The 71509-nt window shown below is 34.9% G+C and overlaps 5 protein-coding genes, 2 long non-coding RNA genes and 1 pseudogene across 12 annotated transcripts; 5 read left to right on the forward strand and 3 right to left on the reverse strand.

Annotated features, from left to right (window-relative positions):
- Nucleotides 1-6272: 6272 nt before the first annotated feature.
- On the forward strand, nt 6273-7001 carry LOC110716687. Its single transcript, XM_021895331.1, has one exon. It carries the CDS (start codon nt 6273-6275, stop codon nt 6999-7001), a length of 729 nt encoding a protein of 242 aa, XP_021751023.1.
- Nucleotides 7002-7306: 305 nt separating this feature from the next.
- Nucleotides 7307-13506, forward strand: LOC110716579 (mitochondrial carrier protein CoAc2-like). Of its 2 annotated transcripts, XM_021895206.1 has the most exons (8): nt 7436-7530; nt 10154-10296; nt 10984-11069; nt 11833-12040; nt 12178-12304; nt 12387-12571; nt 12676-12792; nt 12907-13506. In XM_021895206.1, exons 2-8 carry the CDS (start codon nt 10258-10260, stop codon nt 13042-13044), a joined length of 900 nt encoding a protein of 299 aa, XP_021750898.1. In that variant the 5' UTR covers nt 7436-7530; nt 10154-10257; the 3' UTR covers nt 13045-13506. The 2 variants fall into 2 exon arrangements, with proteins under 2 accessions (XP_021750897.1, XP_021750898.1); XM_021895205.1 differs by lacking the exon at nt 10154-10296 and having other exon boundaries at nt 7307-7530.
- A 3647-nt stretch (nt 13507-17153) lies between these two features.
- Nucleotides 17154-18527, reverse strand: LOC110716577 (annotated as a pseudogene).
- A 3386-nt stretch (nt 18528-21913) lies between these two features.
- LOC110716578 (endochitinase EP3-like) lies at nt 21914-24567 on the reverse strand. The gene is made up of 2 exons (XM_021895203.1): nt 24109-24567; nt 21914-22487 (listed from the first exon to the last, which is right to left on the reverse strand). Exons 1-2 carry the CDS (start codon nt 24509-24511, stop codon nt 22093-22095), a joined length of 798 nt encoding a protein of 265 aa, XP_021750895.1. The 5' UTR covers nt 24512-24567; the 3' UTR covers nt 21914-22092.
- Nucleotides 24568-27150: 2583 nt separating this feature from the next.
- Nucleotides 27151-28300, forward strand: LOC110716710. Its single transcript, XR_002510564.1, has 2 exons — nt 27151-27273; nt 27678-28300. It is a non-coding gene; the product is annotated as an uncharacterized LOC110716710 (long non-coding RNA).
- Nucleotides 28301-37692: 9392 nt separating this feature from the next.
- Nucleotides 37693-39981, forward strand: LOC110716593 (endochitinase EP3-like). Its single transcript, XM_021895224.1, has 2 exons — nt 37693-38659; nt 39242-39981. Exons 1-2 carry the CDS (start codon nt 38200-38202, stop codon nt 39640-39642), a joined length of 861 nt encoding a protein of 286 aa, XP_021750916.1. The 5' UTR covers nt 37693-38199; the 3' UTR covers nt 39643-39981.
- Nucleotides 39982-43084: 3103 nt separating this feature from the next.
- Nucleotides 43085-52578, forward strand: LOC110716585 (DEAD-box ATP-dependent RNA helicase 1-like). Of its 5 annotated transcripts, none has more exons than XM_021895217.1 (11): nt 43085-43206; nt 43465-43529; nt 43628-43766; nt 44250-44484; nt 45688-45942; nt 46622-46776; nt 47141-47318; nt 49330-49517; nt 50790-50994; nt 51505-51607; nt 51951-52578. In XM_021895217.1, exons 3-11 carry the CDS (start codon nt 43648-43650, stop codon nt 52061-52063), a joined length of 1551 nt encoding a protein of 516 aa, XP_021750909.1. In that variant the 5' UTR covers nt 43085-43206; nt 43465-43529; nt 43628-43647; the 3' UTR covers nt 52064-52578. The 5 variants fall into 5 exon arrangements, with proteins under 5 accessions (XP_021750909.1, XP_021750911.1, XP_021750907.1 ...); XM_021895216.1 differs by having other exon boundaries at nt 43093-43206; nt 43418-43529; XM_021895218.1 differs by having other exon boundaries at nt 43093-43206; nt 43522-43529.
- A 13336-nt stretch (nt 52579-65914) lies between these two features.
- Nucleotides 65915-66296, reverse strand: LOC110716701. The gene is made up of 3 exons (XR_002510559.1): nt 66215-66296; nt 66072-66129; nt 65915-65973 (listed from the first exon to the last, which is right to left on the reverse strand). It is a non-coding gene; the product is annotated as an uncharacterized LOC110716701 (long non-coding RNA).
- Nucleotides 66297-71509: the final 5213 nt, after the last annotated feature.

The following is a 71509-nucleotide window of genomic DNA, read 5'->3' on the forward strand; positions in this document are numbered from 1 at the left end:
CATTATTGTAACCTAATAAACAAAAAACTTAAAAGAAACTAAAGATTGGGGCTTTCCACCGGTGAAATCCGATGGAAGCCTTTTCAAAATTGACAATGGAAGCTAAAGTTTAGGAGAGAGAAGAGAGAGAAGGCTAGGGTTTTTGTGTGATCTTGATGCGTATTTTTAGTTACAAAACTAAGCTATGTCTAATTTTTCTAAAAAAAAGAAAGGAATTTATATTAGATTAGAAAATATAAATTTGGATCAGTTTATCAGATCAAATTAGAAAAAGTAATTACAAGCTTTGATCATAATATATCATTTTATGTGAGATTTTTTATTGCTAAATATTTTATTTTATTTCGAAAATAAATGTGCAAATTACATATTATTTGGAAAATACACATTAATTCAAATATAGTAAGACCCCATGTCATATTTTTTTCTTATAGATTGCAAACACATCTAACAAAAGTTTAGGGAAATGAAATAATTAGATCAGATATAAAAAAAAACATTCAGATTAAATCAAGAAAAAAACAAAGTTCAAATAAGATCGTATAAGCAAAAATAAGGTGTACAGAGTATTAAACATAGTTTTTAATTTACAAATGGAGATTAGGTTTTTTTTTTCATGTTCCCACTATAAGTCTTTTATTATTTATTTATTCAAATGAGTTATAGTATTAATAACCACTATATAGGTTGAACAAAATAAAAAAAAATATTTAGCACAATCTATCTATCTTGTTAGTTTTTCTCAGAGACTTCTATGTTTGAATTTTAATTAAAAGGAGTTGTGCCCAATTAATTTCCCAGATAAACAAACCCCCAGTTAATTTGTTTATTTGGAGGTATAATCGTCTTTTTAAGTACCAGTGAAGGGGTACATGTGTCTTTTTATGTACTAGTTGAGGGGTACATGTGTAATTTCCCCACCAAACAGTAAAATCAAGTTGCAAACAATGATTGGACACATCACCAAAAGTACTAAACAAATGACCACTTTTTTCAATATATTTACAGAAATGTCACCATATTAATAAAATTTCGTTTATCTAGAAGATAAACTTGTATTTGTCGTTTTAAAAGTAAAACATGTCTAAGAAATTATCTACTCGTAAGGGTGTGGGTTTTTTCTTTTCTTTTATTTATTTTTATTTTTATTATTATTATTTTAGGAAACCGTAAAGACTTGTTTAATTCACCTTATTTTTGTGTATTTGATCAAATCTGGTCTGGTCTAAACCGATATTTTTGTCTAATATTACCAAAATTTGTCCTTATGTGTATGATAATCTATAAGGAAAAAAATATCAAGTGGGATCTTGTTAGATTCGTAATAATATGTAATTTTCATAACTTTTTTTATTACGAAATTAAATATATGTAGCGATAAAGTGCCACGCATAAACGATAATAAATAAAAATAAGCTGAACTAAACAAAACCCAAGGGCTTGTTCTATTTAGCTTAATTTCAATTCAGTTCAGTTTTCAATTTTCTTGTAAACAATTTAGTTCAGTTCAGTGTCAAACTCAAGTTTGTTTTTAATCATCTAAACAAATAAGAAACTCCCTTGAGAAAGAGGGCGAACTTCCTTGCGAGAGAGGGTACTCTACCAATTTTATCGTGGTTTTTCTCCGACAGTATGGCCGACGAATTGAGTGAAAAGTGCTCTAAACTAAAAATTCATGAGGAGGAGAACGAAATTGTTGACTTTGGTGATGTTGATTTGACAGAACAGGACACTAGGGTTTCTCTTATGCTTGTTGGGAGACTCTTGACAGATCGTGGTGTGAACGTTGAGGCTTTTAAGAAGACAATTTTGATTAGGACTATTGGAACAAATTTGTTTTGTTTTCCAATTCTTCCATTGGCGTGACAAAGAGAAGGTCCTTGCGGGGTGCCCATGGTGTTTTGAACAAAACTTATTAATCCTTAACTCGATCAAAGGAGATGAACAGCCAAACGAGGTTAGTCTTACACATGCCCCCTTTTGGATTCGTCTTGAAAATTTGCCGTTTAATTGCTGCTTCGATGCTCATGTTAAGGCTATTGCCTCGAATTTGGGGGAAATAGTTGAGATTGAAGATGATATTCTAAGCATTGGAAAAAACCGTAGAGTTAAAGTGTTGCTGGATGTTAAGAAACCTCTTCAGAGATACCAGAACGTTGGAAACAGGGAAGGAATTGTTGTCAAAATTCTGCTGAAATATGAACGACTCCCGTTATTTTGCTTCTCGTGTGGGATTATGGGGCATAGTGAACGAGATTGCATTAATACTCCGGATGGCGATCGTAATCAGGGATTGGGTTGGGGAATGTGGCTTAAGGCATCCCCAATGAAGGGTAAAAAGCAGAGTGTTGATGAGATTCGGGAATTGCAGTCTGCAAAGAAGCTCTTTTTTGTAACAAAGCAAGCTGATGAAGAGCATAATATGGGGGGTAAGGAGGATGTAAATGGTGAGAAAGGCTTGGTGGTGGGGAAAGTACTTGCTGGGAAGAATAAGGGGGTGGTTGATGGTGTGAGTGCGCTAATTGAGGGGAATAAGGGGAGTGGTACGAATATTATAGGGGAGGAGCAGGAAGCTGGGGTTTTGAGACAAGGGGTTGTCTCAAATCAATTGGTGGTGGGGGATGTTAAGGGGAATTTGTCTATTACTACTGATGGTAGGCAAAGTGGGACTGATGTAGGGACCGAGGGTGATTTAGTTATGCAGGGGGGATAAGGGGAGTGTGGAGATGGGAGCTAGGGAGTTAATTAATAATAGCTTTGTGCCTACTTTTAATATTGGTCTGGGACATAACTCCTCTGACTCATTGAAAAAAAACAAAAAAGAAATTGAGAGTTTCTTCTAATGCTGTTGCCAAAGGGAATGCAATGCTCATTGATGATAGTGGGGGACTGAAAAGGAAAAACTGGGGGGTGAGTAAGGAGGGGGGCCAGGAGGATGGGGTGGAAGATGTGAAGAGACTGAAGTGTGTGGGTGACTTATCTAATGCTAACCTTGTCTTTAAAGTAGCGGATGTTGGCGATGACCAACTCCGCGAACAACAATGAAAATATTAGCATGGAACTGTTATGGGCTTGGCAACCCATCAACAGTTAAGGCTCTCCAGGATTGGTGTTGGAGAGAGAGGCCAAATGTAGTTTTCGTCTCGGAAACTAAAATTGATTCACAAAGGTTAGAGTTAATAAGAAACAGATGCGGGTTTACTAATGGTTTGTGTTTTAGTAGTGCTGGTCGATCGGGAGGTATTGGTTTATGGTGGAATAATCTGAAAGTGAATATTTGTAGCTTTTCTGATCACCATATTTATGGTGAGGTTTGCAATAATGACAATGTGCCAATTTGGAGGTTAATGGGTATTTATGGGTGGCCGGAAGCTGCTAATAAGTACTTGACATGGGACTTGATGAGATCCATTTATACTTCTTCACCTCTCCCGATTGTGATGTTTGGAGATTTTAACGAGATTCTTGGCATGCATGAAAAAGATGGTGGTGCTATCCGTGGAGAGAGACAAATTGACGCATTTAGGGAGGCTATTGATGATTGTGATTGTCGTGATTTGGGATATAAAGGGAATGTTTATACGTGGCAGAGAGGGAATTCGATGGACACTCTTGTTCGCAAACGACTTGATCGATATGTGGCTAGTAGTGGTTGGTGTTCTTTATTTCCATCTTTTGAGGTAATTCATCTCCCAATTTGTCACTCTGATCATGCTCCGATTTTGTTGAAATTTGGTGAAGGCGAGGTGGAACAAAAAAAGAAAAAAATATTCAGATTTGAATCACTTTGGCTGTCTAAAGAGGAGTGTAGGCAGGTGGTATCTGATGCGTGGCTTGTAGGGGTGAATGGCCTGATTCATGAGAGGATTGCTCGGGTTGCGGAAGGCTTGTCTTCTTGGGCTGATACTACCTTTGGGGTTATTAAAAAGAAGATAAGTAAGGCTGAGACTCGGCTTCAAGAGGTGCAGGGGCAACAATTAGATGCTCGTCGATTGGGCTTGTGTATTAAGATCGCTCAAGAGCTTGGGGAGCTTCGAAGACTTGAAGAGTCATATTGGCATGCACGTTCAAGGGAGAATGAGTTGCGGGATGGTGACAAAAACACAAAATATTTTCACCATAAAGCAAGTCAGAGGAAAAAGAAAAATACAATTGTTGGCCTTTATGATGAGAATGGGGTATGGAAGTCGTCGAAGAATGAGACGGGTCGTATTATTACTAGCTATTTTAGCTATTTATTTGCATCGAGTAGGCCGGAGGATTTTGATGAGGCATTGTCTGGAATTGATAAAAATGTAACTGCAGAGATGAATGACATTCTTGATACAGAGCCGACGGCAGAGGAGATTAAGGCAGCTTTGTTTCAGATGCACCCGAACAAAACTCCGGGCCCGGATGGAATGCATGCCCTATTTTTTTAAAAAAATTTGGGGCATTATTGGTGGTGATGTGGTCTGTTTCGTGCAATATTGGTGGAGGGGTGAAGTTGATTTATCGGAGGTAAACCGTACTTGCATTGTTTTAATTCCGAAATGTGACGAGCCTAAGCAAATGACTGAGTTTAGGCCTATTAGTTTATGCAATGTGTTGTATAAAATCATCTCAAAAACACTTGCAAATAAATTGAAACCTATGCTAGGTTCTCTTATTTCGGAAAATCAGAGTGCTTTTGTTCCTAAAAGGCTTATCACAGATAATACACTGAGTGCCTTCGAAATTTTTCATTCCATGAAAAGGAAGGGGGAAGGTAGAGATGGTAATGTTTCCCTAAAGCTTGATATGAGTAAAGCTTACGAGAGGGTAGAATGGGATCTATTTCTGGTGCTCTAACTCCATCTCGGGGTCTCCGATAAGGGGATCCAATTTCACCGTATTTATTTCTGATATGTGTGGAGGCATTTTCTTCTCTGATTTCTAAAGCGGCATCAGATAAGTTAATTCATGGAGTAAGTGTTTGTAGGGGGCACCTAGGGTGTCTCATCTTTTCTTTGCGGATGACAGCATATTATTTGCAAGAGCCAATTTGCAAGAATGCTCTAAAATTGCTGATATAATCAGTACATATAAAAGAGCTTCCGGTCAGAAAGTCAGTTTATGCAAAACAGAAGTAGCTTTTAGCAAATGTGTGACGTCGGATAGAAGGAAGGAAATTATTGAAACTCTTGGTGTTAGAGAAGTGGATAGACATGAGAAGTATTTGGGGTTGCCGACTTTAATTGGTAGATCAAAGAAAGCACTGTTCACGTGCCTAAAGGAGCGTATTTGGAAGAAACTTCAAGGGTGGAAGGAGAAATTATTATCTCGTCCGGGCAAAGAGATTTTAATTAAGGCGGTAGCACAAGCAATTCCCACTTATATGATGAGTATCTTTAGAATTCCGGATTGTCTTATTGATGAAATTCACTCAACTTTAGCCCGTTTCCGGTGGGGTTCTGATAATTCGAACAGGAGGATTCATTGGCATAGATGGGAAGGGGGTTTAGAGACCTTAAAATTTTTAATCTGTCACTTCTCGCTAAGCAAGGATGGAGGTTATGTGTTGATAATAATACAATGTTGCAAAAAGTTCTCAAAGCTAAGTACTATAAATATTCTGATTTTTGTAGTGCTTCTAGAGGCTTCGATCCGAGCTATTCGTGGAGAAGTATTTGGGGGGCAAAATCCTTGCTCCTTGAGGGATTGGAATGGAGAGTGGGAAATGGCTCTTCGATTAAGGTCTGGGAAGAGGATTGGATGGGTGTTGATGGTTCAAGTTCTAAGCCGACTCCTCAATTGCACTGTGACATTGATTTGCGGGTGAGTGAATTAATTGATTTTGATAATATGTGCTGGGATTCCGAGAGGGTGGCTGCCACTTTTTGCGAAGAGGACTGCTTGAGAGTCCTTGACACTCCTCTGCCGTCTGTTTGGGAGGAGGACAGGAGGTTCTGGTGGCCCACCAAGTCTGGCCTATTCTCGGTTAAATCTGCTTATTGGCTTGGCAGATTAGGCAACACTCATGGGAATTGCTTCATGGTGACAATGAACATCAACTCTGACGTGATGTATGGAATTTGAATGCCCCTCCAAAGCTACGTCACTTCATTTGGAGGGCTTGTAAAGGGTCTCTTGGAGTAATGGAATTGCTACATTTTCGCCACATACAACCTTCAAGTAGATGCTCGATCTGTGACGCGGCTAGTGAGTCTATAATCCATGCCTTATTTTATTGCAAGCACGCTATGAGTATATGGTAGCAGAGCGAATTTCTGGATTTATTAAATGACGCCCCAATGTCTTCTTTTCAAGACTTGTTCTGCTGGGCTTCGAGCAAGCTTGATAAAGCACAGCTACGAACTTTCTTGTGCCTTGCGTGGGCGGGGTGGTGTTGCAGAAATAAGGCTATTTTTGGCGACACTAACGAGATCAATGGTGTGATGATTGCTGCAAGTTTCGTCAGAATGTGTGAGGATTATTGTGTGTACAATGCCAGAGTTGGAGGATGTGTGCTTGCTCCTATTTCCTTCTCACGAGCTAGCTGGATTCCGCCACAATCCCATTTTGTCAAGGTCAATATTGATGCATATGTCCCTAGCAATGGTGGTGTGTGCCTAGGTGTAGTTATAAGGGATGAATGGGGGAAAATTCTGCTGTTAGCAACGAAGAAAACATCTTGCAGATGGTCCTCTGATATGGCAGAAGCTGCGGCTGCCTGCTATGGTACCCAGCTCGCACGTAGGTTCAGCTTTACAAATGTGATACTTGAAGGTGATTCCATGATTGTGGTGCGTGCTGTTAGAGATAAGCAAGAGGGTGCAGCTCCGATTTTTCATTTCTATGAGAGTATCTATAGAATGAGTGCTGAGTTTGTTGAATTTAATTGTGTTCATGTTAGACGGGCGGGGAATACCATAGCTCACTTAGTTGCTAAAAGGGATACGGGTGCTAGTATTGAATGCATTTGTACGGATTCTATACCCCAAAGCGTTCAAACTTTGGCGGACCTTGATTTTATAAATTGATTCCCCGTGTTTGTCAAAAAAAAAAAATTAGTTCAGTTCAGTTTAATTCACTTCAATTCCGTTCAATTATTTTTAATAAATCGAAACAACCCGTAAATGTGAACAACTTAATTAAAAATGAAGAGAGTATTTAATGCCTAATGGCGTACGTAATAAGCATGGCGCAAGCCTAAAAAATTTCCTTACCTCTAATTTCAGATTTTTACAAAAAATTTATTCTTTTTAAAAATGTTCTATTCTTCAAAAAGTTATATTCTCTCTGACTTTCCAAAACATATAAAAATACAAACCAACCATTCAACAAAAAAAAAAAAAAAAAAAAAAAAAAAAAAAAAAAAAAAAAAACCAGAATTCCTAACTCTCTTTGCAAACCACAATTTCAATGGCGAAGAGAGAGGATGGAATTTCCTTCGATGGAATCATTGGAGCTATGCCGATTTTTGCCAAGGAGCTTATTGCCGGCGGTGTTGCCGGCGGCGTCGCTAAGTCTGCCGTAGCACCTCTTGAACGAATTAAGATTCTTTTTCAGGTGATTTTCCGATCCTCAATTACTTTTAATTTTATGTTTTATTTCGATAATGTAGGGGTTTTAATTGTGAATTTTGCTTGATTTGAAGTTTGTTTGAGGTTATTTTTTATTTTATGATGAAATTAGTTTGTTATTGAGTATAATTTGGATCGTATTTATGCAAGTTAGGTTTGGATTGGTACTAGGTGATTTTTTTTTTTGGTTTTTAGATGATAATAATCTTGAGGAAGATAATTAACTCGTTGAATGAAGTTCCATGGTATATGGTGAGAGCCGGGAAGCGCGAAAAGAATGTGTTTTGAAGGGATATAGTTGGAGAGTATGTTGTTCTGTGAATGAAGCTAGTCTAAATTAGGTATGGAAGATATTGAGAAGGAAGTGTAATTTGCTGATGAATTTATATGATTTTTTTATTGAAGGAGCTTAAGTTGTGTGCTACTTAAAGTCCTGATAAAATGGAAATTCATTGCTGAGAAAGATAAGGTCATGGTATAATGGTGAAGTTTTGGCTTGATTCATTATTTATGGAAAGGTTGGAAACTATTGGTTTGTTGGTTGAAGTCTAAAGTAACTTGACAAATTGTGACTGCTGACTGATTGCAGGCATGGTATTAGATGGGATGAGTATGATATTGGTGGGTGTTTTTCTAATGGTCGAGAGTCGTTAATGACTGCAAGTACGTAGTAGAATTTACTTATTAAGCTTAATAGTGTAGTGAACCAATTGTAATTATCTTTGGTTTAGAGTTATTGTACTTACCACATATCCCTAGGGGGGGTGGAGGGATACTCGTGAAATACCATTTGGGAAGGCAGTTGGTCTCTATGGTTAGAGATATATGAGAGTCTTGAGGTGCTTATTTAGCTGTCAGTAGGGTTGGCAAAAAATCAGGAAAATCCAAACTGTTATTTTAGATTTAGCATCAACTTTTTTGTTAATTTTAAATAAATCAAAATCGAAGATGAACTGAAATACGAATGATCGAATATCACTTGTACATAGGCTAAACCGCCGTTGCTTTTGTGTGTGTTTGTTCTACATTTTATTTTGTATTTTATTCCCAGTAGCACCCCCTCCATATCAAGCACCACCTTTGCAACTGTCAATCACGAATTCACCATCACCACCACAATCACCAAGATGAGTAACAACCAAACACCACAAAAACAAAAAGAATCCTTAAGTCCTCTGCCTCTACTCCCTCCCTCAACCAAGTTACACCTCTAAACCATGATTACATCCTCATTTCTGCTTCCTTTAGTAGAGAGGGAAAGAAATGCACCTAGGAGCATTGTTCAAGAGCTGACAAGGAAGAAAACATATGTAGACAGAAGCTTCTTTTATCAACACTATTTTTTTTTAAGGAAAAAGATTTGTAGGCTATACTTAGATAACAATAACCTAGAGGAAGGGTAGGCCCTTATTAGTCGTTGAATCTTCCCAAAAAGGTTGCGATTTTGAAACCTTGTTGGCTGTATACTGTATTAGAACTTAAGGCTGAGAGTGCTAATCACTTACGCTAGGAGAGTAGAATGATAGATGTGCTATTGTTCAAGAGTTTGTTACAGAAATGATAGCCGGGTAAATAAGGATATTAGTAAGGAGTTTGTTATACATCTAGAGTGAAGGAAAAGCATGTTGGAGAACGTATAAAAACTAAAAAGGTGATGGAGACTCATAGTATGGGCTTCCAGAGAACTAACCGCCAATGTCATTTTAGTAGTGGGAGAGAATTTACCTTTTGAAAGTGGTTGGTATTTGATTGATTACCTTAATTTATCGATATAATCCTAATTTAATTCACTATCTAAATTCTCTGAATTATTTTCCAATTATGTTATTCTGAGAAGAAGTAGCAGAGATGATTGTGATAGTGAAACAAAGAACAGAGGTGGTAAAGGGAAGACAAATGACAATGAGAGCGAAGGGGGCAAGGGTGCAAATGTGCAATGGTGGGGGAGAAGTGGTGTAGTTAGTATGGTGGGTGTTAAATATATGATACATATAAGTGAATCAATTTCTTATTGGAATTTAATACTTTCTTGATTTCTTTGCTTTTTTCCATTTTAAACTAAAGAGGCGTTAATGGTCTTACTTAACTTTACCAACTACTTTTTAGTTTTTTTGTTTATGAGAGTTGGCTATGTTCTTTCGACTTATTTCAAGAACTTATTACCTGCCCTTGTTATCATTAAATCGAAGAAACAAACAAAAAAACAAAAAGAAAAACCATAGATCTTGTTATTTATGTTTGCTTTTTGCTGGAATTTTGTAAGATTTAAAATTATGATTATTAGATATTTGGAATTACATTAATGCAAATCTAATAATTCAGGGTACAAGTATGGTCAAGTTCAACAAACAATTAGATAAAATTAGATCAAACCAGACTTAAAAAAAATTGGGACCAATAGTCTTAGAGTACCTTACTGATCTTACTTACTTTTAGTTGATATTGAGTGGATTCAGCTGAGTCGCAGTTATTTTATTGAAGGAGTGGGTGGTTGCACATGGCATATTGATCCTATACGATTTATTTCCTTGAAAATATTCTGTTCTTTTGCAAGTTGTAGTCATTTTAGATAACTTTTTTTTGCTATTTAATCACCTGAATTATGCAAGGCCTTAAGGGTTCCCCATGGAAGCTTTAGTCTTTCAGCTAGCTGAGGTCGGTGAAATTAGCTGAGGTTCGGTGAAGACATTTGTGGAGCCCATTCAAATATCAGATGGGTCCCTCTTTCCCACTTTCCAAAAGTAACTTCAAGGTAGTTTACGTGGAATGCATCAGTGATTTATTCGACCAATCATTATTGACTAGAGTAAAATCCTTGTGTTTTTGACTAGGTGTTGCCATGTTGGTGATCTTTGAATTCATTAGATTTTAAACTCCTCGATGAATCGGTGATGAGGGTCAATCTGAGGATGAAGATGCCTTATATACCCTTGAATGAGACATGAGCTGAGATCAACTTTTAAGTTTCTCTTAAACAATATTTGATCTTAGGCCATCTGGCATATGTATAAAGTCCGTAGAAAAAAGTTCACTGAACTCAATCACTAAAGCTTCACGAATCACGATAGCATCATAATATAAGACTTTGGTCTAATGAACCCAAAATTTTGATCAATTCGTTAGAAGAGATGGAATTCAATCTCTGAAGTCTATACATGCTATATGTAAATTCATTCTTTTTCTTCAAACTATTCTCTTGACGGCCTTAAAAATTATAATCTTTTGTCATACCTTCAAGCTTCTAAGTGACAAAGACTGGTATAACAATGAAGCCAGAAAATATAACAAAAGATTATTATTTTGCACATCTACTAATTTGAAAAGTTCACAAAGAAGCTGGAATGTATAACCAAGATCATTTTTTTATTTTGCACATCTACTAATTTGAAAAGTTAATCTACATTTGACTATAACGTATATCCCTTTTGTTGTTTTGCAGACAAGACAAGCAGAATTCAAAAGTATTGGTTTGAAAGGGTCAGTTACTAAAATAGCTAGAACAGAGGGAATACTCGGTTTCTACAGGTGGAAATTTTGATCCCAGATACATTTTACCAAGGGGGTAATATTTAGACAAACTCCAATTTTGTTTAAAATTTAAGTGAGTTAGCTGTTCGCATGAACTTTTTGGCTCTATTTGGACTGGATTTTACTTTTATGAAAAAAAACTCAAACATCAAGTTAGACTAGGATTCAAGATTTAGGATCCAAGTTTATGTTGAATTTTTCGTCTTTGCTATTAGCAATTTTCGGTTTTTGAATTTGATATTTGTTTCATTGATTATATTGTTATTATTACCTCCTTTTCATATCATTTGCAACATTTGCCAAACATGGATGTTTCATATAATTCTACCAATGTTTTCTTTTCTTTTTGAGCTGTCATTTGTTCTGTATCTCTATCTTTCTCTCTCTCTCTATTTAACCCTCAAAAACAAATTTTGCCTAGAAGCCAATATCACAAGAGTACCAAGACTCAAATCAATGCAGAAGTGGACTGTTTTTTTTTTTTTTTTTTTTTTTTTTTTTTTTGGGGGGGGGGGGGGGGGGATCTATGTAAAGGGAGAATAATATTGAAATTCAGTTTGGGTATAACTATAGTATGAAACACTTTAAATTTGGCTGACTTGACATAATCTGGGTTTAACTTGTTATTTAAAATTGAACCAATTTGGGTTGGGCATTGGAAATTTTTGTATCCCTGCATTACTGTCTCCTAACTATTTATACTGCGTGGGTTATGTTGTTGGTAACATAATTCTTATAAGGGTGTTCTTGTCAACTTTAGAGGAAATGGGGCAAGTGTTGCACGAATTGTTCCTTATGCTGCGCTGCATTACATGGCATATGAGGAGTACAGGCGATGGATAATTCTTGCTTACCCTGATGTCTGGAAAGGCCCAGTGCTTGACCTTGTTGCAGGATCTTTTGCTGGTGGAACTGCTGTTCTTTTTACATATCCCCTTGATTTAGTACGGACCAAGTTGGCTTATCAGGTAAACACATGGACAAACAGCTTATGATTCTTTCCTTAGAAAATGTTCTATTGGTGTCTTGTTTCGATCAACTTTCATCTTTCATGGAAATGTTCTAGTATTCATAAAATGTCTCATAGTGGCTGAATATAGCACAGGTTGTTGGATCTTCCAATTTAAATGTTAAAGGCCTTATCCATCATGAACAATTGTATAAAGGAATACGTGACTGCTTTTCCATGACATTTAAAGAAGCTGGTTGGAAAGGTCTTTACCGGGGAGTAGGTGTGCTGTTTACATGAAACTGTGTGTTTAACTATGTCTACATTCTATGGTCTCTTACTTACATGTTTTATTTCTTTGTCAGCACCATCACTTTATGGTATATTCCCATACGCGGGATTAAAATTTTACTTCTATGAGGAGATGAAGAGTCATGTACCTGAAGAACACAAAAAAGATATATTGGTGAAATTGACATGTGGCTCTGTAGCTGGATTATTGGGCCAAACCTTCACATATCCTCTTGATGTTGTTAGGCGCCAAATGCAGGTAGTTCAGCTCTACCTTCTAGACTTTTGATGTGATATCTATAGATATTTGTGGTTTAGATGTTATAGAACCCTAAAGGGCTGAAAAAAGGATTTATCTGACAGGTTGAGCGGATGTCTAATGCTAGTAATGCAAAGGGAACTTTACACACACTTGTCGCAATAGCTCGAGAGCAAGGTTGGAAGCATTTGTTCTCAGGGCTAAGTCTGAATTATTTGAAGGTAACCAACCAAGCTAAGGATCTCATCTAAACTTTTAATGCCTTCCAACACAAAATATGCTTTACTAAAGAGATATGTAGTTTACATGCATTGTCGTTGACTTTTGTGCTTCAGGTTGTGCCCTCGGTGGCAATTGGCTTCACTGTGTATGATTCAATGAAATTGTTCCTGCAAGTTCCCTCACGAGATGAAGCCATTATTGAAGTGGCTTCCAGTCATACAACTAACCAAACATCATCCCTGCATTCTTAAAAGGGATTCATTAAATAATAATTATACACCGATTAAGTATAGCATTGTGTAATTCAATTGTATGTAGGTATCATTATTGAGTTCAGTTGTATATAAGAACTGTCTCATTATACTACTTATTGTATCTAGTTTCACAACATTCAAGTCATATGAATGAATGTTTGGAATGAAATGATACGGATTTTTGCCCAGTGAAATTAAGATATTTCAATATAGTCTTCAAAAATTTTCCTTATTTTGGGAGTCTAATCTGGTGCAGATCTTTGCAGCATCTTTGTAGGGAGTTTGAAGTGAATAAATTCAGTTGGATTCGTCCCGTACGTAGTTCAATATGATGCTACAGAGATTGTGCCTACACTGAGAGGTTGCCAGTTTATGCCAGGTTAATCAACCACTCATCCTCTTTTATATCAATACCAGGGAGAAAAAAAAAAAAAAAAAAAAAAAAAAAAAAAAAAAAAAGCCTTCAGCTTTCATTATCGGTTTCTCTTGGTGTTCAAACCTCCATATTGACTGATTTTGATCCCTTTCTATTTGGACTTTATAATTTTCTTGCTAACTAGGCTGTATTTGGTTTAAATAGAACATTTTCAATTGAATTGTATGTATTATGAATTTATGGAAAGTAAAATGCAATGGAAATCAGATCTTCAACATCATATTCATGTGTATCTGAAGAACAATGGAGAACATCAACAGACAAAATCGAGCTCAATGGAAGCTTCAATGGAGGACATGGTCACCCCTACCCTTTGGGGTTGACCATACTCTTAATTTCACCTTTTTCATAGGGTTTTCGTTTAGATTTGGTGGCAAAGCCACCATCATCGTTAGTGGAAAGTGGTGTCAAATTTGTCGGTGAAAGATGATGTCGAAAATGTCAAAAGCAGTGGTAGTTGTGGTGTCAGTGGAAGAAGGCGGAGGAAGGAGATAACTGTATTGGAGGCTGAAGCATACGACGGAGGATGCAAGATGTTGATAACTTGAGCAACAACAATATGTTGTGTCATGTATACTGTTCAAGTTATTTACAAAATGACCATTAGTCTGAGAAAAGTTGATATTTCTTTAGATTCAAAATAATAATAAAAAATAAAAAATAAATAAAAACCTTTTCCATCCCTTTAGACTACATTTTTTCATTCAAACAAATTATGTACATATATATAAAAAAAGGAACACCAACATATACAACTATTGTCATATCACAAATATGGTCACCAGGAAAAAGATTGTTGGCACAATGGCAAGCCACAATGCTTGAAATGTCAAAATTTAGGCATTTGACAAAGAATTGTAGGTTCCCAAATGATAACCAAGCATCTTTACCATAAGTCGTCGTATTCGAGAGAAGAAAATTCATCTAAGAATTATGAGCTGAGTGAGATGTGCACCATGGAGGGAAGTGCTCCAAAGATTTTGGTTTTAGTCAGATGCATAAACAAATCAAATGTGTAGTTTATGTGAAGGGCATCACAAAATGAAAGAGATTTTTCATAATGATCTTCACAAATTTAAAGCAAGGGGGTGTAGCTACTAGCTATACTTCAAATTATTTATAGTTAGTGGGTTATTCACTAATTTGTTTCATTATTTTTAGTCAATTTTGTTTCTAGTAAGTCATTACGCATGTGTTTTTGGTAATGAGAGGTGGATTAAAGTAGTGGGACACTAACTTGGCCACTTCCTCTACATATCTAGCACCATTGTTAGCTTAGTTCTAAGATGATTTGGTTTTGTTTACAATTTATATACTAACAAGTTCTTTCCTTGTCTTTCAATGTGAACTAGTTTCTTATTCCAACATTCTCCACTATTGTAACATACGGACTTCTATGAATGTTAAAGTAGTAGTTTCGTAAATTGTTAAAAATTCATATGAAGCAACCAATTTACTCCCTTCGCCCAAAATAATCGACACGTTGCAATTCTTTTCACTATTCTTTCGAAGTATAAACATTGACTATTAGTACATCGACATGTGTGTAAAGTTTGACCGTGTCAATTATTCTAGAATGGAGAGAGGTATGATGAAACTTGAACACATGATCTTTGTATCACGTTGGCCCTCATATCAAAAGCTTAAGCTGATGTTGAAGCTCAGGATCGGTTTATATTTTCAATCATGTAGAGTATGTTTCTCCTGATCTCATATTCACATGATCACATCCCTTAGATGATTGCTAACTGAAGTCATGCTAACCGAATTCAATATGATTGAGCTAACGTTTTATTATGCTAGTGTGCATTGTGGACTGTACTTTCTTCAATCGGATTATCTTGTATACATACGTAATAATAAGGTATTGATCAAACACTTTTGCTTATCTATATATATTTATTTTGTCAAAATAAGAACAAAGGATGAAATAAGAGTCAAATTCCTCCATTTTCTAGCCATATAATTAGTTAAGCAAAGTCTAAGGTTAAGAAGTATGTATCTCAAGAGTTGCGGCTAGTTGGATTTGATGACGAGAAGTCGTTATTCATTGCATGGGTTGTCTTCAATTATTATATATTCAGATTCTTCTTTAGTGTTAGACCATGTGAAATTAGTTTTATGTTCATATTGTAGATTTGTAGATGCTTGAAAAGGGATCCATCTTACGAAATTAGTCATAATATTTTTTAGGAATCATATGCATAGGTCTTGGATTTTCACTTGGACAATAGAAAAAAATTTATAATTTCACAAGCATCAATCAAAAAAATTGTTTATTTGTAGGGGTCTCCAACTCTCTCCTAATATAGTTGTTTAGTTTTCGTTCTATCTTAAAGGTTTGTTACTTACATATTTGTATAGAAGAAGTTAAATTATGATTAATCAATTAGTAGATTGAAATATATTAGTGCAATTGTTCATAAGGTGCAAATTAACTGATGCATCCGAGTGTATAGTGATGTCGTGCTGATCATGATATAGCGATCAACATAATTTAACTTACATTTGTTATTTGATTTTGAATAATTAACTTCTACGTATTATGTTCATTTAATATATAATTTTAATATGACCCCATGTTCTTTTAATTATTGAAAAAAAAGAATTTTTTTATTAGTGTTTAACCGATTAGATATGTTCTTTGTCATTTTTTGGGTTTATGTTGATCATTTTTTTAGATCTTATGACTTAGGGCCTGTTCCGATTGACTGAACTCAGCTGAGTTGAACTGAACTGAACTGAACTGAACTCAACTGAGCTGAACTGAGCTGAACTGAACTTATTAATTAGTGATTTTTAACTACGAATTAGTGATCTTTGATTATTTATTACTATACATATGTGTATATACAAATGTACATATTAATAATAATAATAATAATAATAATAATATTATTAATTATTGATGATTATTATTATTATTTATTGATTATTATTATTAGTTTTATTATTTCAATTATTATTGTTATTATTATTATTATTATTATTATTATTTATTGATTATTATTATTATTATTATTATTATTATTATTGATTATTATTATTATTATTATTGTTATTATTATTATTATTGTTGTTGTTGTTGTTGTTGTTGTTGTTGTCGTCGTCGTCGTCGTTGTAATAAGAGCTTAAAAGAATGAAATTTGGCTTTATATCATCAGCAATATCATTAGACGTAAATTAAGAGCTGAACTGAACTGAACTGAATTTCAACGGAAGAGAACAGGCCCTTAGAGTTTATGTTCATCTTCATCCAAAAAAAAAAAAAAAGAGTTTATGTTCTTGGGTTAGCCAATATGTTATATGAATTTAGCCTTTACGTTGAATTGTGAGCATCATTGTATACACTAGTGTACAAACCAATTATATAATTGCCCTTTAATTTGCGTAAATTTATACTTCATACTCCAATCAATAATGGATGTATTGAGAATGGTGGATTGTACACATGGAGTACAATTTTATTAATTAATTTAAGATTGTACGACTAAATCACACATCGATAGATCAGTTGTAATTATTATTTAATTTAAATATCTTCACTGTTGATAACTTCTCATGTGCATCCTTTAATGTCACTTTCCCCAAATGAATATAGAAGACAATGAATATATTGAAGCTTCCAAAAATGGAACGCAGACAATTACTAAAACCGAGAGTAGTAGTATATGACAAAAGTAGTAGAAGTATGTTATTGCATTCTTATTTCTTAACCAAAATATTATAGTGAAGTTACAAATAAAAGCATCCTAGCATTGCCAACTACAACCCTTAGAGAAGGTGTACTGAATTATTCTACTTCAATGGCTTAGTGAACATAGAGTTCATATTGTTATTCGTTTTGTTTTTTGGCTTGTGATCGAGTTTCTTAGCAAGAAAGATTATTTCCAGGCGAAACACCAAGCTGCTTACAGTACTGAGTATAGTAACCAACACGAGCATTGACAGCAGGTGTGTTTCCACCACCACATTCTCCGCCATTGACAGCTCGAATGGTGGATCCGAACCCTTTGCCGGATACGATCCTAGAGTGAACATTGTTCATCCAAAACCAGAAGGCTGTCTTGAAGGCAATTACTGGATTGTTTGCAACGGTTTCTGGTGCATTGATACCGTCGAATCCGATGCTTTTACCTGCAGCTCCGTAGTTGTAGTTCCATGTGATCTGAATTGGTCCTCTGCCGTAGTATTGCTTGTTTGGGTTGCATGGCCATTGTGCACTTGATTGACAATAGGTTGATTTCGCAATCTCCTCTATGTAGCAAAAATCTACAATATAAAACAAAGTTTCATTACTAGTTTATTTATAGAGTTCAATTCGTACTAGATCTATATGCACGCAATGCAGGCTTTACATTTCAAAAAGAAATTTAAAAACACCAACCACTTTAAAACTATAACCCCTAAGTTTACATAACAGAAATATGTATGTTTTTATAACATCTTATCACACATTAAAAACAAAGTTGCTCTGACAAGAATTAGAAGATGACATTATGATAATAAGTTGTTCAAAAACTAAATATGAAGTATATATAATTAAGCAGAACAAATTTCTATTAAAACACTTACGTCCAGTTTCATGGGTGACATGAGCAAAGAAGGCGGCGACTTCACGTTTAGTATCATCGGAGGATCCGCCTTTACCGAACTGAGGATAGTTTCCAAGAGCATTCAAGAAAGCAGATCTGGTGTAGAAGCTCTTACCAGCACAGCCAGAGCCTGCTTGGTTAAGAATCCCATTAAAGAACGCGTTAGTCACCAAACTTTGTACCGAAGCACCACCACCACCTGATGGGGTAGTAGGGGTGGAAGAGTAACAAGGGCCTTGTTTGCACCCGTCGCCACAATAGGCTGCGGTGGTGCCACAATAACCATATTTGCTACAGCAAAGGCCGGAAGCACACCCACAGTTTTAAGCGGTAGTCATTGTGCATGACATACAAGCAATTGCCACGAGTATGGCGAAAATTTGTCCTAGAGAAGACATTTTAGTTGTTGAGTTTTTGAGTATGTGATGAGTTGATGACTGATGAATTAGACACTACAAAAATGGGTTTATATAGAGATCATCTAGGAAAGAAGACAAAGATAATGTATGTAGGATATCATTTTTAATATGTTCAAAATGTTGACATTTGACTTTGGACAGTCGTAATATGCGACTGATATTTTTGATCATGACTTTCATTATAATGAGCGAGTGGATAGATTTTTCAGAAAAAATAAAATAAATAAATAAATAATTGTAATGAGTGGTAGATATTACTTCTATATTATATGGATAAGGCCATTATTAGGGGATTCCGCACCAAATGTTCTAGTAGGTGATTTCGGAGTTGTGACTAGCTTTTTGACGTAATCGTTCCCTTCAACTTGTTTTTGATTTGCGATTATACTTATGTTTGTATAAAAAAAAAAAGTTTATAAATTAAAAGCTCAAGTTGTAATTTAAAGAATCTGATAAAGTACAACATGATCATGATCTTCTAGGAAGAAATTGAAAGAAAACATGGAATATTATTTCGATTTCACCAATTGCATGCATCTCCTCAAGATTAAAAAAAATATATAGATTGTGCCAACAAATATTACAAATTAAAGATATTTAGCGATAAAAAAACTCACATAAAATTACAAGGTATATATATATATATTCAAAATTTATTTTTTCAATTCTAATCGGACCTAATCAAAACTTATTTTTCTGGTCTAGTATTGAAATAAGCTGATTGAAATAAACAAACGGCCTTATAGTGAGTAGACCTGATTATTAGAGAAGGTAGTTTAATGATAATAGGGTTAGAGCCAAACTTATAGGACCTTTAATGGATAGAGTTTTAATTAATGAATATTGCCCTTATTAGGCAAAAAGACTTGCGTGGACCTGATCCACAATAATATATTATTGTGGACCCGAGGTCTATACACACGCAACTGACTTTATATTTAACATAGTGACCATTATTTTTAACATAGTAACCTTATTTTTAACCTAGTAACCTTTATTATTTTTTTTTTTTTGAAATAATAGTAACCTTTATTAAAACTACTACAACGTTTAATAATATTTTGAACTTGAAATACGATGCTATTACCCTAATTTTAACATAGTGGCATTTATTGTTCATATTGATCAGTATATAAAATATTTCATTACAAAAATAACCACTTAGGCCTATATATTACCAAAATGATTTTTATTTCAATATAATGACCTTTTTTAATTATAGTGACCCTTTTTTTTATTAATAAAACAACCATACTTTCTCTAATGTTATTGATCCATAATAAATTAGTGTGAACCAGGTCCATTTAAGAATTTGTACTTATTAGGTAGGGTTAATGTAGGGCTAAAATGTTTGTCCAATTCAATAAATTAGGGAAACAAATAATGTAAAAAAAAAATTGCATACATATTTTCGTATTCGTATGTTTTTAATTATGACTTTGTCCAATATTTATTTTAATTGATAGTTTGTTGGCTTGCTCATTATCGATCCGCATTGGCCTGACTGGCTATTGCAAAATATGTCACAAATCATCTTATTTATGACTTTGTCCAATATTTATTAATTATTATTATTATTATTATTATGCGAGATAACACCTAAAGCCAGTTTCAGTTTCAGGTAGTGCCTTAGTTTCCTGGCGTTGACCCATCACACGTGAGACTCCCGTGCTCAAATTAAAACCCTCCCGTTATATTTCCCCCTATTTTTCCTCCAATTGAACTTGTTTTCTCCTCTCAACCCTCATTAACTTTGCTCTATCTTCCTCACCATTACTACTCGGCAATGAACGACTGCCATGGAAGAAATGAATTCAATGCTCCAATTTGTGGGTTAATTTAGGGCCAAGTAAAAGAGTAGGTTTTAGTTTTTCTCTCTCGTCTAATTTCTAACTCAATTTCTACTTTTGTACTTAGCTAAATTTGTCTATCATTTTCTACCATAGGTAAAAAAGGAAGGTTGTTACAATGAGAACGAGGGACGGGCATAGATATCAATTGGAATACCACAATAATACTTTTGGCCCCCTTAAAATTACTGCCATCCTCATCACAGGACATAAATATCGATTGAAATACCGCAATAGTACTTTTGGTCAAAACGATGACTCGAAACCAACTTAAGGTGTTATCTCGCAAAAATAATCTGGTTTTAGGCGTGTTTTTGAAATTAAAAAAAAAATTATAAGGTGATTTTTCACAACAAAAATTGTTAGAAAAGATGGGTTCTCACAAATTTTCCTAAAATATTGTATGATTTATTTATAGTAATGATATGCATTACACAATTTGTCATTTGGGCCACAAAGTTTATCCCAAATTCAATCATCAACATCGGGAATTACCCATGCCCAAAATAGTAGTTAAATTAGAAATAATAATCTCAACTTTGATAAATTTTGTTAGAATAATCCCAATTTTGGATTTTTCTGAAATAATACGAACTTTGTGGGTTTCTCTTTTTCTTCAATCCCAAAAACTGGTGATCAGTTGAATTGGTTAATTTTTTGTTTTTTTTTAATTAAAGTGACACGTGTCATAAGTGAATTGGCTAAAACAATATATAAACAAAAAAAAAACCCCAAAATCCCAGCCACCAGCCAACCCCAAAAACCACTGGCCTAATCCCAAAAACCACCGATCAAACCCTAAACGGCGACACTAATTCCCCTCCCCTGTGCCGGTTTCCCCTCCCCACTCGCCAGTTCTTCTTTTCCCCCCAATCTCCTCCACTCGAAAATTGCCACTTAAAACCATATCTTCCACTCCCGAAAACCCCAAAATCTCATCCTCACCATCGAAAACCCTAACCGCTTAGGGTTTCGGGGTGGTTGGAGGAACGATTTGGGGTTTTTGGCAGTGGGGAGGGGTTTCATTGGTGGATTTGAAGTTTCGGGGTGTTTCGTGGAGATGGGCGGTGTTTTCGGAGATGGAGGAAGGCAGCGACGCGGCGGAGGTTGTTTCGCGAGTCTCCCCGGCGAGAAAGGGGCGGTAGGCTGGGTAATTGGGTGGTTGTTAGGGTGATCCGGTGGGGGAAGGGGAGGCTCACTGGTGGTTTAGTGATTTTTTTGTTTTTTATTATTTAAATAATTTTTTTTGAACCAATCAGGGCTTGACACGTGTCAAGTGACCTGATATAGTAGGTCATTGACTTTTGTTGACCGGTTAGGGATTGAAGAAAAAGAAGAACCCTAAAGTTCAAATTATTATAATTTAAAGTTGGGATTATTTTAGTAAAATTCATCAAAGTTAGGATTATTATTTCTAATTTTTCTTTTTAAATATTAATTTTTCTATTATTTGAACTTAAGCGTAAAGAAAAAACATTATGGTCAAAACGACAAATTAGTACATAAGCTAGTTGAATAAGATATAAAAAAAATAACAGAGGAAACATTAGAAAAACAGAAATTAGAGGACAGTAACAATCTACGGAGACGGAGTATATACTTTTATTTCATATTATAAGCTTGCTCATTATTGTATGAATTTGAAGCAGGTGTCCTTTTATTTTGCATGAATTACAATATAATAGTTGGTTAGTAGCATAGAGTAGCAACCAACACCCTTCTTACTATATTACATACTGATGTACTTAGCAACTGAGATTGTTCCCAGGAGAAACACCAAATTGATTACAATACTGTCTATAGTACTGAATCCGAGAATTGACAGCACCTGTATTACCACCATTACATTCGATGCTATTGATAGCTCGTATGGTAGAACCGAACCCTCGGCTGGAGGTGGAGTGGACGTTGTTCATCCAAAACCATAAGGCTGTTTTAAAAGCAGTAACAGGATTGTTAGCAACTGTTTCTGGTGCATTGATACCGTCGAATCCGATGCTTCTACCGGCTGCTCCATAGTTGTAGTTCCATGTGAGTTGAAGGGGCCCTCTGCCATAGTATTGCTTGCTTGGATTGCACGGCCATGTTGTGGTTGCGTTACAATAGGTTGATTTCGCTATCTCCTCTATGTAGCAAAAACCTACAAAATAAAACAAAGTTTCATTACTAGGTTCATATAAATCCACATTATTAGGAAGTGTAAGGCCTTAATATCAAGAGAAGGTTGGGAAGTAACTGTTGGTCATTGCTATAGGGAATCGAATAGGGTGGCTGATTGGCTGGCCAATTTCGGTGTATCCCTCAACCAAAAGTTGATGATTTTCGAGGCGGTCCCGATAGACCTTTGTGCTGTTTAATTGGAGGACTTGGCCATTTGGGTGGAAGGGCGATTCCAAGGAGCATCCCTCGGCGTGATGAAGCTTAGACTCGCTTGCTAGTGTTTTATTTTTCTGTTTTTTGTTCTGTTTTGTTTATTGCTTTCTGCTCTTTTATTTTTCTAGTTTAAGGTTTTTCTTTGTTTTGGGGTTTGCCCCTCGACTTCACCAAAATAAATAAAAAATAAAAAAAATAACACCATATGTAGGATGATTTTATAGCTGTCATTTGAACCATATTTTTTTAAAAATGAACAATTCAGATTTTATGATTTTTGAATTTTGGTAAGTGTTAATACTAATTAAAAATCAATTGAATTATTTCCAGGAATCAACAAAACTGAATTTCATAAATTAAATCAACAAAACTGAATTTCATAAATTAATTTGAAAAAAATTAATTAGATCAATTGATTTTCTAAAATTTAAAATGAATTCCAAAAATAAGAAAAATTAATTTTACCATTAAAAAATGGTTCAAAAATAATTAATCACAAATGTTTATTTTAAAAAATTGTGGTAGTTATTTTTCAAACGATGTATTTTCACAGGGTTATGGTTAAGATTTTTAAAATATATAATCACCAACCATTTTGAAACAGTAATTAAAATAGGAAAATTTTTTTTCTAATAATAGTCGTTTAAAATATGACTACCATAGTAATTTAATACAAATATATGACAATATGATCAGTTCATATTTTCATGTTATAATATGGAGACAATTAGTCTTTTAATATCAACAATGTAAATATAATTTTTTTAAACTTTTAATCCAACATAAAAAATACTTTGCAAAAAATTTCAAAATTAAAACTAAAATTACATAAATGAACCTAAAAATTGGATAAATAAAAAAAATGTTGATATATATGCTATTTTATACCAAAAACTAAAGAAATACAATTTATTACTTCAAGAAAAATAAGTCATTCATGAACAACATAATGATTAAAACATTATGGTATCCATATTTTAATCGACACTGTAAAATTTTCATCAATAACATTAGAATTTTTTAGGCTTTTTTTTTTTTTTTGCTTGATTTATCAATATCTCACCCCCTAAGTTTATATTGTACTCGTAGTTATGAAAAAATACATTTTCATATTATCTTATCTTACATGCCAAGAATTAGAGGAAACATTATGATACTATGTTCAATCTAGTAATAACAACTAAATATAAAGGGGAAATTCTCTGTTTCTCATGAGAGCATTTTCGTAAATAAATCAACAACATTTTCATTATTGTGGGCTCCACAATTGAATAAAGTTGAATAAAGTTATTGGTTTATTTATGAAAATGGCATGCACCTGAGAAACTGGGGCATCCTCAATATAAAGTATATTTAAGCATGAAGAACAAGTTTCTAATAACACTTACTTCCAGTTTCATGGGTGACATGAGCAAAGAAGGCGGCGACTTCACGCTTAGTATCATCGGAGGATCCACCTTTGCCGAACTGAGCATAGTTTCCGAGAGCATTCAAGAAAGCAGATCTGGTGTAGAACCTCTTACCAGCACAGCTAGAGCCTGCTTGGTTAATAATCCCATTAAAGAACGCGTCTGTCACCAAACTTTGTACCGAAACAGCACCACTGCCCGTTGAAGAGTAACAAGGGCCTTGTTTGCACCCCTTACCACAGTAGGCATCGCCGTTGCCACAATAACCATATTGGCTACAGCAAACGCCGGAAGCACACCCACAGTTTTGAGCTGCAACCATTGTACATGACATACAAGCCATTGCCACGAGTATGGCGAAAATTTGTCCTAGAGAAGACATTTTACTTGTTGAGTTTTTGAGTATGTGATGACTGATGATGAGTTAGACATTGCAAAAATGGGTTTATATAGGGATCAACTAGGAAAGAAGACTAAGTAAACGCCGTATGTAAGATGTGTTTTTTACATGTACAAGTTGATGACATTTAATTTGAGTTTGGACAGCCGCCATATCATGCCAATGATATTTTTGACTTGTTCATGTAATGAGTGATAGATTTTTTAAGAAAAAACTATGTATGGAGTGATAGATTTTTCAAGAAAAAAAAATGTATTAGTGATAGTCTGATAGATATAATGTTTCATAAATAAGGCCATTACTAGGGGATTCCCCACCAAATGTTCTAGTATGTGATTTCAAAATTGTGACTTAAATATTTGACGTATGTTCTCTTCAATTTTTTTTTTATTTTTTTTCTTTAATTATTATATTAATGTTTGTATAAAAAAGTTTATAATTGTCAAATTGTAACGAATGTTATACAGCACCACTATAATGATCGTCTAGGAGGAAATTGAAAGTAAATATGGAACATTATTCCCTTTTTCTCCAAATAAAAGTTCGATTTAAGTGATTTCACCACTTGCATCTTCTCATAATAAAAATTAAAAATAAGGTTATAACAAAATGTGGGCATAGGTCGTGCCATGTGGTCTCCCCATGTTGTGCTAGCACTTCTCTTGTTCAAAACAGGCTAAGAAATAGTTGTGTCAATATGTTGTGTCATGCCAGACTTGTACCAATCTTTTGTAAACAAAGCCCATTGCAGAATTCAAACTATGTCAATATATCATATCAAGGTTAAACCCAGTGTTGGGACCAAGGGGGGCTGGGCCATGGCCTCCCCCTTAGTATTGATTATATATTAATGAGTGATAGATTTTTCAAGAAAAAACTATGTAACGAGTGATAGATTTTTCAAGAAAAAACTATGTAACGAGTGATAGATATAATGTTTCATAAATAAGGCCATTACTAGGGGATTCCCCACCAAATGTTCTAGTATGTGATTTCAAAATTGTCTTTAATATTTGATGTATGTTGTCTTCAATTTGTTTTGATATTGATTATAATAATGTTTGTATAAGAAAGTTTATCAAAGTTTATAAAGGTCAAATTGTAACGAAGGTAATAAAGCACCAACATATGATCTTCTAGGAGGAAATTGAAAGTAAATATGGAACATTATTCCCTTTGTCTTCAAATAAAAGTTAAATTATTTCACTACTTGCATCTCCTCAAAATAAAGAAATGGGAGAATTGAAAATAAAATTATAATAAAAGATGCGCATAGGTCATGCCATGTAGTCTCATCATGTCGTGCTAGCACGTCTCTTGTTCAAACAGAGTGTACCTAAAACAGGCTAAGAAATAGTTAGTTGTGTCAATATGTTGTGTCATGTCAGACTTGTACCAATCTTTTATAAACAAAGCCCATTGTAGAAATCAAACTATGTCAATGCATGATATCTAGGTTCAACCATTCAACTCCATGGAATGCACTGATATATATAAATGGTAATTAAAAGTTGTAAAAACAACAATTAATTAAGTCTTAAAAATTATGGTACTATATATATATATATATATATATATATATATATATATATATATATATATATATATATATATATATATATATATATATATAATTGAGAAAAGTTGTTTCTTTTTGTTTGTTCTACTATCTCTATTTCATAATATAGTGCAAACAAATAAGTTTGCACATATTCTTAGGTAAATTTGTTTGTAAGAGTTAAATGAGGAGTGTAGACCCTCTTCAATAGTGAGACTCAATTGAGTAATTTTAGGAGAGAGAAAGTATTATACCCATAAGTTGGTATCTAAACTTAGTAACTCTAATATATTTTGTAATTTATTTAAGTTTTACCTTTCTTTTAATATTTTTTAATCTTATAATATTTGATATTAAAAAAGAAATGGATTTGGTGGGCCATAAATTGAAAGTAACATTTGTATATTTTTATAGAGTCTCACCATTGGGAAATTAGACTTCACATGAATTGCTAAATTGAGAAGTGTGTATGGTATCACCGTTGGAGGTAAAAAAAAAAAAAAAAAAAAAAAAAAAAAAAAAAAAAAAAACTCATTTTCTATTTCAATACTCAAATTTGAGTCACGCCATTGGAGATGACCAGGGTTAAATGAGGAGAGAAATTTAGAGATGCATGTGATGGTGAGAGAGATAGAGAGAAATGACAACTTAAAAAGGAAAGGAATCATCTGATGCACATAATGTATGAGTAGTCATTATTTTTAGGGTGTGTTTAATTTACCTGATTTTTACTTATCTGGACTTATTAAACCTTATTTTACTTGTGTTATAAAAAAAATAGGGAAATTATCAATGTACACCCGAGTTTTTGACTTTTCTCAATGGTACCATTACTATTTTTTTATTATCAACGGTACACCCAAGGTTCCAACTTATTAACTAGTGTGATTAGGTTGTTAATGAAACGTTAATAACATTCTAATTATACAGATTTAGGTCATTAAATGCATAAAATGTCTAAAATACCCCCTTTTAAAAAAAAAAAAAAAAAACCTCACATATCCTCCTGCCATAATTAACCCCTTCCCCTGGTATTTATGTTGATTGGACTTCCCATCTTCTGCATTCACCTCTGTTTCAATCATCTCTCTTGCGTCTGAATTAAAGAAGAAGAAAGTTAGGGTGTTTTGCGCAAGAAATCTTTCAATTACAGCCGGAGAAAAGGGGGATAAGTGTGGATCATCAGGTATGTATCACTTCCACTGTTAAATAAACGCAAAAAGGTTGTATGTTGTTCTGTTTCGAGTTATATAATGAGTAATTGTTTTACATATTTGCGAAATTCTGTGAATTTCATGATTATGTGGATTATGTTCAACTATTTTGATTATCTTGCAATGTTTAGTGCAATTATGTGCATGAATTATGCAATTTGGTTTAATTTTAGGTAGGATCATGGGATTTATGTTTAATTTTGGTATAATTATGTGAATTGGTTGAATTGTGGTATGGATTATTGATATGTTCATTTTATATAGTATTTTACCCCCATCCCTTGGTCATAATTGGTAGTGTTTTGGCTCTTTAGAGCCACTTTTATTACTAATTTGTGTTTTCTAGTGTTTTCATAGTTTTGGTTGAGTTTTGTAGGGATTTGCACTTTTGAAGCATTTTCCCGAGATTTTATGAAGTGAATACGAGCATTTGAGGAGCACGACCAGTTTTCGTAGCCCAGGGTCGGTTAGAGTCATCAAACCGGTAATAAGGGCTCAACATATATGATACCAAGGCATTTGGACCAAGTATTCAAGACCCGAAGAGGAAATCCGGATTGAGCTGAAGGATCGGAGCCCAATCAAGAGTCCAAGATAGCCCAAGAGCTTCGCCCGGCCAAAAATGGCTCTGCCCGAAGGCGCGCCCGACCGGGCGGGGCGAAAGAAGAATGAAGCAGCCCTTCGCCCAATCTCGCGCCCGGTGGGGCACGAGAGACGCACTTGATGGAAAAAGGCGGGCCCGATCGGGCGCGTGTTTTGGGGAGCATGTTTCCGGCAATTTTTACTTAGTTTCCAAATAGGATTATTTTAGGAGCTTAATATAAATACATTTTAGAGTTATTAGTTTAGGTTCTCTTCTCTAAGACTTTCTCCCTCTACTTGTTATTATTATTTTCTCTCTTTACAACTCCATACTTTGTTTTTGATTCGACTCTTTATTTTACGTTAATTTCGGTAACGATTTCTTCTCTATTAATTTCAGTAATTCTATTTCTTTTATTCACCATGTCTTCCTTAATTGCTTTGTTTAGTTTAGATTTAATTATGCGTGAGTAGTTTTCTTTCCAGGGTTTATGGGGATCCTTAAATAATATGAAAGGGTAATTTATCGTCGTTGATTGTCAATGCTTGATTAATTTCCTATTAATTGATTTAATGCTATGCAACTAGACTTGCGCAGGTCTATTATGTATGAGTTTAGCAACATTAATTCGATATTCGAGAGATGAGAATTGATATTTAGGCTTAGTTTCAATAGGCAGGTTAATTTATAAATGGTTAAGTCGAGATTCGAGAGATGAGATTTAATACCAGTAGATTAATTCTGTGATTGTAATACGTAGCGAAAGCCCTTTATGATATGGTTAATTGATGCGTTGATGATTGGTTATTATATTTTACCTTGGAATGTTATTTATTGGTGAACCCATGTCCTAGGTCCTTTATTCATCGATTTCTCTTTACCCTTGATCTTCTTAGTTTAGTTTCCCTTCCATAATATATTATTTTGTTACTTAAAAATTTAGATTATAATAATAAATTAGGAATAGAAAGACCAATCTCTCTGTGGACTTGACCCTACTTCCCTATCTGCATTAGTTAGAGGATTTAGGAATTACTTTTGATTGGGAGATACGACTTTAGCCTGTCAAAATTTTGCGCCGTTGCCGGGGAAACAGTTTTATTTTTATTTCTGATTGTTTTCAGTAGTGTAGACACCCATTTGTGTCTCCCTAAAACCAAACTCGGTGATGAGTACCTTTCACGTCGAATCATAATCGAATGAAGTGAAAGTGTGGAAAGTCTAGTGTTGCGGTTAGTTTTTAACTCTTTTCTTTCTCTCTGTTTTTGAAAACCTATTTTAAGAAAACAGCCAATCTTGTTTGGGTTGGTCCATAGCAAGGGTCCAATAATAGAATAGCTGGATGGGGCTTGAAAAGAGTTTTCCAACAATATATTATAAGCCCAATTCCGATGAATAATGAGGAAGTTATGGTTAAATTACTAAACTGGCCCGGTTTGATATTTATGTGCGGCCCAATGATCTAGAGGAGGGCCTAATATTGATTTATCATTCCTAATGCAATTAGAATTGATTTTAGTCTTCTATATTCTTCTAGAAGGTTCTTTTCATTCCTAATTTAATTAGCATTGATAAATTGACTTTGGTTGACTTTTTAGAGTTATAATCAGAATAAAAGAAGTGTTTTTAAGGAAAATACGATTTTTCCCTTCTGTATGGCTAAATTTTATCAAAATTAAGAAAATGCGTGAAATTGATTTCTAGCGCCTGACGACAGGAATAGCGCCTGGCGCTAATACTTGGCATCTAGCGCTAGCCTTAGCGTCTGGCGCTAATGTCTAGCGTCTGGCGCTAAGTCGTTTTATTCTCTTCGAAACTCTGGTTCGTTTTTCTATCCATCCGGCTGATTTTGTCTATAAATAGCCTCCTAAAACCTCCGTTTTCCATCATCAAATATCATCGACAACTATTAATTTTCTTATTCTCTCTAGTTTTCAAGAATCTCTTGATTTTTCTCTCTCTCTAGCTTTTTGCATACAAAATTCCGCATTCACAAGATCTAGAAACACCTAACCAAGTTGGAAGTTGCCTTCGCCCTAGACGTGAAAGGTTTTAATTTCTAAGGGTTTGGTCCCAAATCTTTATTTCAATTATTTAATTTATTTGTTTGATTTTATATTTTCCTTGAAGTTACTAACGCGTGTATTTTGTTATTAGAAATAGATACGAGGCATCCAAGTAAGTGCTTTAATTGATTTATTGATATTATGATATAGAAATCATGTCTAGGTTGTTATTATGATTTCTAATGTCATGTTAGGATGCTTGATGTTTTGAATGACAAAAATGATTCCCAGTATCATGTTTAGGGTAGTAGCTATAATTTCTAATATCAATTATGATTATTATGATGCTTCCTATTCTCTTCCTAATATTCATGTTAGTATCATGTTAGGGCTAAAGCTTTAATTTTTATATGTTTAGTGACATGTTAGGGTTTGTTATTAATCTTGTTAATATCATGCCTAGGATCTTGCTATTAATTTTATGCTTTAACATGATTTATGCTTATGATTGTTATTATGATTTATTATTATTATGTTGCTTGATATTTATTGTTATTGCTTGATCACGCCTTTTATGCATGTTTAAAGGGAATTTGTACTTGTAATCACGCTTAATAAGATAATTAATAATCTTTTTTAGGGTTAATATGATTATAATTCAAGTGATCGCCAATAATAGTTTTATTTGTGCATTAATATTCAACCAACATATATTAAACAGGTTTAGGGTAAACCTATTAATTGCATGTTAGTTAGAAAGCGCACATGAATACGATCAGAATAAAGTAGAGGCCTATTATTAGGGCAGGTTCAGTCTCTTTTAGGTTGGATTTGTACCTTCATCCCCAAACTACCAGTCATGGTTCCAGACCTATTGGAGTTGACGATCTTCTTAATCGTTAAGGGGTGTAACCTTCACCTCATGAACGGTTTACAAGTTCCTAAAACTTGTTGGAGACTCTTTTGCTCTATCTTTTTTCCCTTTGGACGCCACCGTACTTAAGTATATGATCACAGTGGGGTTCAAGTTTGGGGTAATGATTGAAATATTCCCTACAAGTAGTCTAGGTTATTTCCCCTTGTCTCAGAGAACGTTAGTTCTTTGAGGCATGTCTCATATTTGCTTTTTAGTTCTTCGTTTATGCCCAGGTCTTCCAGATCAGGTTATATCCCATTCGATCCTGAGATTGAACGCTCTTTTCATAGACAAAAGAATCTTTACAAGCAAATCCTGGCGGGTTCTGGGGGTAACGATAATCACATAGACCCTCCAACTGATTCTAGTGACTCAAAAGTTCCTTCGGATTCAGACTCAGAGATGACAGCACCTAAGAAGCTCAACAATTATTCGCAGCCGTCACTAACAGATTTTCCACACCTTACTCCCACTCCAGCTCTTGTTGGAGTGCAATTCGAGATTAAATCCCAATTTATCACGATGATAGAAAGGAAGCAATTTAGTGGAGATAAGGATGAAGACCCAAATCTTCATATTGCAGAATACTTTCAATATTGTAATACCATCAAGCAAGCTGGGGTCACACATGACCAAATCAGGGAGATTCTCTTTCCTTTTTCTTTATGTGGAAAAGCTAAATTATGGTATAATGGATTGAATAGAACTGCACTTGCTATAACTAACTGGTAGAATCTTAATTTAAATTTCTATAATAAATATTACCCTGCAGAGAGTACAATTTTGCTAAGAAGCGCAATTCAGAACTTTGCCCAAGAGCCAGATGAAACTTTATATGAAGCTTAGGAAAGATGCAAGGATCTACAGAGGGAGTGTCCCACCATAATTTAGCGCAGTGGCAATTGATCCAAGCCTTTTATAATGGGATTGGAAATTCATCTAGAAAAATATTAGATTCTGCAGCTAGTAGGAGGTTTATGAACCTTGATGTTGATGATGCAGGTCAAGTTATCGAAGATATGGCAATCCACAATTCCCAATATGGAAATCCTAGAGGCTTTGCTAACAAAGGGAAATATAGTGTCGACTCTGTATCCTTCTTGCAAGCTCAATTAACCTCTATTTGTCAGAATTAGATAATCTTAGTACTGCAAATATAGCTAATGTTTCTACAATTAATAATAATTCTAATGAGGCTTTTTATGAAAATTGTGGAATTGTAGGTCATTGGGAACAAGATTGCAGGAGTTCCGTGGAGCAAGTTAATGCCACTCAAGCTTATAGGCATATGACCCATACTCCAACACTTACAATCCTGGGTCCCGGCATCATCCATATCTTTCCTACCAGAGCACCAATGTTCAAAACCCACCACCTCCACAACAATCGCAGGCGCCACAACAACCACAGTAGAAATATTATCATCTCAATGCTGTCTAGAAGAACTAACCACAACAACCCTCCTCATCTTCTGACCCTGCTTTGGCAGAAAATAGAGCGATGTTGTCTAGTATGTAAAAGCACATGGAAAGTAGAAATGCTCAAATTGATTCGATCATAGCACATTATAAAATTGTAGACAATCAAATTGCACATATTTCTTCTACTCTACAAGCCCGTCAACAGGGAGACCTACCATCAGCCAACCAGGCCTACAGATCAAGCTTTTGCAATTACTCTAAGGAGTTGTTCACACCTTCACACTATGATGGGCCTCCTATGCCCAAAAATGATGAACCTGTTTTAATTAATAATGTTAATCTTGATTCTATTAAACCAAACAATGTTGCTAATAGCCCTACAAGGCTCTAAAGTAGTACTAATATTTCTGGTAATACATTGTAGGGTACAACTCCATGAAAGATAGCAACTCCAGATAAGAGCAGTAATGCTCCAAAGCCAGTTATCAAACTTTCATTCCCTAATCGATATTTAAAAATAAATTTGGATAAGCAGTTTGGTAAGTTTCTGGAGATGGTTAAAGATTTGCAGGTAACGGTTCCTTTACAGGACTAATTATACAAATTCCTGCATATGCTTAATTCATGAAGGAAATATTGACTAGAAAAAGGTATCTTAGTGAGGTAGAGATAGTCGCTTTTACTACAGAATGTAGTGTCGTAATACAAAATAAATCTCCACCTAAACTGAAAGATTCGGGTAGTTTTTCTATCCCTTGTCATATTGGCAATCTAATGATTGATAATGCATTATGTGATTTGGGTGCTAGCGTTACTGTCATGCCATTGTCTGTGTGTTTCAAGCTAAATATGGGTAAATTGAAAACTACTAATATTGCTCTACAGATATGGCCGATTGTTCTTTTAAATACCCCTTAGGTGTTTTAGAGGATGTTTTTGTTAGAGTAGGTAAATTTTATATACCTGTTGATTTTGTTGTTCTTGATATGGGTGAGGATTTGCAAACTCCAATTATTTTGGGTAGACCATTCCTTAACACCGCTGGAGCAATTATAAATCTGAAATGTGGCAAACTAACACTATCAGTAGGGGATGATAAAATTACTTTCAATTTGAATAATTCCCCTAAAAGCCCCTTGACAGAGGCGAAGTGTTTTAGTGTTAATGTGGCTGATAATTGTTCTAATAAGCCCTAAGCTCTTGTAACAGATCCCTTGGAGGCGGTATCTTGTGTTGCATCTTCTACAGATGAAATAGACAAATGGCAAAAGGAAGTGATGCAATAGAAATAGCCCTTTATTGTGTGGGTCTTGGCTTTGAAGATGAGAAGGTGGAAACAAACAAGCAAGCTGTGGAAACTGAGCCTATAATGAGTGTTCCACCTGATCGAGTTGCAATTGCTCAATCTAGTGACAACTTGAGGCAACCAACGGTAAAAAAGGGGTCTCTTGTGAGTAGTAGCGAAGAACCACAAGTTCACACCAAGGAGGATCCACCCGATAAGGTGAATTGGCGTCCCACAGGGCATGTTAGGAAGCCGCGTTGTGGTCTAAAAATCGTTTGACCGGGTGAGAAACCACCCGACCAGGCGGTAGGCCAAAGGTCCTAACTTTTCATCTCGTGGTAAGAGGGTCGTGCGGGACCTAGATAAACCAGCGCTTTACTGGAGGCAACCCAAAATTTTCTTGCTTTTTAGTCTAACTTTCTTTTTCTTTTGAGAGGAAAGAGGAGGGAGTTTATTGAGTTTTTGTACAGGTTTGAAGGAAAAGAGTTAGTCAATTTTGGAGAAAAGAAAAGTAGATATTCGTATTATTAGTGTTGTAGTGCACCCGACCGGGCGCTAGAGCTTTGTAGAAAAATGACCATAATACATCCAATCGGGTGAGGCGCGCTCGACTGCGCGTGAGATTTGACGAGTACGGAACCGGCAAGAGTTAAAGAAAAATTTAGGTTTAAATTGCCCAATCGGGTGAAGCTCCGCCCGACTGGGCTCGAGAGTGATGATTTTGGAACAAGATGCATCGCCCGACCGGGCACGAGAAGAGGGGCATATTAATCTTTAGGTCGCCCTACCGGGCAGTGTGGCACCCGACCGAGCACGAGCCCCCCCGGCTTCTCTTCTTCTTTCTTCTTCTTCTTTCTTTCTTTCTTTTCTCATTTTTTCCTCCTTCCTCCATTATTTCTCTCTCTAAAAACTCAATTTCCTCTACCTTCTCTCTAAGATTTCTCCTCCATTTCTCACCCAAATTCAAAAATAATTACATATTTTACTCCTCTCTTCATCCTCTTCCATTCTATACTAAAATTTCCCAATTCAAATTAAATAACTTTCATACCCATTTTACCAAATGGCAGCAAAGTGGGCAAGATCAATTCTCGAGGGAAGTTCGAGCTCGAGCCAACAATATGAACCGGATTTGCAGCTTCCATAGTGGCCAACTATCCGTATCACCACTCAAACACAAAAGGAACGGCTCGAAAATATCTATGAGCGCGAGGTAATCCCTTCACGGTGGTTACACCGCCCTACTCTCGAGTCTTTAGGCTTATTTGACTATGTTAGACGATTCATGAACAATATAGGAATGAGAAAATTTGTTGATATGCACTATCTTACGTATCGTGAATTGACATGTGAATTTCTTTCCTCTTTAACTGTTGTAAATAGTAAAATGGGCCGAATTTGATTTTTAGGTTGAACAATAGAAATGTTAGTTTAACTTATATTGAATTCTATAAATTATTTGATTTGGAATCTGAATTACCTCACCATTGGCATGTTGATTATAAAATGGATGATGTTTACTATGTTTTGACTGGTTTGTCGGCCCCTAACGCCAACATGCTAGTGCCAGACCTATCCATCAGCCCGTTCCTAAATTATGGCAAAGATTTTCGGGTGTTTGCTTTTTAGGTAGGAACGAACCACATAACGCCCAAACCAACGAACTTACTGTAAATGGACATCATGTGTTTGGATTAGTAAACTGAACATGGGTAGATATATTATCCACCACCTTAGTAGACATGCCACGACTAGTAACTTGGCTAGTACCCCTATTAGGTTAGGAGGCCTAGTTACTAAGATAGCAGTATAGAAGGCTGGGTTTGTTGAGAGTAGGCCCCACAGTCTCACTACTGTGGGCCGGACACCTATATGAACCTTAGGCACCTTGAGGACTTGGGTTAGGTGCGATCGGATAGCCAACAAATCCCCCACAGCCTAGTGTGTTAGGTTAGCAGCTGAGCAACCCTTGCCTATCTTTTCCCTGCCTAATCCTGACTTGACTGCTTTTCCTCCTGGGCAAGACTCTTACACCTGTGACATGCTAGTTGCCCATGCCCGGGGGCAAGCACAGCCAGTAACACCACCCTAGCCTGAGCCCATGACAACACCATCACCACCACGCATGCCTCACATGGCTCCACATCCTCCTAAGACTGACTCTGAGACAATTTGGGACCCACAGAGTATAGGTCAGGCCTTAGGACGTATAGAGAATTCACAGGGTGATGACCTTAGGAGGATGGTAGGCTCCCTTGACCAGCGATTAAGGTACCTTGAGAGGAATCAGGGTAGAGCCCTATACCCCATGTACGATGATTATGCTCGTCGGGGTAATATTCCCGACAATACTATTTACCGTGATTGGTTTCAGCCCCCACCCCAGGGATACGATAGAGATCCCACCGCTAGTGGTATTTATACTGACTATTCATCTTTCCACGAGTAGGCCAGGACATACCTTTTGGGGGACCGGTTGGGGAGGTTCAACCTAACTATTTTGGTGGTAGCTTTTCTAGTGCATATGGTGCAGGTGGCAGTGGTGGAGGATTTGGCTCCATAGATGAGGATGATGAGGATTAGCCATGCTAGGCTAGTTCCCAAGCCAATGAGGACATTATCTGATCTTGGCATGGGGGAGATTTTTGGATTTGGTATCTTTCTTCTTCTCTTTCTTTTATTTTTGGTGTGTTTTAGTTTAGGTTTATTGCTTTTTAGTTTAGGTTTATCCTTTATTTCATTCAACTCACCCTCATAAACGTAGTGTCGGTCAAATTCATGCACTGAAAAACAAAGGAAGTAATATTAAAATTTTGGGTGCATTGTGAGTAATCTTTATTTAATATTTCTCCGAAAAATTATCAATAATATATACTTTCTCTCCATTTCAAAATAAATATCCGAACTTGACTTTTTACATTATTCACATAATTTACTTTGACTAATATTAATAATTTATACATAAGAACAAAAAAATATAGTCATGTGAGTACTTATTAAAATCACCTTAGTTTATAGTTTCCGAAAATTAACTGTATAATTTATATTAGGGATATTAGGGGCCTAATCAAACATAAACGACATATTATTTTGAAATAAAGGGAGTACTAACAATTTATTAGAAACATGTTGTACATAAAAACTTATGCAAGCAATGATTCTAAATTAATACGAGTAATAATAAATAATAAATCCAACTTTAATATACAAGCAACCCATAGTCACATATACATTAATTAAAAACCTAATTATTGTACATCTAATATTAATTTAGCAAGAAAACTAACCGTCAAGAACAGGAAATCAAGCGGATTGTCTTAAATATGATTTTTTTTTTTTTTTTTTTTTTTTTTTTTTTTGACAAACTTAAATATGATGTTAGAAAAGAAGAAAACCAACTACTTGTTTAAGCAGACAAGTCATCTACATACGTATTTCAAACTTCACTCCTTTTTTTTTTTTTTTTTTTTTATGGTTTTAAAATTCGAGACCATCGTATTAATTGCAAAGCCAAAAATATAAGGGGGTTATTTGAGAGGTAAATAGAAGAAATGTTGTGATTTTAAGTATTTCTTAGTTTCTGAATTATTCTTTATTGACCCAAAACAAAAATATTAAAGCTAAGGAAATATTTTTTTTAGCTCAATACTATGAGCTCGACCTCAATCAAAATTAAATTGATATTACATATTAGTATTAAAATAATCGTAAATTTTATTTGTATACTCTTAGCTTTCACTCTATACGCTTTTTTCAACTCTAATTCAATCAATTACTTTTCTATGCTCTTTTTCCTTTTCAAACAGTTTTTATGATGTTTCATGCTAGCTAATTACAAATTATTTAGGACAAAGAATTTGTCATCGTCGTTGTAGTTGTAGTAGTAGTACTGTTGCAATTAAAATAAATGGTTCATCATATACCCCCTGAGTTTTAAGTTAATTCACCACATTCCACACTATTGGACTTACACTATATGCCCATGAATTTTCACAAAAATGCACCATAACCCTTGATAATTACAAGATGAGTGTAGTTTGGTTAATTATGACACGAAACCGATCTAGATACCTTACTATTGAAACCATACCCCTTCTTCCCCAAAATCTGAAACCACCCCAAATATCCAGATTCATCATGTCCATATGATTGGTTTTTAAGGTGGGGAAAGGAGATCTAAGGTGGTTTCGTGGGTAGGAGGGAGGGTAGTTCAAAGTTGGATTCGGGAGTGGGTGAAAGGATCTAAAGTGATTTCAGGGCATAATCAACCCTAAAGATTGACAATATAATGCCAAAATCTTTTAGTCAATAAGAATATTTGGTGCATTTTTCAGAAAACTCGAGGGTATATGGTGTATTTGAAAAAAAAATCCATACGTATATGGTGAATAAACAAAATAATCGAGGGTATATAATGAAAAGCCGTAAAATAAAAATAATCCAAATTCGAATCAATTTTTTTTATACCTACTTGTAGTGTTATTGTCCTTTAGCCTCATAATAGTTAGTTTAATAAAATTGTCCTAAGAAATCAATGCAACATTACCTAATTAACAATCTAACTTTTGGATTTGCACAATCCATTAACACAAGCAATAAGCACCTATCCTTAGGTCATAAGCTAAAAAAACTTCTTCCTAGATCAATTAAGTGACCTCACTCTCACTCAATTTCCATATATAAACCAATGCAATCTTGTGTTTATTTTCCACATTTCATACAAATCCTTATCATTCACAAAATGAGTTCCCTTAGACTAATCATCTTTGCCATGCTCCTCGCGGTTGCTTGTATGTCAAGCACCCTAGTCCAGGCTCAAAACTGTGGTTGTGCCAGTAATTCCTGTTGTAGCAGGTACGGTTACTGCGGAAACACAGCTGAATACTGCGGCGAAGGGTGCCAACAAGGCCCTTGTTACTCTTCAGGAGGAGGAGGAGGTGCTGTTACAGTCCGAAGCTTAGTAACAGACGCGTTCTTCAATGGCATCATCAACCAATCACCTTCTAACTGTCCTGGTAGGAACTTCTACAGCAGGAATGCTTTCTTAAACGCTCTCAATAGCTATCCTCAGTTCGGCACTGGATCCTCCGACGTTATCAAACGTGAAGTTGCTGCCTTCTTTGCTCATGTCACCCATGAAATTGGATGTAAGTCTATTGAATACCTTTGCTTTCCTACTCAGCTACTCATTTTTATTGTCACAAAAATCATACCAATGTTCAGAGTACATAAAATTAAGGAAATTTTGTGAAAAACCACCTTTAAAATCTTTGTTTTTTTTTTTTTTTTTTTTTTTTTATTTGTAAAAAGTCATTTTTTTAAAAAAAAAATGTTGTAAGAAAAACACCTAATTTAAAATTTTTGTTGTAGGTGGTGAATTACAACATAAATTTTAAAGTGGGTGGTGTTTTATAACATTTTTTTAAAAGGTAGTGTTTAAAAAAAAACTCAGATTTAACGGGTGAATTTTGATAAATTTTTTCCTAAATTAATTTTTCTCTATTTTTTTTGTCTCATTTGACTTTTTACGTTCTTTAAAACAACTTTAGAAATAAAAATACAATACAGAGCATCTCTAATTGTATACGCACAAAAATTATACTCATAAAAAATTGATATTCTTACTTTAGAGTATTCATTGTAACGAGTCTAATAAGATCCACGTGATCAAATTATTTCACAAAATGTTACACCCAACAAATAATTGATATCCAACTTGCTTCTTGTAGCCTTTTGCTATATAGAGGAGATTGTGAAATCAACCTATTGTGGACGAAGCGCTGCATGGTCGTGCAATCCAAACAAGCAATACTATGGCAGAGGGCCACTTCAACTCACATGGAACTACAACTATGGAGCAGCCGGTAGAAGCATTGGATTCGACGGTATCAATGCACCAGAAACAGTTGCAAACAACCCTGTTATTGCCTTCAGAACAGCCTTCTGGTTTTGGATGAACAATGTCCACTCTATTATCACCTCCGGCCAAGGGTTTGGTGCCACCATACGAGCTATCAATAGCATCGAATGTAATGGTGGTAATCCAGGTGCTGTCAATGCTCGAATTCAGTACTATAGACAGTATTGTAATCAGTTTGGTGTTTCTCCTGGGAACAATCTCAGTTGCTAAGGATGTTGGCTGCTACTCTATGCTACTAATCAACTTGTGATTTCTAATTTATGCAAAATAAAAGGATGCCTGCTACAAACTCATACAATGAGCAGGCTTAAAATATGGAATAAAAGTATTTATGATGTTACTATCTTCAAATTTCAGTTTTTCTACGTTTCCTCTGTTTTATTGTATCCTCTGACTTTTTTTTTTCACGTCAAGATATGTGGGATCCCCTTCCTACCACACAAGGATGTAGCAAAGGCAGTGCTAATAGGGCAACCGCCTTAGGCCCCAACTTGAAAAGCCCAAGTTCATTTATGAGATAAGCCCCCAATTAAAAAAAAAAAAAAAAAAAAAAAAGACAAGTCATTACAGAAGAATATCAAATGCTTTTTATAGTTCCTTCTTCCAGGATTATCCGCCTAATTAATTCACTTTCCAAAGTGATGAATAATTTGATTCTCTTTATAAAAAATTGTATCTCTTCCCAAATTCTAGTCAAATTAGTTCCATTTAAATGAAGTTGAAAATTTTAATTACCGGTTATTTTATTCTTTAACTTTCAATGAGCATCAATCTAATTGTATGTAATCCTCTTAGCATGTCCTCCATCACTCATCAAATTCTCTTCTTTCCCTTAATTTTTCATTAATATGTATAAATGATTTCAAGAATTATAAAATTGGGGGAAAAAATATCACATTGATTGGTTGTCTTGAACCGTTTCCGAAGAGGCAATGATTAATTTGTAAGTTCATATTCTTATATAATTATGTAATTTTGTAATATTGGGTTGGTTTCCATTTAAAAATTGTTTCTACTATCTTGTACTTCATATTTTTTAAACTTGGTGGTTGTGGGTGGAGGTGCTACTGCATGAGGGGTTTGTGAGGCGTTGATTTGGTGGTTAGGGAGTGGTGATGGTGGTGTGGTCGAGTGCGGTGAGGAGGAGTTAGAGAAGCTGATGGTGTCATGGTGGGTTTAAGGTTAAGGTGGCTTTATTTTATGTGTTAGTGGGTGTTGGTGAGTGGTGAAAGAATAGAAGATGCAATCACACACATATGGAATAAGGGGAACTTTCATGGTATGTATCCGGGAAAAAAAATAAAATTTTGCACACCCATTTTTTTAATTAGGGCCCCAATTTGTATCTTTGCCCTAGGCCACCAAACCTTAGAAACGAGGCTGCTACCACATAAGAGGGGGGGGGGATGAGGAGCGGAATCCAGGTCACACCTGGAGGAGATGGAGGAATTAACCATACATCCACTCCTGACACATTCGGAATTAATGAAGGAAATAAAAAAAAACAAGTGCAATTCCTAATATGAACAAACATATTTGCAAGTGAAAAATATATTTAAATATATATATATATATATATATATATATATATATATATATATATATATATATATATATATATATATATATATATATAAACTCCTAAATCCACTAGAAAAGAGTAAACGAATATTATTAAAGGAAATCATTTCGTGTACCCCTGAGGTTTTGAAAAATGCACCGTGTATGCTTGAAAACTTTCAAATGCACCGTGTATCCTTGAAAACTTTCAAATGCACCATGTACCCTTGAGGTTTGTAAAAAAATGCACCAAATACCCTGATCGTCTTACAAATGCACATATCATTTACTTATTTACTTATCAAACTAAATTACGTCCACGCACTGACTCATTTTTAATACTCCCTTTGTCCTTTTATTAGATTCATACTACTCACTATTACGTGAGGAATAAATGCTAAAATTAGGAATCTAATTAAGGGACGGAGGGATTACTTTATATTTATGGAGTAAATTGCATAAAAGCATAAATTACATAAAAATTTGAACTCCATTGATCATTCTAAATCCTAAACTTTAAGGTGTGAGAATTTGATTTATCAATTAAGTTTGCTTGATAATTAAATGTTTTAGCATTATATATACTAGCATTACACTGTAACAATTTAATAGAATTTGATGCTTATAGTCTATATGGGGTTTTAATTTAACAAAATTATCATTTGTTGTATGAGTCTAGGGGTATTTGGTGCAAATTCTTACAAACCTCAGGGGTACACGGTGCATTTGAATGTTTTCAGGGATATACGGTGCATTTTTTAAAACCTTAAGGGTACACGGAACAATTTCCCTATTATTAAAATATCAAAACTGCATATTAATGACAGCTCAAACTTTAAATAGTCTAAATAATGCCCTAATACAAAACTTAAGCAAAAATTAAAATATTAAAATCCAAAAAATGTTTAAACGCAGTTACAATGTCATGTCATAGCAAATAGCTATAACATGTCCTATTTAATATGCTTACAAGTTACAATGCATGTCCTAACAAATAACAAGTCCGAATAAAAACTGTTCAACTAGGTAACCATTAAAAAGTTTTAGCTTATGTACCGTATATAATTTGGTTTTAATTTCCTTGTGAAAAAAGTGGTTTAATTCAATTTTAAAGTGCGAGTCAAAAGTGTCTATTCGTTGCAAATAGTTTATAATGGAGCTAATATAAAAAAATCCAAACCGGTTTAATAATTTAGTTCGATTTCAATTAGAGCAACATCATCCAAATTAGAGCAAGTTTAGCCTCAAGGGTTAAGATTTGGGGTGACAACATCATCTTGAGTCTAAAGACTTATGTTTAAGACTTTCCTCATTTTTCTTCTTAAATTTCAAACAAGTATCAAGTTAAGACTTGAGATTGAGACCCACTTCACCCACTTCACTTTTATTTTTATTATTCTTTTTTTTAAAAAAAAAAAACTTTTCTACATATAATATGTCAAATATTAAAGTCTTATGGCTAAAGTGATAAATTTGTACAAGTCTTAGTGAGTTTTAACAAGAATTTGATGACATTATTTTTAATGGGGATCATCAAAATGATGTCACATCCAAGTCTAAACTAGCTATTACGGCTCTGGTCTTACCGATCCAGTTCAAGTCCGCAGTGCTTTCTGTACGCACCACGTGTCATTTAAAGAAAATAAATAAATAAATAACCCATTCAACCGGTAACCGATCATTGAGATTGAAGAAAGAAAACAACCCCCAAAGTTGGGATTATTCTAGAATAATCCAAAATTGGGATTATTAAAAGAAAATGGAGCAAAGTTGAGATTATTATTTACAATTTTTCCAAAAAATTATTGTTAAAAATCTTATGTTGATAATCTATATGATATTTTCTTAAAGATGTGATTGATTTTTATTCTTTCTATAGTTAAAGATTTAAACATTAACTAATTTATTACAATTTAGGTTGTTATTTATATTTAAGTTAACTTTACTTATAAAAGATTTTCTAAAAAGATTGATGGATGATTATTGATTATTTATTATTGATTGATTATTAATGATGTAAAGACCCGCCCATTTATTTATGAGACGGATCTAACCCATATTATAACTATGGCGGGTCATGACTTTTATAGGCCTCGTTCCTATTTCCTACCTCTCTCAGACTCAACGTTCTCCATTAAGCGCACTCAACGTTCTCCATTGAAGCGTTCTCCGTTGAATCTTATTCTTGTATCCCCCATTGAAGCAGCTTCTAAGGTAAGTTGTTTGTTGTTGTCATCATCATATCAATTTCACAATCTAGGGTTTATATTAATTTAATTATCAGTGCTTTAAGTTTAGGGTTCGTAAATTCTTAGATTATTAAACATCATATCCAAGAGATAAGAAATTTATGAGCGTAATTTGATTATTGAATCAAATATCCCTAAAAATTATGTTATTTTTTTGAGATAATTCAATAATCCAGTTCAAGTTATACGGAGTACTCTTTAACACTTACATTTTCCCATGGAGGCACTGAGCCGCCCTCTCTCTCCTCCATTGAAGCGCCTCTCTCTTCCATTGAAGCAGCTTCTGAGGTATAGATTTATTTTATTTTATTATTTTATTTTCCTCTCTTTTACAATAATCAATTTCAATTTCACAATTTATTATTAATTGTTAATTTAATATTCAGTGAAGGGCCTGTTACAAGCAATGGCAGAAACAACCCAAATTCAAAAGAGCACACCAGTGCTTCCATGGATGAGAAACCCAGTTGACATTGTTGATTTTAAGGAAACCCCTTTAACTATGCTCCCTTTTCTCGACCCTAGGTACCAACTTTTTTTTTTTTTTAAAAAAAATAAATTATAATTTGGTTTACTACTGCAATTGATATGAAATTCATTAGTTTCTACTCTTATATGTGTTTATGTTTTTTTAATTTTAACTGGTTTTTAGCCTATTAAAATTCATGTGATGTGGTTAAGTCAATATTTTTTTCTTGTTTATACTTTTGAAAATTTTGGGAAGTTTGAACTAGAAATTGTATATGTGTAAAAGAAATACTTGTACATGTAAACACCTTGAGTGACTAAGGAAAGAAAATGTGATGAAAAGGGTTGTAAATTTTGAATTTGTTATGATAAAAGAAAAGTAGGGAGGTGAAGCATGAAGGGGACATGGGATCATGACATGAAAATTTCTGATATTATGGATTAGTGTAGATATAGATATCGTCCATATCAATTTGTAATGTTGTTTCCGATTTGTTTTATTGGATTGATTGATGGTGTAGTGTATTACTTCTTTTACAGATTGGTTAAGGCTTTGAAGAATGTCCATATCTCTTCACTATTTCCTGTACAAGTTGCTGTTTGGCAAGAGACTATAGGTCCTGGTGCTTTTGAGCGTGACCTATGTGTAAACTCACCCACTGGAAGTGGAAAAACTTTGTCTTATGCTCTACCAATAGTGCAGAAGCTAGCTACCCACTCTGTGAAATGTTTGCGTGCATTGGTGGTGTTGCCCACTCGTGATTTAGCTGTGCAGGTTTGTTATTTTAGGACTCTTAGTTTCTCAATTTATCTATTTATATATTTATTCATCTAATTCTTGCTTTGACATATGATTCTATTTGTGATAAGTCTTTCCTCAACAATAATTTGTTTCCTAGTAGTTGTGCACAAATGTGCCATGTAATACATATATTGGACTAATTGGAGGTTGGAGACTGACTAGCATCTTTGATTTATTAATGACACTAGCATGTTGATTTTTTGGTGTTTAGAGAGTCACAAGGGCGGGGTGAGAATCGATCCTAGGATCTCTTGGAATCGGGAGAGAAGCTCTAACCACTTGAGCTATCCCTCACTCTCACACTAGCATGTTATTCCCTGAAGGTTCTTTACATGTATTCTGATGAAAGCTAATAACTTTTGGTTTTTAAGTTCTTGTGATCAGTGCAGCTAGCTGCTGGTCTGTTTTTTTTTTTTTTTCTTCCTCTAAGGGTATTAGAAATGCATTTACTCTGTATTGTTAACCAGATCAAATTGAATAATTTATAATTTGATCTGTTACATAATACTTTGTAATTCCAATCTTTGTTTTCTTATAGTGTTGATGTCATGTCAGAGAAAAAAATCATTTAGTATCTAATTGTTGAATTTAGAAGTGGTATAATTAAGCCAAACTTAGCTTAAGCATTTGCTGTCTTGTAAGAGAAAAATTATATTGCTCCATGTCAGCGTGAAATTCAGAAAGCTTAAAAATGATTAGGAAAAATTCACTGAGGTCCAGTTTTGTGGCTTGACTGAGCCTGCCTCATGTCATCAGCTTAAGTCATAGGATAAAATACAGAATTTTAATGTTCCATCAATGAAGCTGTATCAACCTTGTTATCATCTTCAAATGTTCAATAATGCATTTCAATTAAAGTATTATAGATATTAATTACTACCAAAAATAATGAAAACACACTTGCAAAAGAAAGGAAAGTGATTTCAATGTTTGTAGTCTAGATTAGAGATCTAAAAATGAAAGATTAAAATTGTTATATAAATTAAAGAACTTGCTTCCTATTAATTGAGGTCAGTAGAAAGTTAAACCACTTATAATAGATAATCAGAGTGCATAATTAAGTGGCATTATGGAGGTTGCTATCTTGCTGGTGTGAATCCTAATTTAAAAACGGGGGGGATGTGGTAAGTAATTGTAAAGGCATGCATTCATATACTTTTGTTTCTAAAATTTCAGGTAAAAAATGTCTTTGATGTTATTGCTCCAGCAGTTGGCTTGTCTGTTGGTTTGGCTGTCGGGCAGTCCTCACTTGCTGATGAAATTTCAGCACTAGTTAAAGCACCGAGACTTGAGGCTGGCTTCTGTTATGATCCTGAAGATCATGCAAACAAATTACGAAGTGCTGTAGACATACTGGTAGCAACTCCTGGAAGACTTATGGACCATATCAATACTACTAAAGGCTTTACACTTGAGCATCTACGTTATCTTGTAGGTAGCATACCTTTCTCCTTAATTATCTGCACACTTTAGCTTGTTGGCCCTATTAGCAGTACCAAAAATTTGCTGGATACAATTATAGTAAAATAGTTTGAGACATTTTGGTTGTTCCTTTTTGTGTTTAGTTTCCTTGTTCTCCGAAGAGCTTAATACATTTAATCATCTGTATTGGAAAAACCATTTTTTATACTGGGTGATGGAAATAAATTATAAATTATTCTTTGTCAGTTCCCATTTGCACATTTGCAAACCCCCTCTTATCCTTGCATAAATGATGGGTGTTTTATATTAATGTCTTAGCAACATGTCTTTAAATTCCCAGCTTGTTTTTGTCACGAGTAGGATTACTAAACTTGGTATATCTTATTATTCATGAATAAAAATGTGATCATGTTGGCATGTTGCTTAGTCAATCAACTTGGGATAAGCCTTTTCTATGATTAAGGAACTTATATCTCCAAAATAACTGCTTTAACTTAAGAGTGCTTAAACTTAAGAGTAAATTGCTAGTTACATCAGAACTTTCTGAAGTTTGTAATCTCAAGGCCCTTTTATTCTCACCTTGGTTTTAGTGCAAAAAGAAACATACGAATTTCGGATTTCGAACCCTGTTTAATAGATGCTGTTTGATACCATATATAAATTTGATGTTGCTTGGTTAATGGTACAGGTAGTTGATGAAACTGACCGATTATTAGGGGAGGCCTATCAGTCATGGTTACCCGCTGTGCTCAAGTTGTCCAGTCTAAATGATGAAGTGTTTGCACCTTGTGTTGAAGCCTTTTCCGCTTCAATATGTGGTTCTTTCAAAACCATTCGGAGATTGTGAGTATGATCGTGGTTCATTCCATCCCTAGCTATGTATATAATATGTGCTGGGTTAGCTCTTGCTTAACTTTTCTTTTTTGTATGCCCTTGATTTATCTTCCCTTGATGGATTGGGCCGAGCTAGTCATAATTGTGCTGAACACCTGCTCTTCTTTGATTGGATATAACATCTAGGTGATGAGAATCACAATTTAGTCAATATCCTTGCATATAATATTCTGCTATCTTTACTTGAATCAGCATTGTTTTCATTTATGAATGGTTGTACTTTGATCTTTAATTTTGCAAGAGTTCATTATGCATAATTAATGCTCTTTTGTGCTTCAGGCTTGACCTTGAGTTTATCTTCATTCTATTGCAGTGGAGTTGAGAGGGGTTTTAAGGATAAAGCTAATCCCAGGCTTGTGAAGATGCTTTTTTCTGCTACACTGACCCGAAATCCTAGCAAACTTGGTCTGCTGGATCTTCATCACCCTTTATTCTTAACAACTGGTCAATCACGTTATGCGTTTCCTGAAAAGCTTGAGTTTTTCAAAGTGGTATGGCAGATTTTTTGTACTTGTGATATTGTTGCAGTGTCAATATGTAGTTTTCTTGAAGTTATTATATTAGCTGGTGATGTGCTTGTGCAATGTTCATCTCGTTATCTAATTATTTCTGGACTCCAATTTATAGGTCTTTTTAACTTAACCAATTTTGTTCTTCATTTTTTACCTAGGCAGAAGTAGAATTTGAAGGGATGACAGTAAGGTACACAAAGTGTCCTCAATAAATTTGTATGGTAGTCCATATATATAGGTTAAGCTGCTGATGTGAATGTTACCCTAGAAGAAAAACCCTGTAATTTAGCAACTTAATAATTAAACTCTAATATTAGATACGAGGTCATGTCAGATTGTTTTAATCTTATGTTTGCCAGTATGACTAGAGCAGTTGTTCCCAACATACTATAATACTAGGGGAGGAAGTGAAGCTAGCGCACTTAATTTGCACAATATAGCTCAAACAGAGTTTGTGCTGGCATTGGACTCTCAATGCAACTATTATTTAGGTCTTTAGTATTTCATTCACTGGACATCTATTTGCCCTGGCTTTGGTTTATGCTTGGTAGATCGGCTATGGAGGAAATTTATTTTATGAGGTAGCGAATGGAGAATCATCAAGGCATATGAGATATGACAAGGTACTGTGGGAGAAACTTTGGTGGACTTTAAGCGCAGAAATATATTGACATCATGAATTCTTATGTGTTTTTAGACGAATTTCAGCCTCATTTTACAATCTTACATTTCTAGAGGAACAACAATCTATTTAAATCATCCTATTAACTCACAATAGTGTTGGCAATAAGCTTATTTTACAGGTCTATCCAAAGGAGCCAAAGACAGAAAGACCCAAATCATATTTTGCTTCAGATATGTAGTCTTATGGAAACAACCTTCTTGTTGGTACCAATGGTACACGCTGAATTAACCTCATTGTCAATCTGCGTGTTACATAACTTGCATCCCTCACCTAGCGCAGGAGCCTTGTAGAAGCACTGGTATAATGATGATTTTGATAGGTTGAATTCTCCTCTAAATCATAAATTTGTTCATTTTGATTCCTACTCCCTTTTGTTCCCTTTTATTTGCCTCGTTTTCCTTCTTGAGATGGCCTCATATTACAATGACCATGAGGAATTCCATTTCACTCTCATATTCATCCCATTGGTCTCAATAATTTTGTCTCGTATCAACTCCATCCAACCAAAAATTTATAAACTAACTAATTCCTAATGGGGCAAGCAAAGGGGGGTAGGGGGAAGTTTTTACTTTTGAACTAATCAAAGTATGCTGATAAATTAGGATTGAGGCAATAAAGTGGAAGGATGCGTTTTAGCTAGGGAAACCCAGCTTTCTCATTTTTGTTCAAGTCTCTAATTCTCTATGTTCTCCCTTTACTAGTTTATTGTTAGGAAAGATAACCCCATGAGATTTTGCTTACTTCATCGACAACAAACAAAGAGGATCTCCTGCCCCTGCTTCATTTAGGGTTTGCAGCATTGGCATTTGGGTCGTAGCTTCTAGTACGCCTACCTTATTATGGCTTCACTTGATTTGTGGTGCATGCCACCTTCGGCCTCCATGTCAAATTGTCAATGTGGTTATGACTTTGAGCATAGAATTTTCCAGTGTTATGTACAGGGTCTGTGACTGTAAGACATGGTCTTATCCATGTTGTTAGACTTTTTGTTACTGAGTCAATATCACTGGTGCCATTTTACAGGAATAAGGATTAACTATACATTTAAATGAGCCATCTGATTTGTTCATTATACTCCAAAGATTACGAATAATCAAGTGTTTGATTTTCATTTTAAGATGGACTAATTAAAAAAAAAATAAATAAATAAATAAAGCCACCAAATGGATGCTGTAATACAATATATGATACGATGGTGATAGAATTCTTCAATTTGTCATTGTGATAGATTGGTAAATCCTGGATTTATAATGTGAATCTGGATTTGATTTTGCTGAGATTCTCTGTTGTACGTTATCTGTGCAGATTTGTGAATCAAATGATAAAGCACTGTATCTAGTTGCCCTTCTTCAAAAGTTAAAAGGCGAGAAATGCATTGTTTTTACCTCGTCCAAAAAGATGACCCATAGGCTATGCAGCTTGCTGAAATGTTTTGGAAATCTTGAAATGAGGATCAAGGGATACTCAAGTTGTCAACATCAGGCTGTGAGAAGGTGTGCTCTTTGCCCCTCCTTTTGGTGCATCTTAAGAAATACACTTATATAATACATCATTATTGCTTTTTAAACAATATACACTTATATAATGCATCACTAATGCTTTTTTAGAATATGTAAGAAGAAATATTGATACGAAGTAATCAATTCTTTAAAGCAACTAATTTTGCGTTAGATTAATACTTATTGTTAGTCAAAACAGGCACAAACGGGGCGTTTGGTTCGCAAACTGGTATGGGGTTGGAATCAGGAATAAAACCATAATGGTATGGGTTTGGAACTGGATTCTTAATACCATATGTTTGGTTTGATTATAAAATGCAATGTTTTTCTTTTATTTAATGCCTAAATGTATGGGAAGGAGGCAAACCCACCTCCCCCCAAGGTTTCTAAACCCCATACCTTGAGGGTTTGAGGTATGGGTTTGAAACTCATAAAATCATAAAACAAACATTAAGTATGGGTTTAAATCATTCTAAACCCATACCTTATACCTTAATTATGTGAACCAAACACCCCAGTGAGTTGTGACAGAGGATGTGGTGGAATAAGTGAATTGTTGCCGTAAGCATTTGACGTTCTTGGGAATTATTCAGTACCCATAAAACTGAGAAAAGTTGATGGCTGTATCCTGTATCTTTTAGCGAGAGAATTTATTTGCTGGTGAAGACCTATTAATGGATAAGCAGTAAAATTCTTATGAAAAAAAACCCACGATAATTGAAGTAAAATTTAATGCATATCTATTTTGCATATATTTGACATGTTCAGAGGTTTGTTATATGGAGTTATTTGTAATTTTTTTTACTGAAGCAAGTAGTATTGATATAATACTCAAAAAAAGTTTATTTTCCTCATCCCCCCCTCTCCTCAGTCATACACCTTGAAAGTCAAGCATACCCATGAAGATACTATGCGTTTATCTTTGGTGTACTATAGAGTTCTACAATTAAACTCTGAAGATGGGGGAATGATTTGATTGGATATACCATAACCATGGCTTGTAATAACATTCTAGTACTGTTAGTTTAAGTCCTTTCCCCGCCTTTTCTCTTTAGCAAATAAGGTTTCGCATTTAATGCTGGTAAATCTACTTCTGGATTTAGATTGAGAAATGGTTTTACATGGATTTACTTCTTAGATCACATCTGCTATGTTTTTGGTGTATTGCTTTCTGCTTTTTACTGATATTATTAAATTGATCGCTTGTCTCACTAATGTGTATGTAAAAGGCCATTAGTTGAATTGTAAATTTCTCATGTTTTGCAGCAAAACACTAGATGCATTTCGGAAAGGAGAAGTGGAGGTGCTCATTTCTTCTGATAACCTGTCCCGAGGAACAGATGTTGAAGCAGTAGCAAATGTCATTATCTATGATGTGCCACGTTACATCAAAGCATATCTTCATCGTGCTGGAAGGACTGCTAGAGCATTTCAAATAGGGCGATGCTTTACATTGCTTCTAAAAGATGAAGTAAGCTGCTAAGCGTTTCTTTGACATATACTTATGTTTTAATGGTTGAAGTTATCTGTCGACAAGTGTGAAAAGGGAAGTGTTTCATCTGAAATAAAATCAAGGATGTATGTATGCCTAGTTAAGTGATGAAATCTTTGTTTCTTAAACCATGATGCCCTCGAAGAATTGAAAAGGAATACCATACTGGAAAATTTGAAGTACCTGTATTCCATGATTTTACTTTGAACTACTATCCTGAATAGAACTTCTTGACATTGAAAATGATAAAAGGTCAGGATAGGTTGTAGCGGGAAAAGAAACAGAAGTGAGTGTGTTTAAAGTGATGTGATGGAGAGAGTAGGAAAAAAAAAAACTTTTTCTTGATTAGGAAAGAGATAATTGTTTTCTTTTTTTTTTTTCTTTTCCTGTGCATATTTCAGAGTATGGAAGTTTGTTTTGGGATGGAGGGAGTGTGGCATGATCACTAGATTTGCATAAACTCATTAAGTTTTTATCTCTCTAATTCAGATGAAGAAGTTCAAGGCACTGCAACAGAAAGCAGAGATCAGCTCTACAGTTTTCCCTCTTTCTTCGGAGTCAATTCAGTCCCTTCAGCCTGCTTACACATCTGGTAATTTTGTTACCTACATGCAGGCGTGTATATTATGAATGAAATGTGATGTTTCTGAAAGTTTATTTAGTTTCTCCGTGCCTTTTAATTTTTTCTAAAATGTTGCAGTACTTGGATTAAATGAATTTTCTTCAAATTTTAAATTCTTGAACTTCTTTAATATATCCACATTACATCAGTGTTGTTTACTTCTATTGTTCCCATGATAGAATGTACCACTGCTCCTTTCAATCTATGTGCCTTTTAAATCTTCTGTATTAGGATGTGTGTTATGGTTCATGTCCACTATTTGTATTCTGATCTGTCATGATTAAACCGTTCTTCTTCTCTTTAATTATTACAGCTTTTGATAAGCTGAAGGAGAATGTAGAATCAGAAGCATTTCGTAAACGCAAGGTTAACTTCAAGTCTACAAAGCCACGTAGAGCAAAGACAGCGAAGATATCCAAGGAGTAGGCATATAAATATTATCTATTCTCCAACAAGAGCATCACACCTGTGGTGACGGGTGGAATTTGCAGTACCGGGAGTGTATACTAGCTGAAAATGTGCCTGACTGATCATGACTGACTTTTGAAACCAGAGTAGCAAATGATAGTGATGTGGGTGAAAGCCTAAAGAGGAATTAGCGAGTGTTTTAGTACTTGTGGTATTATGGGTTGTGTACTCGAAGAGCTGGGTTTCAAATTTTGAGTCGGTTTTAGGATAGCAGTTAAATTTGATGTACATTGAATCGGATTCAAAAGATATTAGGATCTTCTCAATATTTATTTCTCTTAGCAGTCATAGAGAAATTGCATTTGTCGTACATCAATTATCCACCAGAACTAACACCAAAATGTCATCTCCTAACTAGTTATGCTTCATTATTTTTTTTCTTTGAGGACTGGTTGTGACCGACGCAAATAGTAGCTTCATAATTATTGTGGATAATTATCAATAATACACAGGATAATTTGTTGAATGACTAATTCAAAGTTAGTTACTATTTAGCTAAGTTTAGTCGTTAGCAGTAACTTAGGATGTTAATAAAGTTATTTTAGTGGTTGTTAATGGGTTAGTAAGTTTATGCAGTTAGGAAATGGGATTATGCTTTCTATTTTTTAGTTTGTTTTGTTAGTATGTTACACTATTAAAATTTATGTACTGTGCTTTTTAATTCAAGTTAATCAAATCATCTTTTGCTTTCTACTATAATATATTGCTTCAACATTGTGGTATCAGAGCCAATTGTTTGATAGATAGACATGGGTGCTATGTGTGTGGGACAGTTCCCTCAAATGTGTGACCTCGCGATTGTAGTGCCTTGTGTTGAAAGTCCTCATGATATTGTGGCTTAGCAGTGTGTCCCATGTTGATAGCGGTGGTGCAAGGTAGTTTCGCAGGAGGGGAGGCCATGAGTAATGTGGTCCTTGGTTTGAGGGAGATTTGCTAGGGTTGTTCATCTCAAGTCCCACATGGAATGAGTAAGGAGGTGAAGAGTTCCTTATAAATGAGTGCACACTCCATTAGTACGAGGCCTTTTAGAAAAGTGCCTTAAATAAATTCGTGCGGGTTAGGCCCAAAGTCGACAATATCTAGAGGTGATCAATATCGGCTCGGCCCGATATGGCCTGAAAATTGGACAGGTTTGGGTAAGTCTAAAAATGCAGTTTTAGTTAAAAGGCCTGATAAGTCCGCCACTTTTTTACGAGTTTGGGCATGAAAAATTATGTTAAGCTCCGACCCAATTTTTTTTATTATGGAGTGGAGTGTCCGTGCAACCCGTCAAGGTGGGTGACCCGGGCCCAACATAATTTACATAAGATTGCTATGAGAACAAAAAACGAAAGTCAATATGATAATTTTTTTGAAGGAAAGGTAAATATGATAATTTTTATGTTCTCTATAGGAAAATGATCTTGGATTTCTTTTCATTTCTTTCTTTTTTTTTTTTTTGAATTTTTTTTTTTTTTTGAAATTTTTAATTATAATTGATCTTGATGCATTAACATACATAACATCCCAAAGCATATTCTTCTCACAAAAGAAGTATGCCTTGGATCTCATTAATGAATATGGTTGAATATTAGACCAAATGTATTACAGTTCCCTTGCTCACTCAAAAGTTGTTAGTAGACCAAGGTGAACCTTTAGTATTCGCAACCAAATATCAAAGGGTAATAGAAAAGCTCATACATATTATAGTAACCAATTTCGCCAATCCTCTCCATATGCATGAACTCAGGCACCCATGTCCTACACGACTACGTGTCTAAACATTCGATTCGATTATTTTGTTAAAAAAGTTCATGATTTTGATCTAAATATGAAGTGTCCAATTGTCATACACATGTCCGAGTATCAAAGGTCTGACATGAGTTCTTGAGGTGAAATAAACAACACATGTAACATACTTCTCTCCTCATTTTTAGTTAGCTCATCCAACTAGTACGTGACATGGTTATGCATTTGCAAGCTAAAAAATGTTGTACAAATCTCACAATTTTCTTAAAAATAGAATTTTCAAAGTTGCTGGGGAGGGTGTCCCTTGTCAAGAAAATCAACCATTAATTTTCGCATTTTGTTAAGGACATCACTTGTTTTAGGGGTGTTCATAAATCGGTCCGGACTGAAAAAATGGACCGGACCGAATTGGATTCCGGTCTTCGGGTCTTGAAATTCATTTTCTCGGTCTTCGGTCCGGTCCGGTCCAAAACCCTATAAGGCCGGATCAATTTTTTTTATAAGATTGTCTTAAACATCTAGTTCGCATTGTTAAGAAGAATTTACAACTTGTGAAAGTTGTGAGTATGGGTGGGCACAATTATTGGTAAGGAGAGCCTAGCAAGAGCAAATGGGTTGTTAGTGGGAAAATGAATCAATTGGTCTACTGTTTACTTCTAGTCGCAACACCTTGACATTTTCCCACTTACAACTCATTTGCTCTCGCTAGGCTCTTTTTATAAATAATTGTGCCCACCCATACTCACAAGTGTGACAACTTTCACAAGCTGTAATTACTTCTTAACAATGCGGTGAACTAGATGTTTAAGACAATCTTATAGCAACACCTTGATATTTTCATAGCTCGCTGGCGGCTGACTGTTTTGCTCGGTTTTTCCTGTCATCGCTGGCGAGCACCCCCTTTTCCCCTGCAACTAATTGCTGTTTTCTGAAGTTATTAAGTCACAGCAAGGGGAAGTATAAATTTGGTCAGCCTAGTGTTGCGGGTGGTGGCGTTCACTAAGGCTAGCGTCGTATAGGTTTGTTGCTTTTGGGTATGTTCGCTGTTATTAGGAAAATCAGTTTTTTGTGTTCGGTAAGGGGAACAATCGCTCGAATTGTTTGCTCAAGCTGAGAGAAGGTGTCGGAGTCTATCTTCTTTCAATAAAAAGGACCGCGCATAACCAGTGGCTCTCCATCACCAGCTTTCTTATATTGGTTTTTCTTTTTTTCTAAGTCTTTTACTTTTTACTTCTGTTTTTGGGTTTTAGTTTCTGTTTATGTTGTTAGCTTCTTGCTTCTGGTTGTTTCAGTGGGGGCGCCGAGTTTCTTGTTCTGTTTTGTTATCCTATCTTCTTGGTATCCACTCGTTGTGGGGGTGGTATTTTGATATGGATATATGTCCTGCTTTTGCTGAGTTCCATCTTCCTGATGGGTTTAATGACAAGCATGTTGTTCGTATCCTAGATTCCTTAGCTTGTCCAGATGATGTTTTGGTCCGGTCTAAAGTCTTTAAGGAAGAAGGAAATTCCTTATTTCGGGATCGAAATATGATTTAGCGAGCAAATTACTTTGTTTTAGTTCACCATCAACTCTGGAGGCTTATGCTATATTACGTTCTTTAGCCTTTGCTTTGAATCTCAACCTGGCTGCGTGTGCCCTTAAATTACAGGACTTTGATAAAGTAATTAGGTTATGTTCATTTGTGTTGAAGTATGATATCTATCATACCAAATGCTTGTTTAGGAGAGCTTTAGCATTTAAGGGGTTAGGTGATCTCAATTCTGCCAAATTGGACCTTTGCAAGGCAGTTTATTGTGACTCAAAAAACATGGAAGTGTTGAATAAATTACAGAAGGTTGAAAGGCTTTTAGGTTGTACCTCTTCTTTAAACCACAATTTAGGTAGCTCAAAGACTACACCATTTGTTGAAGCTGTTTCTTTAGACAAGCAAGAAGTTTGTGACATGGAGATCATTCCAGAAGTGTTGCCTAGTGGGGATGTCATGGAATGTGATGTTGATTGTCCTGTTGTTGGGGTTTCTTCGATAGTGTCAGATGAAAAACTTTCTAAAGGTATGGAAACTGAGTATCTTCCGGGGTCAATACAGCGCGATTATGATTTGCAGCAGCACCGGTTCCAATCCCGCGGATGTTTTGGTTCATCTCTTCAGATTACATCCTTTAATTTGCAGCGTCTTATGCACGGTGATGTGCTTAGCTTTTTCCATTCAAGGTCTATGTCAGTTGTGACGGTTCGGGTTGTCCCGAGGAAAACTCAAATCTTGACAGAGGTCCCCCTAGGTGAAAAATCCAGGGAAGGAGAGATCTCTATTCCTTCGGTTCCTCCTTTCTGTGGTTCGAAGCACCAAGCGGTTCCTTCTCAAAAGGTCTTGTGTGCTTCTTCTCAGTCATCCACAGTTGATGTAGCTGCAATTCGGGTGTCAGAAGAGTTGGTCAAGATCCCGTTAGTTCAAGTAAGTCCTCCAATAGAAGCTGCTTCAGGCAGTTTTCAAAACTCAAGGCTTAGGTTATCGTCTCGCGTGAATCGCCAACGGACCTTTTCTCATTCTCGCCTTCAGGTATCAGGTAAGATGGATCGTGACAGGGTTATTGCAGGTTACAAGATGGTTCGTGTGGGCACAAAGCGACATCGAGCTTCGCCTCTTGATCTAGAGTCCAACAACTTTGCTCGTGAAAAGCATGCTCGCATTGGATCTTTTTGGGGTTTTGTTACTTATTGTAGTTATAGTGTGTGTGGTTCTGTTAGTTAGTTACTTGTTTTAGGTTGTTTTATTTTGAGTAGACCTTTGTCAAAAAAAAAAAAAAAACACCTTGACATTTTCCCACTTACAACCCATTTCCTATCACTAGGCTTTCCTTATCAGTAATTGTGCCCACCCATACCTAGCTCACAACTTTCACAAGTTATAATTACTTCTTAACAATGCGAAATAGATATTTAAGACAATCTTATAGAAACGAAGGGAGTATTCAACTTTAATTTAATCCTCCTTAAATTAAATATTGCGAAAGTATAAATTGAAACGACTCTAATGAAATCTAACATAAATAAGTTTGGTCAACATATCAATCAATAAAAAAGGTCAACTATAAGAATGTGGATAGTGTACATTTTCACGTGTTGCAACTAAAATTGAATGAAGCAAATACATAATACAGTTTTTTCGCAAAATTATTCTCTTATTCCATGGTATTATCTATTGAATATAATTATTCAAAAACATACATCTATAATATTATTAACACCCAAGAATTACATGTTATGATTACATGTGACATCTTTCTTTCCACAAAAAAAAAAAAAAAAAAAAAAAAAAAAAAAAAAAAACTAGGGCATGACATGGAGGCTAATAATGTTTAACCTACTTAAAAAACTTTTTATATGAGTAACCTCTCTCTATATAATATTTTTTAATTTAATAGAAAACTCTTCATATCTATCTATCTATCTATATATATATATATATATAACCAGCAAGTAATTAATCACACTAATGGTGATTCTTTGGATACTTGTATTCTAGATTGAATAAGCATGAAACAATCTTATAGAGTAATATTTCATCATTAATTATTTGGTTTGGTAATGTAAATAAATAAAATTTACATGTTATTAATCTTATTCTTATATTTCTCTAACTCATCATGCGTCCATTAAAAGAAATCGTTTGCCAAAAGTTCTTATTTTGTAATTTTTTTCTTTATCTTTTGTATTGGCTTGAGGTTCTAGTATGTGCTTATAATTTATAGTTCTCATTCATAATATATAGGTAATAAAGTTTTAATTATTCTTTTGAGGAAGTGCTTATTATAATTTACATTTCTCATCAATACCTATATACTAAAGTAATCTCAAACATTATCCCCTAATACAAGAGACTCAATTATTCTAAAATATAGGGAAAGGGAACTCTATTTATTTTACAAAGGAAAAAGGGACCGGACTAGAATGAGTTTGGGTTTTCGGTGAATTTTAATTAAAAAAGGGAAAGATAGAGTCCCTTGGTTAAATAATTGATTCCCCTTGGTTAAACAATTGAGTCCTTTTGTTCAACAAAAAAAAAGGAGTATGGTTTTTTTTTTTTTTTTTTTAATAAATATTTGGACATTTTGTGAAAAAACTACATAATAAAACACTTTTTTTTTTTGCAAGAAACTACCTAATAAAAAAATTTTGTAAGAAACTACCTTATAAAAGAGTAAATGTTGTAAGAGACTATCATTGGTCGGACAATCACCGTTGACTTTCATTTTCCAGTGTTGACCACATCACGTGCCAATCACGTGACTTTTAATTTACCCTTTCCCTCCTTTTTTCTTAACTGACACGTGATATGGTCAACGCCGGAAAATAAAAGTCAGTGATGACTTTTCGACCATGGGTAGTGTCATACAACATTTACTCGATAGTTTCTTTCAACATTTTTTTATTGGGTGGTTTCTCGCAAAAAAAGTGTTATATAAGGTAGTTTTTCACAAAATGTCCTAAATATTTTAATTTAAGACCAATAAAAAATAGAGTCCCTTCCTCTTTTTGGAATAAAAATAAGACATAGAATTACAATGTTCTGAATGTTTATTTTCTCATCATCTTCATTACATCCTTGACCTTCCAACTCCACATTTCTCTTCAAAATCATGACCACAATACTTTGGTTTTTTTTTTAGTTTATTTAATTTTTTTTTTATTTATCTTCTAAAAACGTTTCTTACAATATAAGAGATAAATTGGTTTGTTATCTTAATCTTCTTTCAGTTATAAAAAAGAAATTTTCCCACAATGTCTCTTATATTATTATTATTATTATTAGAAGAATAAAATACTTTTGATAATTAAAAAAAAGAATTTATTACTATGTACTTTGAGATAATATTACGTAATATATAACTTAGATAAAAAAGAAGTTTGTTATTGTAGGGAATAATTTCAAGCGTTAATCCCACTAGCTTGAACCCCACTGTAATCATACACTAAAGTACGGTGGCGTCCAAAAGGGAAGAAGATAGAGCAAAAGAGTCGCCAACAAGTTTTTTAGGAACTTGTAAACCGTTCACGAGGTGAAGGTTACACCCCTTAACGATCCAAGAGATCGTCAACTCCATAAGGTCTAGAACCAAATAAGGGTTCGGGGATGAAGGTACAAATCCAACCTAAAAGAGATTGAATCTGCCCTAATAATAGGCCTCTACTTTATTCTGATCGTACTCATGTGCGCTTTCTGATTAACATGCAATCATTAGGATTAACCCTAAACCTGTTTATCTATGTTGGTTGAATTTAATGCACAAACAAATCTATTATTGGCGATCACTTGAATTATAATCAAATTAACCCTAACAAGATTATTAAATATCTTATTAAGCGAGATTACAAGTACAAATTCCCTTTAAACATGCATAAAAGGCGTGATCAAGCAATAACAATATAATCAAGCAACAATAATAATAAATAAATAATGATAATAATAAATTATAATAATGATAATATCATAATAATAATAATAATAATATTCATAATCATCATAAATTATAACAATTATAATCATAATCATGTTCATGTTAACATTAAAGCATAATAAAAATAGCAAGATCCTAGGCATGATACTAACAAGATTAATAACAAACCCTAACATGTCACTAAGCAATAAAAATCAAATATTTAATCCTAATATGATACTAACAATCGTAAATATTAGGAAGAACATAGGAAGCATCGCAAGAATCATAATAAGCATATTCAATATTAAAAATACCCTAGACATGATACTAGGAATATCATAATAACAATATAAACATGATTTCTACATCATAATATCAATAAATCAATTAAATTACTTACTTTGATGCCTCGTACCTCTTTCTAATAACAAAATACACACGTTAGTAACTTCAAGGAAAATAATAATCAAACAATTAAACTAAATAATTGAAATAGAGATTTGGGACCAAACCCTAAGAAATTAAACCTTTCACGTCTAGGGCGAAGGAAACTTCGAATATGGATAGGTGTTTCTAGATCTAATGAATGCGGAATTTTGTATGTAAAATCAAGGTTTAGAGAAGAAAGATGAATGAATTAGAGAATTAAAGATTGCGAATGAAAACTGATTGTAGATGAGAATTCGTGAGAATTGGTAAAAATTGGTGATGAATGATTCCAGAAAACGGAGTTTTTAATACGATATTTACAGAGAAAATCAGCCAAAAAGATAAATTAAACAAAACAGAGTCTGACGCACAAAAAACAGAGCTGGAGCCAACCCTGGCTAGCTGGCGCCAGGCACCAACACTAGCGCCAGGCGCCAATGGCTAGCGCCAGGCCTGGGGTCAGGCGGCAAGCCTAATTTTTAACGCGTTTTCAAAAATCCGATAAGTTTGCCGTACTGAAGGATAAAATCATATAATTTCCTCGAAAATGCTATTTGATTTTGATTAAAACTCTGAAAAGTCAATAAAAGTCAATTTATCAATGCTAATTGAATTAGGAATGAAAAGAACCTTCTAAAAGAATCTAGAAGACTAAAACCTTTCCTAATTTCATTAGGAATGATAAATCATATTAGGCCCTCTCCTAGATCATTGGGCCGTACATAAAGCTCAAACCGGGCCCAGTTTAGTAAATTGGCCATAACTTCCTCAATATTCATCGGAATTGGGCTCATAATATATCGTTCGAAAGGTCTTTGCAAGCTCCATCCAACTACACTACTATTGGACCCATATCATGGACCAACCAAACTGGATTGGCTGTTTTCTTAAAATACAGAGAGGAGAGAAAAGAAATTAAAACTATCCGCAACACTAGACTTTCCACACTTTCACTTCATTCGATTATGGTTCGACGTGAAAGGTACTCATCACTGGGTTTGGTTTTGGGGATACACAAATGGGTGTCTACAGTTATACTTCAAAATATTACGTAATATAAGGTTTTATGTACTTACTCTTTATATTTACATATTTACGTTGATAGCAATCATACATATTTTCAAAACAATATTCCATTATTTTCTTCTATCTCAGATGGCACAAGTATATGATTTTGTTCGAGAAATAAATCCAATAAAAGAAACATGGAGTGTTAGAATAAAAGTGATTCGTCTTTAGACTACTTCTGATTTCTACAAACCACAAGATCATTATAGTGTTGACAGTTAAATAGGTTGTAATGGATGAAAAGATAATACGTAAATTATTTAGGGGGTGTTTGGTTCAGGCATATTAGGTATAAGGTATGGGTTTGGAATTACCAAAACTCATACCTTGTGTTTGTTTCTTGAAATATTATTTTTCAAACCCATACCAAAAACCCATAACCCCCAGGGTATGGGTTTTTGAAACCCAAGGGGGGAGGTGGCTATGGCTCATACCCATACCTTTAGGTTTAAAATTAAAAGGAAAACTATCATTCCTAGATAAAAACCAAACACATGAAATTAAGTATCAAGTTCCAACCCCATAGCACTCAGCACTACTAGAAATTGGCTAAATTACGACGGAATACTTACGACGGACATTTTTTTCCGTCGTTAAGGTGGATATTTACGACAGAAAACATTTCGTCGCAATTTAGCGACGGAAAATTCCAATTACGAGGCATTTTCCCTCGTAAATATAAACTTACGACGGAATATTCCGTCGTAAAGTAATTTGCGACGGAATATTCCGTTGTAAGTTTATATTTACGACGGAATTTATTTCCGTCGTAAAAGTCATTGTCATTTTTGAAAATTAAAATTGTATCCTTGACCTAAAAAAAGGGGGAAAGAAACGCAGAGAGAGAAAGAGAAGTAGCGGCAGGAGAGAGAGAAAGAGAAGGAGAGAGAGAAGAAAGAACAAGGTGGCCCTGGTTTTTCCGGCGACGCCCTGGTGAACGAAAGAGAAGGAGAGAGAAAGAGAGAGGGAATTTCTGGAGTCGTTGCACAGAAGAAAGAGAAGGAGAGAGAACGAGAGAGGGAAAGAGAAGTCACCGCCGTCGGTGACCCAAACCTCAGCCCTCCGTCACGCAACTGCCGCCGTCGGTGACCCAAACGGAGCCGACATTGTTAGAGAGAAAGAGGACGAGTAGGAGAAAGAAAAAGAGGTCGAGAAGGAGAAAGTGGGCGGCTGAAGGGGCGGCTTGTGTCCGTCGTCGAGCCTCCGGCGCCACCTTACCAGGTTAGTGTACACCTTTTTTTGTTTTTGTTTTTTTTTTTCATTTGAATCTGACTCCGACCTCCGGCCTCCTCCCCTAAATTCTGTTGAAGAAAACAAACAATAAACCCCAAAATACCCCTTTCAATCACCCCTAAATTCTGTTGAACTTCCTGAAGAACTCATCTTTTCTTAAATCCTTCCCAGATTGCCGGTAAATTCCTTTACCCGCTTCAAATCTGTTTCAAAAACATGGAATTTCATTATCTCCTCCCCAAATTTCATCAATTCCCATCTCAAATGCACTATTTCAAACCCTTTTGTGCCCTCAAATTGTGTGTTTATTAAATCTGCTTATGATTTTTACATTCTTAATTATTCTGCATATGATAGATACCCCGATGATAATTATGATGAAAAGGGTTTGATTAAGGTTAAAAGTCTTCATTTTGATGATAATGGTGTGAATACTTTCTTAATTGGTTCATGTAATGGGTTAGTATGTTTTGGGCGTGGAACTGATTTTAGTAAATTTGGCTATAACTTTCGTGTTTATAATCCAGTAATGGGTCAGTTTCTTCATGTGTCAGATCCTTTAGGGAATTTTCAAGGGAAATTGATTTTTGGGTTTGGGTTTGTTTCTTGTAAAAATGATTATTTGATGTTGGTTGGTGGTCTTCAGAGGAAGAATTATAAGAATTTTGTGTATATTTATTCATTAAGGTCTAATGATTGGAAGAAAATCGGAGCGTTTGATGAAGATGAGTTTTCGATATATTTGGATGGTAGAGGAGTATTGGTTAATGAGACATTGCATTGGCTTACACTAGGCGAAAATGCTAATGGCCACCGGTTCCCCCATTGCCACCGGTTTTGAACCGGTGGTCATTTGGGGGGTGGCAATAATGCATCAAATGGCCACCGGTTTATAGTGTTCATGGCCACCGGTTAACCGGTGGTAATAATAATTATGGCCACCGGTTAATCGGTGGCAATAATAAATTGGCGCGGTTTTTTTATTGCTGAAGGATGACTATTGCCACCGGTTCGAACCGGTAAACCGGTGGCAATAAAAGGTTCTAATTTTTTTTTTTGGCCTGCAATTAATCCTGCAACTAATTCTGCTATAATATTCTGTCATATTATTGCTAAAAATTCTGCCATAATATAATTATTATTAATAATCATAACAAGAATTAAAAAATATATTTTTAGACTACTTTTATAATTAAAAACCGAATGCAATACAACAAATTAAATAAAGTGTGATATATAAATAAATACAAACAATACTAAAAACTAGTCAATATTGTAGTTTACAAGTTAATAATAAACAAAGTATAATTCATAATGATGCCACATTTACAAATTGAAGGTGATGAAAGATGCCAACATGTCTCGAATTTCATTAAGCTCCTTGCTAGTTAACGGATCCCCCTTTTGCACCTTAGAATAAATTAAATTAATATGTAAAAAATTAAATACTTGGAAAAATTAAAAACAGTCGCATAAACAAATGACTAAAATAGCCAAAATAAGGCCTATTTGACTTCTACTTGCCCATTTTCTACATTTTTAAACAAATGACCAAGTTGTTTCACATAACATGTCAATTATACTTAGTTATAGGTGGCTAAGCCTTGAAATCACAGGAAAAGGGCATTTTACTAAGTTTAAGGTCGCATTTTCATCCAAAATAGCCAAAATAAGGCCTATTTGACTTCTACTTGCCCATTTTCTACGTTTTTCAACAAATCACCAAGTTCTTCCTCATAATATGTCAATTAAACTTATTTATAGGTGGATAAGCCTTGAAATCAAAGAAAAAGAGCATTTTACTAAGTTTAAGGTCGCATTTTCATCCAAAATAGCCAAAATAAGGCCTATTTGACTTCTACTTGCCCATTTTCTACATTTTTAAACAAATGACCAAGTTGTTTCTCATAACATGTCAATTATACTTAGTTATAGGTGGCTAAGCCTTCAAATCAAAGAAAAAGGGCATTTTACTAAGTTTAAGGTCGCATTTTCATCAAAAATAGCCAAAATAAGGCCTATTTGACTTCCACTTACCCATTTTCTACATTTTTAAACAAATGACCAAGTTTTTTATCATAATATGTAAATTATAATTATTTATAGGTGGCTAAGCTTTGAAATCAAAGAAAAAGGGCATTTTACTAAGTTTAAGGTCGCATTTTCATCCAAAATAGCCAAAATAAGGCCTATTTGACTTCTACTTGCCCATTTTCTACATTTTTAAACAAATGACACAGTTCTTCCTCAAAACATGTCAATTATACTTAGTTATAGGTGGCTAAGCCTTGAAATCAAAGAAAAAGGGCATTTTACTAAGTTTAAGGTCGCATTTTCATCCAAAATAGCCAAAATAAGGCCTATTTGACTTCTACTTGCCCATTTTCTACATTTTTCAACAAATCACCAAGTTCTTCCTCATAACATGTCAATTATACTTAGTTATAGGTTTCTAAGCCTTGAAATAAAAGAAAAATGACATTTTACTAAGTTTAAGGTCGCATTTTCATCCAAAATAGCCAAAATAAGGCCTATTTGACTTCTACTTGCCCATTTTCTACATTTTTAAACAAATGATCAAGTTGTTTCTCATAACATGTCAATTATACTTATTATAGGTGGATAATCCTTGAAATCAAAGAAAAAGGGCATTTTACTAAGTTTAAGGTCGCATTTTCATCCAAAATAGCCAAAATAAGGCCTATTTAACTTCTACTTGCCCATTTTCTACATTTTTTAACAAATGACCAAGTTATTCCTCATAACATGTCAATTATACTTAGTTAAAGGTGTATAAGCCTTCAAATCAAAGAATAAGGGCATTTAATAAGTTTAAGGTCGCATTTTCATCCAAAATAGCCAAAATAAGGCCTATTTTACTTCTACTTGCCCATTTTCTACATTTTTCAACAAATGACTAAATTCTTCCTCATAACATGTCAATTATACTTAGTTATAGGTGGCTAAACCTTGAAATTGAAGAAAAATGGCATTTTACTAAGTTTAAGGTCGCATTTTCATCCAAAATAGCCAAAATAAGGCCTATTTGACTTCTACTTGCCCATTTTCTACATTTTTCAACAAATGACCAAGTTATTTCTCATAACATGTCAATTATACTTAGTTATAGGTGGCTAAGCCTTGAAATAAAAGAAAAAGGGCATTTTACTAAGTTTAAGACCGCATTTTTATCCAAAATAGCCAAAATAAGGCCTATTTGACTTCTACTTGCCCATTTTCTACATTTTTTAACAAATGACCAAGTTCTTACTCATAACATGTCAATTATACTTAGTTATAAGTGGCTAAGCCTTGAAATCACAGAATAAGGGCATTTTACTAAGTTTAAGGTCTCATTTTCATCCAAAATAGCCAAAACAAGGCCTATTTGACTTCTACTTGCCCATTTTCTACATTTTTCAACAAATGACCAAGTTCTTCCTCATAACATGTCAATTATATTTAGTTATAGGTGGCTAAGACTTCAAATCAAAGAATAAGGATATTTTACTAAGTTTAAGGTCACATTTTCATCCAAAATAGCCAAAATAAGGCCTATTTGACTTCTACTTGCCTATTTTCCACATTTTTCAACAAATGACCAAGTTCTTCCTCATAACATGTCAATTATACTTAGTTATAAGTGTCTAAGCCTTGAAATCACAGAATAAGGGCATTTTACTAAGTTTAAGGTCACATTTTCATCCAAAATAACCAAAATAAGGCCTATTTGACTTCTACTTGCCCATTTTCTACATTTTTCAACAAATGACCAAGTTCTTCTTCATAACATGTCAATTATAGTTAGTTATAAGTGGCTAAGCCTTGAAATCACATAATAAGGGCATTTTACTAAGTTTAAGATCGTACCTCATCAAGATGTATGGTGTTGGAACAATGAGTCGCTATCTCAAGCATGAATCTCATCACGTATAATCCACAATCAACTCCATTATCTTGTTGTGGGCACTAGAATAGGAACAAATCAAATGAATCAAACGTCACATAAAACCCACAATTGTTTTAGCAATATTTATTAAGATAATCACAATATGATGTGGCATTACCATAGGTGATTTCCATGTAGGACCCCGTGGAGCACGACCATGTATCTTCTTCATAATACTATAGGAAAGTAAAATCAAATTTGATTAGTTTGACTACTAAATGAGTTAGGTTAAGATACTCAACACTAGGTAGCTATATTTACTTTTGTAGTACAGACATCACGAGGTACTTCTTTGTTGATCGAGCTGAATCAAGGTGAAAGATTGTGTTATTAGCAGGACAAATCACCATGAGGAACCAATGATACCTACATAAATTCACAATACACAAACACATCAATAATTAGGGTACAACAAATAAATCAGATGTAGAAAGAAATGAATTACACATGGTTAAACGTACTCCTCATAACATGGGGCGAATATGAACTTGTCTCCCGCACGCATTGATTCCCGAATATTATGGTTAACATAATACATCACCTCGGGGGAGTTGTGTAAGATTCTAGTCTCGGATGTCTGTTCGGGGCATAACCACCCAACTTTACTAGGTGAATCAGTGTCACTTAAGTGCTCCCGTAGTGCTCTACGTGCATGTGCAATGAAAAATTAATTGACATATATGACGGATAAACAACACTAATATATACAACAAATTAATTTAAGTGGCATGAGCTCGTACCTCATGAATATTTGAATGAGAGAAATGTTAAGTGACAGGGTAAAGTCGTATCCCCTAATCAAAAATAAATACCTAAATCACTAACTAAGGTAGATAGGGAAGTAGGGTCGATCTCCACAGGGAAAAAAAGTCTTTTTACTTCCAATTTATTATTATAATCTAAATTATTTAAGTAACCAATATTTTTAATTAAGTATGAGACTAAACTACAAAGAATAAGAGTAGGGAGAAAACAATATATAAAGGGATCTAGGGTATAGGTTCACCAATAAATAATACTCCAGGGTAAAACATAGTAATCAATCATTGACATTGCATAAATAACATGATTAACAGGCTCTCGCAATTTATTAATCAACATAGATCTAACAGGCTCTCGCAATTTACTAGATCTAAGTCCTCATTGAAAATAACCTTTAATATCAAATTAACATCTGCTCGATTCATCAATTTAATATTGCTATACTTTTACAAGCCGCAATTGTAAAACATTAAAACAATCCAATAAGAAATTATCATGCAATACTAATAATCAATAATAGTCAATCATCAATGCATCAATTAACCAGATTGTAAAGGGCTCTCGCTACTTATTACAATCACACAATTAATTTACCGGTATTAAATCTCATCTCTCGAATCTTGACTTAACCATTTATAAATTAACTTGCCTATTGAAACTAGACCTAAACATTAATTCTCATCTCTCGATTCTTGAATCAATATTGTCAAACTCATGCATAAAAGATAGGCCTAATCTAGTCACAGAGCATTAAATCAATCAATAGGAAATTAATCTAGCATTGATAATTAACAACAATAATTTACCCCTTCATATTATTTATTAGATCCCCATAAATCTTAGAAATTAAACTACTCACACATAATAAAAACTAAACTAATCAAAATAATAAAATAACTCATGATCAAAGGAATAAAATAAATAACTAAGATTAAGGGAAGAGAAATCGTTACCAAAATAAATCTAGAATTAAAAGAAAGAATTAAGAATAAAGGTTTAGAGAGAGTTTAAGAGAGAGAAAACTAAGTAGAGAGAGAAAGTCTAAGAGAGAAGAGATAAGGGAAGAAGAGAGATGATAAAAAACTTATTACGGAGGAGTATTTATATTCCGTACAAAAATCCTACGCTAAAACAAATTAAAACTATGTTAATCATCTACTAAGAAAACACGCGCCCGATCGGGCGAAGGGCCGCCCGATCGGGCTCGCCTTTTTCACAACGCCTATACTGATGTGCCGCGCCCGATCGAGCCTACGCTCACCCGATCGGGCCCGGTCTTCTTCTTCGAGGCTTGGACTTCGATTGGGCTAGATTTCTCAGCCCAATCCATATTTCCTCCCGGGTCTCGAATACATGGTCCAAATGCCCCGTAATCCCAATTACCGAGCCCTTAATCACCGGCTCTCACCGATCTTAGGCTCCAAAAGTGGTCATGTCCTTCTAGCTTCCGTAGTCGATCCAATAAAGCCCGGGAAAATGCTCCAAGAGTGCAATTTCCTGTAAAATACAACTAAAACTACGAAAACACTAGAACACACAAATTAGTAATAAAAGTGGCCCGAAGGAGCCAAAAACACTACTAATAACGACCAAGGGACGGGGGTAAAACACTATATAAAATGGACACATCATTAAGCATTGAACCGCTTAAAAATTCCTTCACATCTTGTTTGTTTAACCATGCACTTGCATTCTCATCATAATGGATCATTGCCTTAGGAAGTGCAATTTCAATGGGATCGTCACTAGGCAAATGACTAAAACGATTGTGTAGAAAAGTTAAATCCTTAGTTAGCGATTGAAGGACATTGTCTCCAACAAGTGGTGTAGGTTGCATGGCTGAACCTTTCGAAGAATTCTTCTTCGACACTTGTTCACTCTTCGACCCTTGTTCACTCATCTTCTTTATAGGTTGATCAACGCTTTTAGGCTTCACCACTTTCCTTATCTTTGATGGTTGACTTTTTTTTGAAATCTGATCAAAACAAAGATAATTAGAGTTCAAAAATTTTTGGCCGGGGTTTAAGCTAATAAGTACGCATCAAGATTTGTTATTTTGCACAACATCAAAATAAATATTACCTCGTTGATCAACCTCACCCAAGCACGTGGCCATTACACATAGCTACCCTTTGCTTCCCAAAGAAGAGTAATCCCATCATCCACTATAGGCACCGATAGTGGGATGTTTTCAAACCCAGCAATGTAAGAATTGATCCCGAACGAGTAATGTTGTGGCTTAAGCGATTGGAAATGGACCGTATCACCAGTCGTTGCTTGTGCACTACCATACGCCACCAACTGCAACTCTCCTCCATTTGATAGCCCCGGGGCTAGAAGTGTACACTCGGTCTCTACCTACACCAGTAACGAAATTCACTTGTAAAAACTGAAACTATAAAAAAGGGTCTTTTCCTACACAATTGATCATGTAACGAAATTTACTATGTTAAAACCAAACACGCTCCCTCGAATCCTAAATTCACCTCTAAATCTGGAAATTCATGGGGTATTGGATTATCAACCTCCCTCGAGTCCGCATGTGTGGGAGTAACAACCTGCAATAATTAATCAATAATGCCACATTAGATCTCACGTAACTCACAAGCTAGGCCAAAACTAATAGATAGAAAACTACCTCATGTATCTCCTCTTCTCCTTGTCCTTTTGGGTGACTACTGGAGTCGACCGGTGTAGTCGTGGGGAACAGCAAGGGTAAGTTCATTTGCTTCGCCCAAGAATTGAATTCACCTATTAACTCATTGCGAACTTGTTCCTTGATGGATGCCACCTTGGCATCCAATTCTTCCGGTGAGTTAACACTTCCTCGAGATCTTCCCTTTTTTGTGTATTCTGAACCCATCACCTTCTCCCATCCTAGCAACGTCCCTCCCATACCTACTACCCGGCCTGGATGGTAGGGCTTTCCCAAAGCCAAGGTGAAGGGGTCTTTCTCTATAGTCGGGACCAGCTTGCCATCAACAACTTCTGTAGTGTACTCAAGCTGTAGCATAAGAAAAAATGTTTACATGAATACATAAAATGTTTTTGTATGGTAAAGTTATGCTAAAGTTTCAAATAGCTTACAAGTTTATCCGCCACTTTTTTTTCCGGTTCCTTGATGACCCATTTTCTGGTGTCCTTATCAAAGGTATGTAGGGAACAAATGAAATCGCCAGCACGACTAACCAACGTAGTGATCGTGGAGTTGGAGGGTTCTGAGGATGACCCTTGAGTCAAAGCGGGGTATATACCCTCCTTCTTCCAAGTTTGCCTCCATTCACCAAATGTCTTGGCCCCCGTACGATGGCGGTACTCCTTCTTCAATGAATTTGCCTTGTTTTGCTCTCGAATTTCCTACATAAATAGTAATGTTAGCATCATTACTGCAAAAAGAGTCAATACGTTATACAATTCTCATTAGATTTATTAGTTCTTACAATTGCTTTGGGTCGAGTTATTTGAATAACAAAGTCTTTCCACTCGTCCTCCATCCCACTTGGCCATTTTTTCCAAGGTGGGTCTTGTTCCTCAACATCTTCCTCATTTCCACCTTCACCTTTATTTCCCTTGGAAGCTTTCTTCTTGTGTTTCTTTTTCTTATAGATCCATCCACTGGTCAAGTGGGTCTTGAAGCCTCTGAATCTCTCCGCTAGTAAAGAATCAAACACTCTTCTCTTCTGGGGATCATTAGGAATACTAAACAGCTTCTGCAATCACAAATACAAGCCATTATTATTTTCCATTTACAAACTAACATTAGGTGAAATTATTTGTAATACATGTAAATGTGCATTTGAATAAAACACTTGCCCTGGTATCATCCCAAAATGTTTGAATCAAGCCTGGAGGTACTTGCTTCCAAGAAAGTGTAATGGGGATTTTGCGCGAACATATGCCAACTTGGTTTGCATATTTTCGAATCCATTGGCCAGTAGGTCGGCCTCTTTTGTCATACTCCAACACCATGGGACCGGTTGGCTTCTTAAAAATTTTTGTCGGACCCCTACCCTTTCTCTTAGCTGGTTCCTTAACCCCCACTCCACCACCTGTGTTCAATTGCTCCTTTCCTTGGCTTTGAGTTTGAGGAGTAGTGTTCTCACCAACAATCTCAACAATTGTAGAATCAATAGCAGACGCACGTTCAGCTGAAATTTCAAATTCATCAAGCCTTTGCTCATAAGCATCTTGTTCCTGATCTTCTGGCTCACCCAAATCAGTCTCCTTGTTGACATCATATGGCTCGTCCTCATCCTCATCCTCATCCTCATAGCCATCACACTACGTGAAAAATTGGATTTGGCACCGGTTCAAACCCGGCCTAAGGCATCGGTTTGAACCGGTGCCAATTTGAGGGGTGCCAAAAAGGGGTTTACTTAGGCACTGGTTCAAACCGGTGCAAAAAATCGAAATTGGCACCGGTTAACCGGTGCCAAAAAGGCCCACATGAAATTATTTCAAAGTTTTTGGCACCGGTTAACCGGTGCCAAAAACCCCCCAAAAATCAATTTTTTTTTTCTGTCATTTTTCACTTAAAAATTAAATTGAGTAAAATAAATAAGAACAACAACATATTAATCGAATATCATTGAGAATATAACCGAAATTTACAGTATATAATCAAGAAAAAAATTACAATATAAGAATTATAAAATTAAACTATTACAACATATAAATAAATAAAAAAGAACTACAATATAACTAAAAAAAATATTACAACATCACAATAAAAAAAACCCCAAACATCTAAATCAATATTCTTGATTCTTGATTCTTGATTCTTGATTCTTCGAT

Source organism: Chenopodium quinoa, unplaced genomic scaffold (assembly GCF_001683475.1).
Source record: "Chenopodium quinoa cultivar QQ74 unplaced genomic scaffold, ASM168347v1, whole genome shotgun sequence".
NCBI lineage: Eukaryota > Viridiplantae > Streptophyta > Magnoliopsida > Caryophyllales > Amaranthaceae > Chenopodium > Chenopodium quinoa.

What these genes read in the sequence shown, in the direction of transcription:
- LOC110716593 (XM_021895224.1), top strand. Translation starts at nt 38,200, where the DNA reads ATGCAATCTTGTGTTTATTTTCCACATTTCATACAAATCCTTATCATT. An exon ending in TGTCACCCATGAAATTGGAT is followed by an intron (nt 38,660 to 39,241) that starts GTAAGTCTATTG and finishes TGCTTCTTGTAG; the next exon opens with CCTTTTGCTATATAGAGGAG.
- LOC110716687 (XM_021895331.1), top strand. Translation starts at nt 6,273, where the DNA reads ATGTCTTCTTTTCAAGACTTGTTCTGCTGGGCTTCGAGCAAGCTTGAT.
- LOC110716585 (XM_021895217.1), top strand. Translation starts at nt 43,648, where the DNA reads ATGGCAGAAACAACCCAAATTCAAAAGAGCACACCAGTGCTTCCATGG. An exon ending in TTGAGCATCTACGTTATCTT is followed by an intron (nt 45,943 to 46,621) that starts GTAGGTAGCATA and finishes TTAATGGTACAG; the next exon opens with GTAGTTGATGAAACTGACCG. An exon ending in AGCTTGAGTTTTTCAAAGTG is followed by an intron (nt 47,319 to 49,329) that starts GTATGGCAGATT and finishes TTATCTGTGCAG; the next exon opens with ATTTGTGAATCAAATGATAA.
- LOC110716579 (XM_021895205.1), top strand. Translation starts at nt 7,384, where the DNA reads ATGGCGAAGAGAGAGGATGGAATTTCCTTCGATGGAATCATTGGAGCT. An exon ending in GGACCAAGTTGGCTTATCAG is followed by an intron (nt 12,041 to 12,177) that starts GTAAACACATGG and finishes AATATAGCACAG; the next exon opens with GTTGTTGGATCTTCCAATTT. An exon ending in AGGTCTTTACCGGGGAGTAG is followed by an intron (nt 12,305 to 12,386) that starts GTGTGCTGTTTA and finishes TTTCTTTGTCAG; the next exon opens with CACCATCACTTTATGGTATA.
- LOC110716578 (XM_021895203.1), bottom strand. Translation starts at nt 24,511, where the DNA reads ATGTCTTCTCTAGGACAAATTTTCGCCATACTCGTGGCAATGGCTTGT. An exon ending in TGTCACCCATGAAACTGGAA is followed by an intron (nt 22,488 to 24,108) that starts GTAAGTGTTATT and finishes TTTATTTTGTAG; the next exon opens with GTTTTTGCTACATAGAGGAG.